Raw genomic sequence first — 56119 nt, 5'->3', positions numbered from 1 at the left:
CTTACGCAAATAAACGTGCCAATTAAATATTATATCGCAAGGTTTGTCAAACCAATGATTTACAATACATGATTCAAGCTTGACTGAGCACATCCAACAATGATTTCCATACGCAAATGTGGATGGGGGGGACACCGAGAGAGTGGTAAACAACACATGTGGGTGTTGGTTTCAACCAACAGGGCTGTGGCTGGTGCTATTGCTCAGCAACACTCATGCACAACTCGTCTGACTTTGAAAGAAAAACAGTGCTCCTACAAGCAGCGCTCACAGCTGCAGCTCATTTCTGAATGTACCAGCACAATCCTCGAGGTCCTGTGTCACCAGTTGTTACTCTCTGTACCCAAGTCATTCCCTGTGTGAGCACAAAAGTAGAAACAAATGAGTTGGCCTGTAAACAAATTGACCTACACATCTAAACACTTGTCTCTGTTTTAACACGCAGAGCTCGACAGGCCTCACTGGAGACACACATATATATGTATTAGTCATATTTTTTGATGTTTTCCCCTTTTTAAAGGATGGGATATTTATGAAAAGTCTCCTCTCAGTTATTGCAAAGAAGTTAATTAAGTAACAAAGGTAAACAGCAAATGCATATGTATCTATAAATATTAACAGTAACAGTGGTTGTAGTCTTGGTAGCGGGGGATCAGTCAGCCAGGGCCTCCGCTCCTGGCCGCCGCCCGGCACACAATGCACCAGACCCTTACGGCGCCTCCTGCGGGTGGTGGGCCTGCAGGAGGATGGGCCCATGTCCCTTTTTCGGGCTGTGCCCGGCCGGGCCCCATAGACTAAGGCCTGGCCACCAGACGCTCGCCCTTGGGCCTGGCTCCAGGGCGGGGCCCTGGTACCCCTATCCCGGGCAGGGTGAACTGTTCCTTTGATGTTCTACTCATAGGGGTCTTCTGAATCACTCTTTGTCTGGTCCCTCACCCAGGACCAATTTGCCATGGGAGACCCTACCAGGCGGCAGAAGCCCCAGGACAACATAGCCCCTGGGACACACAAACCCGTCCACCACGATAAGGTAGCGATTCGCGGAGGGATTGGGATACAAGCAGCGGAAATTAGCTTCCTCCGAAGGGTGCCTGGCCTCTCCCTTAGAGATAGGGTGAGAAGTTCAGCCATCCAGGAGGGGCTCAGAAAAGAGCCCTTGCTCCTCCATATCGAAAGGAGCCAGTTGAGGTGGTTTGGGCACCTGACAAGGATGCCTCCTGGGTGCCTCCCCAGGAGGAGACCCCGGGGCAGACCCAGGATGAATTGTGTTGATGAATTGTTAATAAATGTGGTGCAGCAATGGCATTTCTGAAGAGGGGGCATGTGGTCGTTTCATAACTCATGACACGCTGCTCTGCCCTCCATAAGCTGCCTTTACATTTTAAAAGTATCAGTATTTGTATCAGCAATACTGGACCTGGATTACTTGGTATTGGATTGTTATTGAAATTTGCAGTATCGCATACCTCCCCAATATGATTGGCCCCTGCGGGCCCCTCCTCCCAACAATATCATTGTACTACAGTTCCATTAATCAAACCACTGGATTAGAGCATGAATAGAACCAGTAAGATTGTAACTAAGTATTTTTTTTATTACTTTACTGAAGTACAGGTTTAATGTACTTGTATTTTATTTAGGTATTTCTGTGTTTTGCTTTCTGCTTTTACTCTACTAAATTTTGGATGCAAATATTGTAGTTTGTATTCCGTACCATTTTTGTAAAGCTTTAATGGTTAACACATTCACCTTATTTGCAAAAGATCTGCATTTCGAGGCTGGAAATAGACACAAAACTCAGCGTCAATGGATCGCAAACTATTGTATTCCTAGTGCCAGTCCCAAGCCTGGATAAATGGGAGGGTTCCTTCAGGAAGGACATCCAGTGTCAAATCTGTGCCAACTCAAGCATGAGGATCCATCTGCTGTGGCAACCACACTGGAAATAAGGGAGCAGCTGAAAGTATCTATACTTATTTTATTGCTGACAAAATGCATTCCCACAGATCAAGCTTTCCACCAAATATATAAGAAACTCAAATCAGCAGCAGCTGTAATACTAAAGAGATATGCACTGATCAGTCACTTTTGCTAACACTGGGTTGTCTTCAGAACTGCATTATTTCTTTGTGGCATAAATTCAACAAGGTGTTGGAAGCATTCCTCTGACATTTTGGGCCATGCTGACATGACAGCATCACACAGTTGCTGCAGGTTTTCAACTGCTCATCCATGATGTGAATCTCCAGTTCCACCACATCCCAACGGTGCTCTTGAAATCTGGAGGCCATTTGAGTACAGTGAACTCACTGTCATGTTACAGAAAAGTGTATGAGATGATTTGAGCTACTGAGACATGCTGTAAGCAACCATCAGAAGATGGGTACACTGGTACACTGTGGTGATAAAAGGATGGATATCATCAGCAACAATAGACTGTGGTATTTAAACAATGCTCGTTTGGTACTAAGGGACCCAAAGTGTGGCAAGAAAATATCCCACTCACCATCACACCACCAGCAGTCAGAGCCATTGTAACAAGGCAGATTGAATCTACGCTTTTATGTTGTTTTCATCTAATTCTGATCCGACCATCTGAATGCTGCAGCAGAAATCAGCAGTCTGATTGGACTGTGACATGCTGGTTGCTTACAGCATGTCACAGTAGCTCAAACACTCATCAGACAAGTGAACGCTTTTCCAATCTTCTATTGTCTCATTTTGATGAGCCTGTGTGGATTGTAGCTTCAGTTTCCTGTTTTTAGCTATTAGGAGTGGCACCCAGTGCGGTCTTCTGCTGCTGTAGCTCATCGGCTTCAAGGTTCAATGTCTTGTGCATTCAGGATTCTCTCCCTCATTGCTTGGTTATAACAAGTGGTTGTTTGAGTTATTGTTGCCTTCCTATCAGCTTGGTGCAGTCTGGCTATTCTCCTCTGACTTCTCAAGAAGGCATTTTCACCCAGAGAACTGCTGCTCACTGGGGGTTTTTTCTCTTCAGACCATTCTCTGTAAACCCTGGAGATGGTTGTGTGGGACAATCCCAGTAGTTCAGCAGTTTCTGAAACACTCAGACCAGCCCGTCTGTCACCAACAACTGTGACAGATTCAAAATGACTTATATCAACTTTCTTCATCATTCTGATGCTCACTTTGAACTTCAACATGTAGACACAGTCATCTCAACTATGTCTACGGTAATAGTGTGAGAAATCTTGGAATTGTTTTTGACCAGGATATTATTATTGGGCCCTAACACAGAAAGGCAGACAAACACTGACACTTACATTCACACCTACAGGCAATGTAGAATCACCAATTAACCTGATCCCACACTTTTCTTTGGACTGTGGAAAGAAGCCGGCATACCTGGAGAGAACTCATGCAGACAAATGGAGAACATGCAAACTCAGACGGGCTCCAGGCTTTGGGTCAGCTTTTGCAATTGAAATTTGCTATAGGTTATACAAAATAGACATGGCTGTCCACATATTTTTTATACACAACTGGTTTTTTTTTTCATTTGGTACAGAAGTATATTTTGTTATTTTTCATTAAAAAAAAATCCATTTCATTTAGTGGGCTGCATGCTGAACTTAGAGGACAGAAACCAAGTATCGATCTTATAGCACTAGTATCAGTCTGATACTATCGACATTTGGATCGTTCCACCCACCTCTACCACAAATGGGCAGAACATGCAAAGTCACAAGGCCCCCAGGCTCTACTGGAACTCAGTACCTAGTGTGCACTGACAGTGCTAACAACCACTGTGCTGCTCAAACTGAGGTTATTTCAGATTAAATATAACCCCTCCCCCTAGCTTTGTTTTTGGTCCCCCCTGACATCTCATTAAGAAAAAATCCTGGATACGCCCCTGTAATTGTAACTAATTCAAACAAATAGTCCTGACAACCTCGGTTTAAGTTGGTTTAGTTAGTTGGTTTAAATGCCCCATAAATCCATAGTAAATGATTTATTAGGCATTCTTTGTCACTTATAAACCCTTTGCAAAGGTTGTCTAAATATGAACTCCCGTTTAGCGTGTCCTTTAAAACCCACTACACTGTAATCTATATGCAGTACGTGTACGTTGTTGTCTCTCTTACATTCACATGAACCCCCCTCAGGTACAGCCACAGTAAAACGTTGAGCTGGGCCCCACTACCCTCCCACTCCCTTTCCCCCTCCCTCCCTCCCGCTTTTCAACGGCCAAACTGCCGAGGCTGGATGTAGATAGAGAGGGGATTAGCTCAGGGTGGGGGATAGAGGGAGAACTTTTTTCCCTCTTTTGTTTTTTTAAGTGTCGTTTATTTCAGTGTGAAGAAAAAGAGAGGGGAGGTGTGTGTGTGTGTTTGTGTGTGTGAAAGAGAGGGAGGACTGGTAAGATTTTCCAGAGAGGTGGACTGAGACGGAAACTGAACATTTTAGTTTGAAAGTTGGGTCGGAGTGACCGAGGCTCTACCCGGAGAATGGAAGCGAGCTGAAGGTCCTCACATCTGCAGTCGGAGCTTTTCTTTTTCTTTCTTTCTTTTTTTTTTTAAAGAAATTTGCATAAGGAAAGGCAGGGACGGGGAACAAGACCATGCAGCCGCTGCTGTCGGGTTAGTGGAGCTTGTGAGTTAGGGGAAGAAAAAAGGAAGAGCCTGAGGAGAGAAAACCGGTTTTCCCTTGAATCCTACCGCCGCTGCTTTTGTGTTTTTGAATGGTAGGTGCCTTTCCTGCCTGACAGGGCCGAGTGTCACAGAAAAGTTTGAGGCTTCAGCAGCTCACGGGCGCGTCGGTAAGTTTGTAACTTTAACTTTAGGTTAACTTAAAACATATTTGTGTGTGTGTGTGTGTCATCCACAGTGCCAGCCTGCTCTGGATGTCATCTGCGGTGTTAAGTGTGTCAGTGGATATCTGAATTCAGTTAACAGCCGTATATATTCCACTGATAGAGCTGTTGATGGCTGATTATAGTTGAATCCAGATCCTGACTGATCGATGCCAAGCTCTACAGCTGCTCCTCTTTTAAAGTTTTTTAAACTTGAGGCACGTAATGCAACTTATCCCGGAGCCTTTGGGCGCAAAGACGTAATGATCCGGGATAATGCAGGCTTTTTGTGTGTGCACTGAACCGGACACTTACACCAAAGTCCCACAGTAATGTGCTTTAATCAGTGGAGGCTAACAACTCAGTGTTAGTTATGCTGAAGTTGTGTGTGGGGAGAGAAATAAAAGTCAAGATCTTAGTTGAAGTTATCAACCCCTGCTGATTTGTGCTTTTAATCCGGGTTTTATGTGAGAGCCACAGGTGGTTTGTAACAACACCCTACCTTCTTTTGTATCCACCCAGCTGCATTCAAGGATAACTATATAGTTACATCTTTTTATGCCTGTGGATGGCGTGCAAAGAGCCCTGCCCTGTGGTTCTGCTGTGTGATCCAGGGTAGGAGTGCCTCTTGGTTTTTCTGGGCAATATGATGACAACCTTCAGGTCCCGTCTTTACTGGGGGACCACAGTCTGCAGTTACAGCCCCTCCGTGCACCCCCCACCGCCATCTACACGACCTTCTCCCTCAGCCTGCACCAGATGGTTTTGAAAACTCCTTTGAACAGGCTGAGAGGAAGCCCTTCCCTGCTTTGGGGAAGGAGGAGAAGGAAGCGCAAAGAGCAGGGGCTGATGAAAGTCAGTCTGCAGATGTCAGCGTGGATGCAAGGGTCTCAGTTTTTGTCTGTTTGATGTTAGTAAAATATGCTTGCTCATCTAAAATCACTGAAACATAAGGTGACATTTCAGAAAAATGTCAAACACTCTTTGGAGTGAGTGTATGCACATTTTAAATCTTTAACTTGACATCTCGGTAGGACGTGGATTACAGTCTGTGTTGTTACATTTTTTTCTCTCAAAGTGACCACAGGCTGGTTTTTATTCTTCTGACTAAAGCATTGACTTGCTGCCCTTCTTTATTTATCTGCCCTTTCAAACATATATGAGATATGTTTTTGCTAAAGATGGAATATCTAAGTTAAATGTCCAAATGCAATGTCTTACAGCACATTGGCAAGTAACATTTAAGCAACAAGAAACACAAATACACTTGTACATCCAAAATGCTGTTGGATGATGATTATTTAGAAAAGTTCACCTCTGAAATTTTCAAGACATATGTGTTAGTGTGTCAGGCCACATGCTTGTCCTAGACCCCAGTACTCTGTACCCGTGACTCCCTCAGCTGCTAGGAAACTACAGCAAAGGTGTATTTCTGAAAACTTCAGTACTAAAGTAAGGCAAAAATACAAAGTGCAATTTAAATAGATGTGGGCTAAATGGACTTTTGCACGCACACAAATATTTATGGCCAAAATGCTGATTTAAATCATTTGACAACATGTACATTTTCCCATGCAATTGTGTTACATAACGACAACGTAAAACATCAAATGCAATGGAATCAGGTCAAATAAAATGTACCTGATTGGTATACATTTAGTTTATATCAGTCATGTTTTCCTAAATGATTAATTATATGAGAAAATAAACCCTTGATTTTATATATTTCAGTTGGATTTTATTCAAAATTATTGCTTTATATTTACAAGGGCAAAGAATGAGCACTTGAAGCTACAAGCCTCATTCACCCATTCACATACACATTCACCAAGCTTTTATTCTATGGCTAGGCGCCTTATCTAACATTCACACACACACACACACTTACACTCCGATGAATGAGGGGCAACCCAGGGCTCAGTATATATTGTGTCTTTGTTACAGTGCAGAAAAAAAATCTGCATTTCATCACACGTTTTCATCAATTTTCTTTCACTTTAACCGTTGTCCTTTGTACTGATAGGAAGCTAAACTAAGTGTTACATGTAGCTTTTAAAGAAGTAAAAACCATAATTTTGAAGAGGGTTCTTCTTCCTGTTAAAAAGGAGATTTTCTTTCCCACAGTCTTCAAGTGCTTGCTCATAGGTGCTCATTCGATGGTTGGGGTTTTCCCTGTATTATCGTAGGGTCTCTATCTTTTAATATAAAGTGCCTTGAGGCAGCCATTATTGTAACGCGGAGCTATATAGTTTGAATTGAATTGAACAGAATTCTCTAACATCCAAAAACTATTTAAAGTACTCTGTGCTATAGCTGTGACATGAGGGTGGTGCTGAGTTGGGGGAAAAATGAAGGACGTGTGATATTTTCGGCTTGTGACGGCGCTGTAGGAGGTACAATTATTGCAGGCTGGAATTATACAGAGAGGGTTAAAGGCCTGCTCTAAATGACAGAGCTGCATTGGAAGTGCTGCAGATGTACTGTATATAGGCACAGCACTGGAGGTCCGAACTGCTGTTGTGTTGTGGTCTGACGTCCCTTCCTCCTCTGTACTGGGCTTTCTTTACATTTCAGTGAGTGGCCTTTTGTCAAAGTTTCACGATTGGAGGTTATATTTAGACTCCGGCCCCCAAGTCATTGTTCATCAGCCGCGTATATTATCTCATACACTGCCACGCTGGCGCTAACATATGGACATCAGACTCCACCGCACGGCCTGCTAAACGCTGCTCCCCCACCACAGACGTTAATAGAGCGTTTGTGAATCTGCCCCTCCTTACAGCACATACAGTGCACTCACAATGCTAACTTAGCACAGCACAGCTGATGAATGTACATTACACGTTAGTATATTTTCACTGTGTTAATGACCTTTTCTCTGAGGTACAGTATATACTCATGCACCACTGACATGTGACTCTCTTCAAAAGGCTGCTCATTGTATTGCAGATTTTTTTCATGCCTCTTTATGAATAGCTCTCTAAGGATCTCTTTTATTGAGGCGAAAATCAGGCAAGCATGAAATGGAGAGATTAAGAGCAGGAAAAAAGTTAGATTGCTGCTCATATAAAAAAAACGGGAGCCATAAGTGGATGTAATTGGGACCCAGGACTACAGGGGAAAGGATTTTGCAGTGAAAATATAAAATTGACTGAATGTTTTAGACTGAATTAGAAATTCAACTAGTAGCTCTCTTATTGTCTTGCAGAGTACAAGGAAATACTGCCAATGTGCATTTCCATAACTCAGGGTAATGACCTAATTCAGGGACCTCCCACTGTGGAAAATGAGGTTGGTTTTTTGACCTGGGTCAGTTTTGGGAGGCAAATAGAAGAAATTGTTTAACTTGAACTCAGCATTTAAGAGACTGTGGTCACAAGGCAGTTTATTATCCCCTCTGAATTGTTTGGTTAAAGGCATCGATTGCACTGAGTTTTGTGACATTTCTTTATAGACAGATGTACGGATCCCTGTGTGTGTAGGTATCTCTTTGGTATAGATCAGGAAAACGAGGGAGAGAATACATGAAGAACTTTAAAGTGAGGGGGGGAGTTGCAGGTCAGATTTGTGCAGTGAAAAATTAGGTTTCTGTTGATGTCGTAGTTCACATGTGGCCCTAAAACGGCTCTTGAAAGTATGGATTGATATGTGGAAAGTTGTTAAAAACAAGTTGTTGTTAATTCACGTACAATGGAGTGAAAAAACACTGAGAGACCTGAGTTACCTACGCCTCAACAGCTTTGAAAAAATGCTGCTTTTTAAAGGTTTTGAACCAAATAGCTTGCCCTTAGTTTTATAGCTCAGTTTATAAATCTCTGTGTGTATTGTGTGTTTAGTTTTTTGGCACTTAGTAATCAGAATTAATAAATAAAAGGACTACAGCCAAGAGTTTGTGATATCTACTAATCTGTTTTCATACACGGATGCATATGAAGAAGAAATGCAAAGCCCGCGGGGACTCAAAGTCTGGACAAAGTGAAAACTGGCTGTCATGTGGTGCTTTGTTCGTTATGTAAGTTCTTAGCATACAAACATGGCAGTAGCTGCTATGCAAAAAAACCCTTCTGAAAGTAGCCACAATCACGTAAGCTGGGGCATTATGACATAATTGAAAGTGTTATGTGTAGCTTAGCCTGTGAGCCAGACAGATTACAAGCTTATTAACGCTGCATCACAAGGTTGCCTATCCTGCAACTTCCTAATGGTCAAATTTCTCAGGTGAAATGGTTTCTAAAGACACTGCTAGTTTTTTGACTTCCAGGTAGCCGCCTTGTTTTTCCTCAGCTTTGTGTGTTGATAATCCAGCTCTTTGATAGCGTTTTTGGTCCATGTCACAAACACAGGGGGTCAGTTCCTGCTGAAACCTGATGTTCCACTTCCTCATGTGGTCCTCAGTTTCCTGCTACGGCGAGGCAGGAAGCTCAGCAGTGGGTCATTTGAAGTCTTGCTCTGTCTGCTTTAGAGTTAAAGCAGATGTCATTTTGATAAGTTTTGTGCTTAGCACAATATGTATTATCATATTTAAAGACCCCAGCTGTGACATTAGTTCGCTTTATTCACATTTTTATTTTCTTGACTCAGTTAGTCTTTCAGCTGGTTGGGGTCTTCACCTCGAGGAGACATAATTTATACCAACAACTGTTGAGACCCCAGTGCATCTCGCATTCTTGGTAGGGTCTTCCAAGTGAAGCTGTCAGACGGCCAGGCCATAGCTCTGCAGGTTTTTCAGTTCTCAGCTGGCCCCGGCCGTCAAGTCAGAGAAACGCTCCCAGAATCTTTGGCTGTGATCGCGCACGCCCACCCCCTTGATTAAACACACCCGCATTAGCTATGTGGGGAACTTTTAGTCAGCCTTGTCTGTTCCTCAGCAGCTGAGCACTCAAATCTGCGCTGTTCAGGACAGTACCCCGCTGGGTGTGTTCAAGGGGAGGATACCCAAGGACAACATGTTATTCCAATAGCGCATCTGCAGCTGATACTGAGTGTGAGCTCAGTGAGCTTTGTAGAAGGGATTTGAATTATTACTTGTTCATTGTGTTTTAACAGTGCAGAGGTAGACAGGACACAAAGAAGGGAGGGAAATGAAGTGCAAAAGAGTTATTAAACTGTACAAGCTGCATTTCACAGTAATTTCAGGGCACTTTATGTTGTAAAGTATAGACCTTCCAATGGTGCAATATCCCAAAGAGAAATGGAACTATTTTCTGTTTTCAGCTGGAAGAAATCTGCAGCAAAAGCAGACTTGGGAGCGGCCGATCCACCTCAATGGAGACAAAACAGAAGAGACTAGAGAAAATACAATAGAGACTACAACAGAGAGAGAAGACAAAGAGGAAAAAGCTAAAATTATGGGAGGGACGACATAATGACATGCAGCAGAGGCACAGAAATTTATGGAGCCAGAGAGAAGCAAAGCTCAGGGCATTCATGATATGAGATTCTCCAGTAAAAACTAAATTGATTGAGCAATAACTGTAAGTGTGATCAGTACAGAAACTTTCAGGCCCGTTCATAAAAGGAGCTGCACTGTCTGCCTCAGTAAGACTCCCATTCTGCTTTTTAAAACTGTAGGAACCACAAACCTGCACTCTGAGGTGCTTTAAAGGGTTAAAAGCTATTGTGGACTTTACTGTGAACTAATGAAGGGAAGCTACAGAAATCTGATTCGTGTTGCTAATTCCTCATTGTACTCACACTGCAACACTTTGGATTAGCTGACGGTTTGTCACAGCAGAGCTTTTATCTAAGAAGCAGCAGATGCATGGGCCTATTTTTGAGTGGCAGTTTGAGACACATGGTAAGCATTTATAAGAATACTTATATGAAGGGCATTTTCCGGCCTTGTTTTCTAATGAGTTACTTTCATTGATGACACATGGCCTAATTCAAAGTATGTAAACAAGGTGCCAGCAGCAGCTGCAGCAGCATTATATCCAGTGATACAGCGAATATCAAATGTAAGCACAGAAGTAGCTTTGGGTAGTTTTTCCCCCCAGAAAATGTAAGTAAACTTATAAAATATGTACTTAACACTAACTAAAGTAACTTAACCTTGTAGCGCTGCACACCATGGTCACATGATTAAACTGAAAATTGTTGTCGCACCTTGGGTCGAGCTTTTTAACCTGTTGCTTAAAGCCCTCGTTTTCCACCGTGTAAGCACAGCAATAATTTCCATTCACCGCTTGCTCTTCCTGTCATGCGGGGGGATAGTAAATAGCTCGTCCTCACTCATTCTTATTCTGCTCAGGCTACGGGCACGAATGTCCTAAAATCCTGCTGCTTCTCATTTGTCTGTTGTTGGACCCTCCATGAGGAAGGGTAGGTGTCATACTTGACCTTAAATGTAGATTTAAGGTTACAAGTGATTTTTTTTGCATTATAGGAAGGCAAGGTAAAATTTTATTTGACCTCTTTATGTCTTTATATAAATAAAATAAGGAAAATTTAAAAAGAGGCTTTTCTTGTGATTTAAATGCTTTAGAAAGGTTTTTAGAAAGGCCCATTTTGGTCCCCCTCTACACCCAGGCTCCCCCAGGCTGGTGGTCCTGTGTATGTGTTTGTGCCTATTATTAGCTTATGTAGGTGTCACATTTCGAAAAATTTCCCAAATAGCTGCTGTAAAACTAACAAATTTCCACTGAGTCGTCAGAATTGAATTCATTAACCTTTGTGCAGTACTTTGCTGCATGGGGAAAACCAGTGATGCTACCTTCTGACTCAAAGCGCTGCCAGGCCAAAGTGCAGCCTCGGAGAGCTGCCTGTGTGGCTGTAGACTCAAAGTCTAGTTGACTTCTAATGAATCTGTTGCCAAGCAGCTTGTTGAAAATTCTGCATTGTAAGCTTCTTTTTTTTTGGCGGGGGGGCCTCCAGGGAGTTCAAGCATTAAGACTGATAACTCTGTCTTCTAGTTTAGGACCACCCTTCATCACTTACCAGCCGTCTGAAGGCAAATACTTGGCTCCCCTCTTAAAGCAAACGACTTGGGATGTAGCAGCGTCCTTGCTGCTGCGCTCAGCCATCTTTATGTGGTCTCGTTTTTCATTCGCATGGTTTCCTCTGAGTGCCACTAGAGGTCACAGCATGGGCCTCAGAGTCTTTGTTTTGCCCCATAATGGCTCTATTCTCCCACAGCGGCAATGACTCCCAAGGCTGCTACACATAAGACACCATTGTGACGAAAAGGGAGGAGGCAGCATGAGGCAGAGGCATGGGAGTAAAACATGGGTGTATATGTGTGTGAAGCTGAGGCAGATTACTGTTAAAATCCTGCTGAAATATGAGCGGATCTCTAGTTTAAGAGTGAATTAAGTCATTATCTTAGCAGTTAAGATATGAGATCCAACAGTAACCAAATATGTGAGAGAAAGGAAGAGGCCTGGGTTGTTATTTCGTGTTAGCGCCGCCGACGTCTTCCTGCTGTTTAACTAAACCTAATTAGAAGACGACAAAGCGTCCGGCCTGTGAGTGTAAATGTGGAATATTGTTAATGTGGAATGACAGGAATTACTATAAAAGTAAAAATATTTAATAACGGCCCACAAATCTTCGTGGTAAACATTATTCAGGTTGGTGTTGCTGTAGTTGTTTAGAGCCAGTTAACTACCCAGGACTTTAGTCTTCTACTAATTTAAAGTAGTAACGATGCCTAGAATATAAAGAAGCCATCAAACTTGTAAAAACGGTTTAAAAAAAAGGAAAAAAAATTGAAGCAGCTGTTTCATATCCACACTGACCAGGTGTCATAATAACACCAGCTAATGCAAAGAGTCTTTGACACAAACCAGCTGGGTTTAACATTGAGTTGAGTGTACACTAAAAGTCAGCTCTACTCATAAATAAAGTGCATCAGCCAACTTTGTTCGTTTAAATTCATTTGACACCTAAAGAGACTCACGCATAAACAAAACTTTCCCCTTCTCTCACATGACCGCACCTTTGGTAACACGAGGAGGGAGACCGTAGTACTTCCCCAGCCAGAGGTAAACAAAAGCCTCTAACAGTAAGGGATTTTTTTTCCCTTCTAAACCTCTTTCACAACACACGGACACGAACATCTGCTCGAAATTTAGTGCTTACTCTGAATTTTAGGAGGTAGCGTTAACCCTTAAACATACAGAGAATGCAAAAATGTCGAAGAAAGACACTACCACCCTTTCCGCCCACCAGCTGTCATATTTGCACTGATCCACCGATGCTGCCCGGACCTCTGTGCATAGCTGCGTCCCAGAGCTGAGTATGGGCCTTCATTGTAAGCTGGCGAGGGCTGATGTGAAGATTATAGTCATGATTGTAAACAGAGATCTGGCCCACAGCAGTCATTCTTGTTAGAAAAGTTTTTTTTTCTCCATTTTATTATTTGTCCTGCTGTAGTCAACAGAGAGCCCTTACAGCTTGGTTTCATTACTTTTTTTTTTTTTTTACTTTTTTTTTTTTGCAATCTTTCTATTTGCATAACAGCTTATTCCTTTTGGTTTACTGTTCCAATGAAGAAACTGACAAATAGGAGTCATTATAGTCTGAGAATGAGGTTTTTTATTATGAGAAAAGTAAGATATGCATATCTTTAAGTCATTAATCAGTTTTGAAATGCAGGGGAAGCCCGGCAGAGTGGCACTGATCATGTATTTTTTCTTCTGTGACCACAGAATTGGGACTTTGCAGTTTCAGTGACAGAAAGAAGAAGGACAGAGAGGGAAAAAAGGCAGAAGAACTGTGAGAGACTGCAAAAGAAAAGAGAAATTTCCAGTGGCCAGTTCGTTTTTTCCATGTAAAGTCATTCTTAGGCAGGACATCCAAATTAGTCATTCTTCTGTCTGAGGAACAGATAGAAGAAGTGTGTAGAGTTAAAGAGAAAACAGCTGCAAGGTGGGGGAACTTCGATGTGAAACACGGTGAGGTAAAGATGGACAGAAAGAGAGAAGCTGGCAGTTATTAAGGAGAAAAGGCAGCACCGAATGTTCCTGAGTGTCTCAAGTAGAAACGTGAGTTAGTTGTAATCGGATCTCAGCTGCGGTGAGCTCATACAGGAGGCCTGCCAGCAGCCTCAGAAAGAGCAGTCCACCCATAAGTCTTTAGCCCCACTGCAGCCCTCTGTGGCGATCTGCAGGCCTGCCAGCTTAAATAGCATATATAATCTTTTAAGAGTGCTTGTTGGTGCCCTTCCTCTGAAAGAGATTATAACAGAGTAGAAGAGAAGGTGGTGGGGAAATATTAACAGTCGCCTACAGTTACACAAGTGGACTTCGGGCCAATTTAGCCCATAGATAAATCTGTGCCTTTGTTTTTCACGAAACGATTGGTGATTTTTTTTTTTTTAAGGAAAGGGTGAATTACTCAGGGGAGAGAAAATTAAAAACACAATCTGTTAGTGCTTAAAAATTGGGTGTAGAAAAGTGGTTTTCATGAGATGGTAAAAATTGGAGAAGAAACATAATTCCTTTACCATGAAACCAGAGTTTGTTGACATATAAAAATTCCTTTTCAGGAGGATCTGAGCTTGCATATGAGCGTAGCGAGTGAATGAGATGTTTGACTGCAACATTTAGGGTTTTATTGAGTTGCAGTGAGAGTTGCACATACAGAGCCGAAGATTTAACACCCTACTTTTGAATTACTTTATTTTCAGTGTTAATCAGCATTAAAAAACGCTTCACTGACTAGGACAGGGTCACCCTTTCTTAGGTTTCCTTGTTTTATCGGCACTTTTCTCTTCTCTTGCAGTCACCACACCTGCTCTGATGGACTTTAGATAACGCCCACAGCGGTCCCCGCCTTCCCTATCCTGACTTTCAGCCTGTCCCAGAGCCTCAAAGTTCAACACAATGACGGATCCCACTGGACTGAGCTCTGAGGGGGCAGGGTCGGCCGTGGCAGATGCCTGTAGTTTGGAGATAGAGAGGAAGTATGATGTCATCCCTACCGTCATCTGCTCCATGTGTTGCCTGTTTGGAATCATCTATTGCTTCTTTGGTGAGGATCTCTGCTGGCTTACAGAATTTGAAACTTGGGGCGACATGAGACTGCAGGCACACGTGCAGTCTGCTGTTTTTATCTTCTGGTCATATATTGGCCTAACTTCATTTTTAGTTTCCTTCCAGTTCTTCATTCTCTAATTTCCTCACTACACGTCTCTCCTGTGTGCCCTCCTCCTCTAGGTTACCGGTGTTTCAAAGCTGTCATGTTCCTGTCTGGCCTGATGTTTGGCTCGGTCATCATTTTCTTGCTGTGCCACAAGGAGCACGTGCTGGACACGCAGCTGAGCGTCGAGGCCAGCGCGGGCATCGGCCTCGGTATAGGCCTCCTGTGCGGCCTCGTCACTATGCTCGTGCGAAGCGTCGGCCTCTTCATGACGGGCCTGCTGCTCGGCTTCCTCCTGGCTCTCGCTGCCCTGCTGGTCACTCAGCAGTTCTACACACCTACCACACTGTGGGTGCCGCTGGGCGCTCTTCTGGGATCGGGCATGCTGTTTGCCGTGCTGACGCTGCAGTGGCAGAAGATGTTCACCATGCTGTCCACCGCTGTGTTTGGGGCGGCCATCATGACAGTGTGTGCCGATTACTTTGTGGAGATGCTGGTTTTGGGAATGTACGTGTATGAATGCCTGCGCCTCACACCCGGACAGGCGCTCTGCTGGTACAGCTGGGTCATTCTGGGCATCTGGCCTGCTCTCAGCCTCATAGGAGTGCTGGTCCAGTGGAAACTGACGGACAACAGCTTCTCACACACAGAGGGTAAGCGTGGTGCTTTCATTCCTCCGATGAATCAAATCATGCTAATGCTTAAACTTAGCATCAAAGTATTCTCTCCCTATAAAAGCAAAGTTTGGCGATCACATCACATCTTCTGACCTTTTTTTGTGAAATCATTTAAATCTGAACTGCTGGAATTTTTCAAGCGTAGGTTTCCCGCATGAAGTGAAAATAGCAAACTTTTACTTTCACAAAATTCACATTTATTTTTCTTATATTACTTTCATAAATATAGACTCACATTTTTCAATCAGGATTCACAATTTATAAAAGTTGCTCTCGAACTTTCCCTTCACCTCATAGTTGTCATCAGTCGGAGACAGAAGAGAGTCCAGCTGATGCGGATCCGAGAGAAAGACGCCAAGAAGCGACAGCAGGCAGGTGGGCAGGAAGGCACTTACCGCCGTAAACCCACCCCAGTGAAACGTTACGCTGGGGATCTACTGGCACCGGTCAGTGTGACAAACATGCCGCGTGCGGTAGCGATTAGATGTTAGACGCGGGACTTTTTTTCTAGCCCTTTGTTCGCGTCGCTAATCTCTCTGTTTTTCTTCTCCTTCTCCTCAGAGCTACCTGCAAAGTCTGCGGGACAGACAGATGGGCACCGGCACTTCCCTTAGCAGCCTGGGCACCGCCAACCACACCACGATCGACTTGGACTACGACACTGGCTCCACGGTGCCCCTCACAGCCACAACGCCAGTCGTCAGGGTCTGAGCAGCACAAACATAAGAAGGGACTACTTAATGCACTCTGGTTCTCCAACTGTGGCTTCCTAATGTAGAGTAGAAGTTAATAACTGCTCTTCTATCTATGGGGTGTTTGTCGCCCTTGAACTGATTTTCTCCTCAGTGGGTCGCAGGTGTTCAGCAAAACACAGCGCTGCTGGACAATGTAAGAGGATGAGGCTAAAACCACTGCAACTTCTGTGTTTCACAGAGAAACACAAGAAAAACGCCAGACATGAACAAAAGTAAAGGTCGACCATTTCCACTCTTCACTGAGCACATAACAGCCCAATGAGCCTCGAAGACAGATGTGTTTCTGTTCTGATAGTGAACATTACAAAGCAATGCTTGACATTACATGTACTGTACTTCAGAAGTTAGTCATCGCAATCAAGTGTCGTGTTATTACCCGTTTTACCCTTTTCCTGTCCAGTCGTAGGATTTTTTTTTGTGGGGGGGGGGGGGGGGGGTCTTGTCTTCACAGTAAATTTTATTTTGTGTATTTCTTCAGATGGAGTATGATGAAAAAGTGAACTATAGGACCTGGCTGTGTGGAGTGAGACAAAGTGAAGTGAAAACTAGATGATGCGAGAGAGGAAAAAAGCCTTTTGCTGGAACCTTTAGCGGGATCTTCTAGCAGAACTCTAACAAATTCTGTGATCTTTCTGTTTTTGCAATGTAGCTCCCATCAGAATAAAATGGGCGGTGATTTAGAGTCCACTTTTTATAATTTAATTTATATAATGTTCAAGTACCTTAGTAGCGCTAAGCAAAAAAGAAGAAAAAACTAAACAAAAACAAAGCATGTTTGTTGTTGATCTGTAGATTTTTAAATAATTATCCAGACGTTGTTGGGATCTTTTTTTGCAGTGACTACACACGTGTTGCCTGAATCTGTAAATACCTGTTGATAGAAATGTCAAAGATTAATAAATTTGTTTAATAATAAGCAGCTTTTAGTCATCTAGTGAGGGGGGGGAGTTATTGAGACTGTTTGTCTCTCCGGGCTCTTAGCAACACTGCCGGCATTACTCACCAGATTTCTCATAGGCAATAAAGAGGTCATGGGGAGGATTTCCTACTCTGCAATTGGTTGGAGTTGCCATGGCGCTCGCAGTTTTCTGGGTTTTTTTCCTTTGCAGACAACACACTGTGAGACAGACCACCCTTTCATCACAGTAAATATTTTTCTTCTGTCCTTTCAATGTGGCTGTGTGAGCAACTGTTGTGAAGATGTTGTGAGCAATCCGAGACGCAGTTTTATTGTTGATGTTATGTCTTGTTTATTCGTAGAAAATGATACATTTTCACTATAAACGAGGGAACGAGTGTCGCGTGCTTTTCTCGCAGACCAGTGTTACTCATTGAACGCAATGAAGTCCATGAAACAAAACTGACCCGAAAGTGCACGTTCCACTCATCGTATTACGTCTTACTGAGTGTATAGTGACAGCTAATCCAACACACATGTTAATTGGGAAAAACAAAAAACAAAACAGCTTTTTTTTTCCTCAAGGATCATATAATACAAAGGTTTGCACAATCCTGCATTCAGAGACACACAAACACAAGCCTGCTCTAGAGGGTACAGGTTCCCACACTAGCTTTTCCATTAATGTGGTCAGTGATTATTTACGATGAATTGCTGCTCTTGAGGTTAGGGTGGTTTGTAAATGCCCTGTGCTTCACACCTCTTGGTACCTGCTGCCCCCTGATGGTGGAGCACTAGCATCGCATCCAGCGTTTCTTCTTGCTCAGTGGATAGCCTCTCTCTGCTTTCAGCTGCGCATTCACTCGCCAGTAGTCGTCTCCCTTGAATATGTATATCTTGCCATTGGTCCAGGTGAAGGCTGCATCGGGAGCGGGTGGCACTCCAGTGAAGAGCATGCTGAGCGGTTTGGGGTAGAAAGTTAGGTCGTTGTATTTCAGCTCATCCCACTGCCAGTGCTCTGATCCCTACACAGGGTGATGGAAATAAAAAACAAAAAACAAATGAGGCAATGAGGAATAGAAGGTGTGGATGTAGTTGCATGTTTAAGTGCTTCTCTTCATAGCTACCTTAATGAAGACAAGCTTTTTGTTCTTCTTCAGATACAGGGCTGCATCGATATTAGGGGGAATCCTTTTCAGCTCTTTGGGGTAGCCGTAGTCCAGAACAAAACTGGTATACCTCCACACTTTATTGCCTGTGACCAGAAAGAGCACAAACGTTTTACGCTGACTATTCCGACCCAGAGAGCGGTGGGTAACTGAAGTGTAGCTTGACTGGACTAAAATTACCTTTTAAGAAATATGTCTTGTTGGTTCGCTGAGAGTACACAGCAGCATTTAGGTTTCCTGGGAGGCCTGTCCACAGTCTGTCAATTCTTATAGGTGGGTTGTGTCCCAGGTCAGAGATAGTCCACACATAATCGCCACTAAAAGCAAAGGTTTTCTCCCAGGGACCTGATTGAACAAATAATAACATCCATTCATGAGAAATGATCTGAATAACAAGATCTATTAACCTTTTTAACTCATGGTGACTTTGTAATCTTGGTATCTTGCAGTTTCATTCTTTAAACTAATTTCATGTTTGATGGCCTAATGTAAAGTTAGCTGGTCTAACAAACACTGATCGATAACTTACCCAATATAATCGCGTCCAGTGTTGCTGTGCAGGGATCAGGGATGTTCTCAGTTCCCTGGCTGCTCACTGTGGGAACCAGACTGTCTGGACTTGTGGGACTGGCTAACGTGCTTATGATGCGTTTGCCTTAAACAGATAAGTTAAACATTTTAGGACAATTGCATGTTTTCTTATATGCAATCAGAGCCCAGAATCATCACCCTTAAACTGACAAATGTTGTATATGTGCAACATCGACAGCCCAGGTCCAGTAACAGCACTAATGATGTTGCAGGACCCCCTCGACACACTCACCGTATAGTGCCTGGATGCCATTCACGTCATCTGAGTGCAGCCTGAAGTTGACACGGTAACCAGAGTAGACTGGTGCCATCAGAGCGCTTCTGAACTGAGAGTGACCCAGGCCGAGAGCATGGCCAATTTCATGAGCAGCTACAATACGCAGATTAGTGCCATAATATGTTCCCTCAGTCCAGAACTCATCCTCATCAAAGTGGACAATACCCGATTCTGGTGACTCAGCATGGGCCAGTACATGACCTGCACCCAGAGCAAATAAACAGTAACAGTCCCAGCAACCCAGTCACAGACGACCTAGTGACACATGCATTTATAAACAAGACTTACCACGGCCATCAAATGGGACAGAGCAGAATCCATCTTTCTTATGGAAGGAGATCTTTATGTCGGCTCTGCCATAATCGACCTCTCTGAAGGTCAAAGCCGCCACATCGCTCCAGTACTTGAAGGCAGAACGGATGGCGTTCCTGATGTCTGACTTGATCATGTCAGGAGTGTAGTTGTAGATGCGATAGGTTAAGCTCCTTTTCCTCCAGCGGCCTAAAAGAGAAGAACATTTTGTTTCTAAGTCATCATAATGAAACCGAAATCAAGACTTTATGTACTTTATGCGTGGAGAGTTGGGTGGTTGAAAACGCATTTTGTCAGCTCCTCAAGTAGCAGAGTGGATGAATTTGAAATCGCATAGAAAAGCCTGTTTCAGGAGTGTGTTTAAACTAACGTCATAGCTGTTGCCTTTAAAGATCCAGCTTTTTAATGCTAATCTGCAGCTGTAACAAGTTAACAAATGAGTACTAAATCAAACTATACCCGGTCATGACAGCTTGTCTTGTGTAATATACATATATTCTTAACTTTAAAGCCTCAGCATACTAGAAACACTGACGTCTTGCTGCTTGTGGTTTTATGAAACTAAAAAAACTAAACAAACCAAAATAATCAGGAAATTGTGACACTGGCTGGGTATTTTGTATAACAGTTGAAAGTAAATGTTAAAACCACCGATGTACACAATTTGCTTCTCACCCATCACTCTGTACTTGTGAAATTTCTTGTTGAAAGGATCCTCCAAACCACAGCGGGGCTGGTTCATCACTTCCAGTGTGGCTTCATCTAACTCTCCAGTAGGTGGCAGATCATTCACTCTCTGGAAGACACTGATGAATACAAGGAAATCAAATATCTGCAAAGTAATGAAAAAAAAAAGACACTCCCCACATCCTGTGTAGGGAGTATTTCTCTGACAGATCCTGATCTAACAGCAGATGTTACTGGAAGCGTGTTTTCTGTAGAAATAGCAATAATCTACTTTACCTGAGGGCTTCAATGACCTCCTCTAGGTAACGAGGGTCCTGTGTATCGGTGGGCTCATTCAGGTAGCCGTACTGCCTCAAATAGGCCTGTGCATGTGTGAGAAAACAACAAAGCTGTCATGTGCGACCACGATAAACCAACTCATTTGGCAGGAAAATAAAGAGACATCTATAAACACATCATAAAGACTCACTGATTAAATAAAGTAAAAAGGTCTGCTTTTAGAGAAGTTTTCAAACAAGTCACAAAACGACCTGCCATATTACCGTTGCTTCACTGAACTCCGTCCATGGTACCACTGCGCAAAATGCTCCTTTGAGGCTGAACACCGGCAGCAGCAGCACCAGCAGCAGTCCTTTGTGCTCCATAATCATCCTCAGATTCAGATTTCACAGCTGGTGCTCCGGAGACGTGCTCAGCGGAGTCCCACAGCAGACTCTTTGTTCTCTTGGTGCTCCAGCGGTTTTTAACTCGTCCGGCGCATGAGTCAGCCCCGCGGCTGTGATGATCCACCTCTGAAGAATGAGGATTACAAGAGCAGCCAGTTGACCTACTATCAACATGTCTGCTGTTAAATTGTACAGCTGTCAGGGAAGACCGAAAGCCCCTCCGCCTGCATGCTCTACACATAAGATGTAGTAAATGTTACAGTAGTGTGGCTTTAGTTTGGTCTTTTTATGAGCTAGTGGAGAGAGGGCCTTCTTCCTGAACACAACAACACCGATATATCACTATCCAGGATCACAGCAGAGTTTTTCATTCCTTAACACATGAGTGGAGTTCAGGTATGGGCCTAAACCACAGGATTTGCCCTGCCCTCTGTTTTCACATTCCTGTCACCCCCACACCTGTATTACCTGGGACAGATATCTTTAACACACAAACAGTTAAAAGCTTTTGTATTTCCATTTGTGGAACAGTATTTTTAGTGGACCTGCATTTTCTTTTCTTTTTTTCTCATTTTTAAAAAATGTTGTTTTGCGATTCTCCTTATTGTCTTTAATTTCACAAATAAGAAAAAAATATACTGTCACAGCTGCGGCGGCAGTTGTGTGGGGTTGAAGGGAAAAGGACCCAATCGCGGGCACTGACCATGCAATGAGTGAGCTTTATTTACATGAGGTGATAATACAGACAGAGCAGAGATGGGACAATCTAACCAACAAATATGAAGCCGTAACTGACAGGAAAACATACAGGGTGGAACACGGGATGACATGTGGAGGTAACACAGGAAGAAACACGGAGGAAACACAGACGGACCAGTAACAAGGAGAAGAAAACACAGCGCTTATATACACACAGGAGCAATCAGGGAATTGGAGACAGAAGGGAAACAAAGCTGGGAGAAATCAGAACTGACAAGACAAGGGGAAGCAAAACCAGACACACTACACACAGGACAGGGATTATCAAAGTAAAACAGCAAATACAACAGGTATGAACAAACACGAGCTTAACACAAGACATCAGACATGGCAACAGGGAGGGAACAGAGAGACGTGGGACCAGGAAAGGCACAGAGACACAAAAGGAGCTCAAAATACAAAACAAAAACCAAACCTAAGAACAAGAAAATCCTAACAAGAATTAACCTGAAACATAAGATAATAACCAAAACCACTGAGTCCACAGACTCAGCACCATGACATTTACAATAAAACGCTCTGTGTGTTCAAGTGAGGCAGAAAGGTGCTATATAAAAACCAGTCCTCATGATTAAGTCCTCATGTTTAGTTTTGCCTTTGGTTTCGATTTCTTTTGCTGTATGTGTATCTTTTTCAGGTTTTTTTGTACAACTCCACTTCAAACTACAGAACTTGAGATTGTGTATAAAATGTAAATAAAAACATATTGCGATGATTTGGAAATCTCAGAAATCCATATTTTACCTACAATAGAACTTAGAAAACAAATCAAACGGTTAAAATAAGACATTTATGATTTCAAGAAAAACATGAGCTCATTTTTAATTTGATGGCAGACACACATCTCAAAAAAGAGGAACTGTCTAGCTGATAACAAGGTCCTTGACCTCCATCAAAAGCCTACATCTCTGGTAGTAAAAGGGTCCATTAGTTCCTTTGGAATTGACAGATTACATCTGGAAATCTGGAAAGGCACCGTCAATGCTGAAAGCCATGTACAGGATTTAGAGCAACATATGCTCATTTATTCATATGATGTCTTTTTCAGGAAGATAATGCTAAACAACATACTGCATTACTATTAAAACAGCATGGCTTCATAATAGAAGAGTCTGGGTGCTTGCCTGCACGCAGTGCAAACCTTTCATCAACTGCAAACATCTGGAGCACCATGAAATGAAAACTATGACCAAGAAGACTCAGAACTGTTGAGCAGCTAAAATTCATATCAGCCGTGTGAATGGGACAACATTTCTCTCCCTAAAGTCGGGAAGCCGGCCTCCTCGGATTATTTACAGGCTGTTGTTAAAAGAAGATGGGATGCTTCAGTTAGACAGTGGCTATGTTGTATGTTAAAGTGAGCTATGAGCACTGATCAGATCTAAACAAAAATCATGTTACTATTTCTATAACGAGAGAATAATTTGGCATTTGGCATAATCAGTCAAAGTTTTATTCCTTCTTTTTTTCCACTCACGTGAGCAGCAGAGTCATACTTTTGATGAGTTTAGCTCATTTGGGAGATTTCCTGATTTCATTCAACCCTGCTTTGGCATCTAATGAAAAAATTGCAGATGGTGGAAGGCTGACATTGTCTTTTGATGTGTATTCTTGAAATGCGATATGATTGGAATAGAGCGCTGTGTACTGAAGTGGTATAAATGTACAGGAGCATTAAAGGCAGTAAAACAGCTGGTCTCAAGATGTGAGTGCATGGTTGGCATCGTATAGCCTCACAGGTACCACACAGGTAGTCTGTTACACCAGCAGAGGAATTTGAATCCACATTTTTTATTAGGTTAGAGTAATAACTTTTATAACATGATGTGTCTTTGCTCATAATTATTCAGTTCTAGCACTGATTTACATAGTAGTACTAAGCTAACAAGAATGACTTATATGTCTCAGCTGTCCAGGTTCATGGTAGGCACGAGAGCCTGAAAAGTTGACTGGCCTTCTTCAGTTCTTTTAGTTCTAAAAAAATACAATAATTGACAACACGAAAATCCCAGTGTGCTTCAGACCCAGCAACACCCTCAGACAAAAACTGGTTCATTCCAAGGGAAAAAAACTCCCAAACACAAGCTAAACAACATAACGTACGCTGTGCAGTGCAGCAAGAGACCATACAGCCACTCCACAAACACACAGCACAGCATAGAAGAGCCACCTCGAGCCTCAGCTGTAGATCTGCACCTAAAGGGCAAAGGTCACTCTTTCTCATCATATCAATGACCGAGAAGACAGATGGTGTGAAACAGGAGTGAAAGAGGTCATCAATGTCCAATGTGAACAACCATCATTCAACAGAGGCGGTGACTTACACCAGCTATCAGCCACCTAAAATGCAGTCTTGAGATCTCTTCCCAGGCTGTTCAATGAACACTCACACTTTTCCTCAGGTGACCTCACATGACAGGCTGGGGCAAGGTCTCACAGGGGGTTTCACCCTTAACCCCTGGTGATGGTAATGACCCACGCCTTTTTTCACAGCTTGGCTCATATGACGACCCTCAGGATTACTTCCAAAACCCCACTAGGGTTTAAATACGTTGTTCTCTCTCCACTATTTGTTTTTAGAAATGAAGAAGCGTCTTCAATGAGAGGTGAAACATCTTCACAAATCTAAAAAACGTTTTCAGTATTTTCTAAATTTTTGTCTTTTTATAAAAATTAAAAAAACAAGAACTGTATTATAGACTTCAGTTATGTTCATCTCGCATCATACTGGCGAAATATTACCATTTACCATCAATGTGACACAGTTCTGTCTGTTTGCTGATTTCGCAGTAAACCTCAGGCGTTAGCTTTGTGCTTCCTGCCATTTGCATTTGTCATCGTTGTGAAAGTTACAGTGATGTAATTAAAGGGGACAAAAAGGAACAAAAGGAGGAAAGAGTAAGACTAGTAAGTACAAAATGTTCTTTTTTTGGATCGGGCTGCTTTTGAAATCGTAAGACACACACACACACGTAAGTATCTAAAGCAAACACAGAGCAGAGCTACGTGACTGACAGGAGGCGCTTTGTTTACCAGCTGGACTGAAAGTTGCTGAAATCTATCCATCTGTAACAACGGCCATTTGTCATCATGATGTAATTATTCCTTGTACATTAATTCGAAAAAAAAATTAGCGTGAAAGGCAAAAATCAGGAAAAGCTGAATAACCAGACTTAGGCCAGTGTAAAGTCAGAAGTCTTTATTCATTGTAAGCAGTTAAATACATTTCATGATTCTCACACTTTCAAATATAATCCACCTGTTAATAAGACTTAAGAGCAGCGTATCGGCATATTTTCATAATGTTGTAAAAATAAAACCTGCAGTTTCTGCAGTTCTTCAAACAAATGCTAAAATGACTAACCGTTACATTTTACTGGTCCTACATATTATTCACCCCGTCCTCTCTCTGAGTGTAAGGAGTCAGCACTCACTTCTCAACAGTATATTTTTTCTGGCCTCTCCTTACAACACAGGGACCTCTGCTGTGCTGTAGCGTTGCCCTGTACACAGCTGGACTTCAGCTGGAACTTCACACTGTAGTTTTGTATTTCATATCTCCTCTGAAAGAGCAGAGGACAGGCCCACAGCATGATTAGTCAACAGAGGGCCACAGTCCACCGCTGATGTGCTAACCTAAGCCAAACATCGATCACTTCAACCACGAGATGGTTACTACAGGTAGATTTTCTTTGAGTAGCTCAAAGTTTCCAAAAGAAAGGAGAAAATAAATGTGACCACTACACTCAGTGTCACTACTCTTGATTAAAAACAAATCAATAAAGAACCACTCGGCTTCACTTCAGCTAGATTAGAAATCTTTATAAAAAGTTAATCGCATCTTTTAACCCTTTTAAAAAAATGCCCTCATCTTCAGTGTTATAAATATGGATTATAAAAAAATAAATGTTTCATCATTATTAGCCACAGAGCTTCAGAATCAAACTGAACCACAGTTTTGCTTAAGAATAAAAGAAAGTGACTAATAAATGGAGATAACCAGACATAATTTAATTTGGCTGTTCACAGCCTTGAGCTTCATCCCATGTGCGTACCGCTGCAAATCTCTCCAGCAACAAAATGAATAAATATTTGAGGCTGTTTGTCAAAAATATTTCAAAATGTAGTGCTACTCCTGGTTGATCCTACATTTGCTGAGTCCATGATACAAATGTAATTAAAAAAGACAAAAATAGCCCACTCTGAGATGACTCTGTTTAAGCTCTAAGTCTTTTGATTTCTGTACTTCAACCGCTGCGCCTATTCTTCGTCGTCATCCTCGCTGATCTTCACCTTCACTCTGTGCCAGGCGTTACCCAGCAAGCCCCTCACATTCCAGATCGGACCGAATGTGTCCGGCTGCGTGTTGTAACTGTTGTCCACTGCCTTGCAAATGAGCTCCAGCTCTTGGGCCTCTAGAGGAAGAGGAACCGTTATCTCCCACAGCTTCCATGCCCAAGCTCGTCCTAGTGGAGGAGAAGTTTGATCTCCTTCCTTGTCGCTGCTCTTCAACTTGGCCACCTTCCACGTCTTCCCTCCGTCCAGAGAAACATCGACGCGTATCACCTCTCTGCCCCCGCCGCTCCAAGCGTAGCCCTTCACAGTCAGCATTTCTTCGCTGCGATCGATCACGGAGCCTTCTCTTGGTGTGGTAATGGCAGACTGAACAGGCAGCTCTTGGATGGCTGGAGCAGATTTGTAGTCCACTGTGTCCCAGTCTATTCCAGGGGAGAAACCTTTGTAATCTTTCTGCTGCCAGTGGCTGCTGCTCTCCTGTGCACTGACTACTATTTTACCCAGCCACTTCACGCTGCGTGCGCCCACTACACCTGGTACAACCACACGAATGGGGAAGCCATGGTCGGCCGGAATAGCCTTTCCGTTCATTTCATAGGCCAGCAGCACATCACCCTCCTCGCTAACTGCCTTGTTTATAGGGATTGAAGCACCGTACGCACTCCCTGTTATTTCTTTATCCAGTCCTTCAAACTGAACGTGGCGAGCCCACTGGGCTACATCTGGACCGTAACCTGCAGCCAGCAGGACATCCCTGAGCTTGGCGCCGCTCCATGTCGCATTACCAATGGCACCAACGCCCCAGTTCAGTCCCTTAACCTGCCGGGCCTTATTCATCTCACTACGGCGGTTTCCTGCACACTGCAGGGTAGCTGTGATGGTGTGTTTGGGGAATCGAGTCTTCAACTCTTCTACAGACAGTGTGAGCACTCCTCTGGGTAGCCCCTCCACATGTAGGCGATATAAATCGGGGTCCACCTGAGGAACCGGGAGGTGGTTTCTTTTGAAGAAGAAAGCAGTGGGCGTGATGTAGCTGTCAGAGAGGATTTCAGGCGGAGGTTCAGCATTGAAGGGCTTGAGGCTGTTGGCGCGCAGGACAGGGTGACGCTCAGGGTCAGAAGAGTAGGGGTCTGATGATTTAAAAGTATATTGCTTCTTCAGGTCTTCCGCATTCAGCTCACCAACCTTGCATCAACCACAGACACAAAGATTTTATTAGACCAAAACTGCAACTGAACTTCTCTTCAGCTCAAGAAGCTAATAAAAACATCAGCCACACATTTTTTCTCAGTGACCACTTGAGGGAGTGCCAGCATTCAGCTTACAGCCATGAGGTTTTCCTCAGTATATAGTGTGCAGCAGACCTTTTCATATGTGTCTGCACTGAACAGAAGGGCAAGATGAACAGCATAAATGTAAAAAGTTAATTTAAGGATAAATTCAAGCGATGTGCTGCGAAAGCTCATCAACCTCTGTTGCAATTTTTCAAAAATATAAATATCTAATGAACAGCATCTACTGTTTTATCATTATGTCAGCTTTTCTTTTGAGTGAGAACCTTATTAAAAGAAAGAGCTCTGCAAGCTTAGCAGTGGGTATGTCTGTGTTGATGTCAAATGAAAGGCTCACACATGTGTTGAGGTCTGCAGTTTGGTTTAAGTGCAAATTTCCACACAGCTATACTGTGTAATATTCAGTTTGACACAACTATTTCCACCCATAAGAATATCCAGAAGAATTTTTTTTTCCCTGGTAAATTTCTATGAATAGCAATGTTGCTAAAGCTTTTACACCCACGCTCCCCTTTAGTTAACTTACTACAGGGTTGATCATGTTAAACTCTAACCAAGCTCAGTGGTTGCACCTGATCTTTTGATACTGAATAACAAACCCCAGTCCAGTAAATTTTAACTCCTTAGTATGTAACAGTGCTTTAGTTAAATCAACAGAAACAAGTGGGTTTCTCACCTTATACGCAGAAAGGATTTCCAGCACATGCTCCTGATTGTGTACCGCATAAAGCGACCAGAAGGGCTCAATGGCACCACCTGCTGCCATCATGATTTTCTCCCCACCAGGGTGCATGGAAACAAACTCGGTAATGTCATAGACGCCGCCTTTGTAGGTGACCCACACGCCATCTTTTAGGGAGCGATGCCTTGTAACTTCCTCCTGGCTGATGATAGGAAGCGGGGAGCTCTTCTCTATAGCCTGCACAGAAAGAGAGGCATCAGGCATCAGTTTCTATCAAAATAGCAAAAACCTAATGGTCACGCACAGACCTGTATACTCCCTACTTATTTTAAAAACACCAAAAAGTTCCCTGGGATGTCAAAAGAAGAAAATATATGAGCTTTCAACTGTTCAAATTTGAAGCGCTACTGCTGCTTACTACCTTAACATAAAACCGTGTGGCCTTTTTTATTTGATTAAATAAACAACCAGTAAGCAGCTCCTTGAGAGTTAGCACTGACTGCTAGCATACAAGCCTGATTAGGTACAGCCTAATTCCTGGAAAGACACCAGTTGATATTTAACCCTCCTGTTATGTTGGTTTCCAACATAAACAAACATAATGTTCCTGTTATGTTTCCAACATAACAAGAACACCAATATTGTGTTGACCCAGGAACACACCAATTGTGTTCCTGGGTTAGTTTGAACCGGGGTATGTTTACTCATCCAAAAGTGTCAGAAACACTGGCATTGATTATTTTACAGTTTTCTTTTATAATTTTGATTTTTTTTCGTTTTCTGTAGTGATGCAGATGACATGTGACATCTCTTCTGTTATGGGTCAATCTGACCCGCAACATAACAGGAGGGTTAACTGTTAAAGTTAAGAAATGCCAGAGTTTATGGCACTTTGAGCAAATAATGCTGTCGGTGCTGTTAATCTGGTTGTACTGCTGAGAAAGGGTTTCTGTAAAGACTGTGGACTTTGCAGGGCAGTGCTCTGTTTTTGCTTGACAAGCTCTGAAGGTACAAAATCTGCTGATGTAGTTGAAGTTATAGTCATTCAATGGCCTGACTAGGGAAGAAAGGGCTCAATGACCCACTGACTTATTGTCCTTGTGTTTAGTGTCTACCACAACACCATTTAAAGTCACACTCTACTATGTATTAATAATTTATATACTCTGAACAACTGCATTCTTACTTTGAAAAGTTAATGTTTTTTCGCTGAGACAGTGCAATTTTAAATTTTCATTTGCTGTTGTGGTTAAAAACATATGTAATTAGCATAATTTAGCAAATTATGGCAAAAAAGTGCATTAAACTTTAAAAAGAGAGTAAAAATGGATAGATATCATCTGTTTGTAACCTTGTGATGGTGTAGACCATATGCCAGTACAGCCCCTGTGCCAGCCAGCAGTCCTGCCAGGACGTGTCTCCAGCTGGCACTGAAGCCACGTTGGTGAAATCTCTGGTCATTGCTGCTGCTGCAGAGACGAACTGCACACGATGCAACTACAGGTGCCACCTGATTTCTGAGAAAATTTTAAAAATGGAAATATAACTTTGACATATATATACACAGCAAAATCTACTAGTAAAATTCTAATGAGAATGAAAGTGTATGTTTGGTATGACCACCTTCATTCTTAAACATAGCTTGACTCTCTTAGGCAACTTTCTTGTCATTTCATTAACTAGTCTTCAGAAGGCTAGGCTTCTTGAAGGACATTTAAAGCGCTTCTTTGGATGATGGCTGCTCTTTGTTCGGTTCTCTGTCATAATGATCCCACACTGGTTCAGTAAAGTTGAGGTCTGGGCTCTGGGGTGGCCAATCCATGACTGGTAGTGTTACATATTCTGCTTCTCTATCCAGGCATGCTTTTACTGCACTGGCAATGTGTTTGTGTTAAGCTGAAAAATGTTCTTGTCAATCAGACACTTTCCAGATAATATTGCATGGTGGATCAAAATCTAACTGTGATTTTTCTCCTATTTACTGACGATCCAATTTGAAGATGATAAATTAAAAAAGTGCCCACGATGTATTCAGTAAGAAAGTAGGGACTGAGAGCAGAAAGTCATTATAAAGTGTTTACTGAGGTCCTAAATCAAGTGAAAACAAGAATGCAGGTTTAAGGCACTTCTGCATTTTCTTTACTTTTTATTCACTGGAAGCTACAGCCATCATTTGTTTACAGATTATGCCTGTGACAGAAAGCAGAAGTGCACAATGCAAGACAAAAAAAACTAAGAGACATCCCGTAGTTGTCAGTTTTCTGTCAGTTTTAAATCTTCACCAGGTAAAACCTGGAATATCTGTTGCTAATTGTTACTGTAGCCCCAAAATAAAATGCAAGCTTTTAGATTTATTGTACACTAAAACGTAACCTAACAACTCGTAACACTAAATTAATTTGCAGGTACACAGTCTGTTAACCAGAAAGAGTTGTCTTAGTGGAGCTCAGCTACTGAGCTACATCACAAGTAAAAATGAAGTAAATTATATGAAATAAACATTAGAAATACGTTGTTATAATAATGTACCTGCTAATGCTGAGCGGGCCAACTGGATTCAGCCTGTGGCAGCGTCTGAGGAGCAGCATTGCATTGACGTTCTGACAAAGAAAGAGAAATTTAAAAAAAAAAGAAAAAAAAGAAAAGCACATGAGCATCATCTGGTAGCTGATCATTATTTTTTCCATCCACACTTGGTGAGCAGGTCTTCGGGGCAGATAAATGTACTTCTGAAAATGTCAGTAATGTGAAACATTTCAACAGAGTTCCCAATTTTTACTTGTATAATTCAGTGTTGTTGCACTCCTCAAGAAGCTCCAAACTGTGTGTACACTTACAGCCAATGGGTTTTGAGTAAATGACAAACGGAACCTTAAAATGTTCCCATTTCTAATCAACAAGCTGTTACTTCATCCTTCAAAAAATGGCCAACCAGCTGAGGGGGAGTGAGCAGGGAGGAGGGGAACGAGGAGGCCAAGGGTTCAATTTACTCTTGTATGTTGTCCAGCACACAATAAAAACTAAATTAAATATATTCCTGTTTAATGGAAATGTAATTCAGCAGGATTTTTTCTTGTGCCTTAAACTGGCCAAATATGTGTCAAAGTCAGATAAATATGTTTGGGTGGGATTGTTCTCGAAAGCTCTGTGAATGACTAACTTGAGGAATAGAAGATTGACTAACCGGAGAACAATACTATACTAAACAAGAACTAAGGTCATTACACATATCTTATCACAGCAGCCATAAACATTACTTTGACTTATCTGACAGCTTTTACAGAAGCAGCACAATTACAGTCACTGAGGAAATTCTGATTTTCAAAGACTTTCAAGAATGACGTCATTAACTCCTGAATCTAACCACTTTCTTTTTTTTTTAAACAGAAAGCATTGTGCAACTACTGAGTCATGTGTTCACAAAGCTGAACAGAAGTAATGCCATGACACGATTCTGCACTGTTGATTTCAACTACAAACCTGATTTGGACAGACTGTATTTAAAAGATGACACAGCTTTCACTGTGGTTCTGGTTTTAAATGTGGATGTATACTAGCAATTATGATTCTTGGCAACACATTACTTTATGAATGGGTGTAAGACGAGCTACATGCAGCAGTATTGTTACAGGTATGCTAACATGTGATAAAAGCACAATGATGCGGTTTTTGTTGGTACCCACCAAAGCACGAAAGAGGTGTTGGCTTTCCAACAAAGGAAAATCAGAAAAGCAGGACAGCGATAAGAAAAAGATAAACAGATATAGAAAATAAATAAATAAAACCTGTTCAAGTGGGGGTTGATTTACTCCAACTTGAAACACATTTTTGTTCATCAAAAGGCTTGAAATAACAAGAAAATGCATAAAATCCTGGTTAATAAGGTATCACAGACTCTTTGTGTCTGAATGGTGATAGATGGTGAAATAACCACATTACCCATAAATTCAACCAGAATCAGTAACCACAACCACAGACACAACTTCCCCCAGCACAGCCTGCCAGGGCAGAGCTCACAGTCGCTGTCGCAGCTCTGAATGGTGAAAGGACGAATGAATAAATGCATGTTACAGCCTTACCAACTGATCTAATCAGTCACCATCAGCATTTATAACAGCCAGTAGATGGAATTTTAAAAAGAAAGGGATAGGAGAAACGCCATTCACCCATGTTATGAGTGTTAACACTGCGTAATTTAACTACATCTTTGGTAACACATCTTTGGAAGCCACAAGAACAACTGATCCCAGCAAGGTCGGGCAGAGCATAAAGGAGTAAATAAATAACAACACACAACAAATGTTATGTAAATATGTGTCTCAAAGAAAAAAAATATTGACCAATATATTGGAATACTGAATTTACAAATCAACAAAATCTGCAAAATCCCATATTTGGTCGGGTTCTACATTTTTTGTAAAGTGCTAAATCACCTTGTTTCTGTAGTATCTGCATGGTGTTCCTCAAAGCTAACACTATATTATCAATGGACAGGACACACTTACACTTCATATGTTTACCACCATGACCTTTCAGCATAGTCTGAACCCCTTACCCTAAAGGTAATTTACATGTATTAGCAGACTTATATAAAATGTATGAAACTAAAATGAAAACAATATAAAATCCTACATTTTAGAAAGAGTTAACTAAAAGGACATTATGTACTTTCAAAACAACCAAGACAAAAATAAAATACAGAGGAATGTCCTTTTTAGTTTGGTCAAACCTGGCAAAACAACCAGCATGGACAACATCATCATAATAATACCAAAAAAAAAAAAAGTATGAGGGCACAGAAGCTCCAGGTCCCTGCTGGTTCACGCTGAGTACACATTAGCTAAACCGGTTAGAGGCTTCTGATGGCAAGCGAGGGAAAAATCAATTAAAAATCTTCACTGACTATTTTATATTAACCACAGCGAACCAAGGCGGTATTAAGCCTAACGAATTCAACACAAGCGGAAAGTTTTAATTTAAATTTTTTAAATGGCAGCACTTCAGTGTTTACGTAACAAACACACCGGCGTTGCGCTTCATCACCATCCTCACGGCTAACCTAGCTAACATTTCAGTTAGCAAGCATGCTTCTCGTAGCCCTCCATCACCCAACCTGCAAATAAGTCTTCATGAACAGAAGAAAACTCAGTTTTCTCCCGCTTCTTCGTCTAAACCGCAGCGCACTCACCTCTCCGGTGTTTCTGTGTGCAGTGTTCTGTGTTGCTCAAGATGCCCGAAGGACAGCTACCCTGCTGATCTCTGAACTTACCGACACACACAGAGTGAACGAGGAACGTTCAAGAAAGCTACTACTTACCTCATCCACGTAATGACAGCACAGGGCACGCTTCATCCGCCGAAACAATTAATAAAACAGCATTTTGAATGAGATATTCTCCTGTCTTAAAACAACAACTTCACTGCTAACTGTTAAATCTGTCTAACAAATAAAACACCCTTTTTATACCCTTAATTAACCATGTACACCTCGTTATTATCTTTTTTTGCTGCAAAATATAAAACATATTTATTAGCGTATTATCATATAGTTATTAATGTGATATCAACATCTATGGCAGAATTTTGCATAACAGGCATTATAAACAATTTGCTAAATTGACTGTGCCAGCAGTGACTTTAACACGCTCACCTCTGCTTAAATGACCAGATAATCCTGAACGCACCTGATTGACAGGTTAAATACTAACTGGTATGCAGAGCACAGCTTGTCCTCCACACCAACAATTAAGATAGAGCAAGAGAACAAAAAACACAGAAACCACACCCTGAACAAATGCACAAATGTAGAAGCAACTAAAAACCTTCATGCGCTGGAACAAAGAAGGTGTGGATGTCCTTTACTCGACTACTTTGCCCTGCTAAAACGAGCAAATATAATGAATGGGAACAGCCTCACTTTCACAGAGACAAGAAAGCTCTGTTTGGAGGAGCTGCTAATGTTCCAGACACAAGACTAACTGAATGTATTGTTTCTTCAATCAGCCCAGCAGTTTGCAGCTTTGCTCACTAGTCTTTATGCATGGTAAACTTGCAGAAATGGTGGTTGCCGCCTTACTCTACACTTATGTAGATGTTCTGCTAAAAATTTATATCTGGTCGTTTGATCAATCATTAATTGTTAGTCACAACATTTCTGATCAGTATAGCATTATATTAGATAAACATAAATGTGGATTCAATTTATTTATTTTTATAGCGCCAAATCACAACAACGGTCACTTCGAGGCCGTCTTTACATTATAAGGTAAAGACCCTAAATAATAATACAGAGGAAAAAAACAATCAGACAAGCCCATATGAACAAGCACTTGGTGACAGTGGAAAGGAAAAACTCCTTTTTAACAGGAACAAACGTTTAGTAGAAGCAGGCACAGGAATAGGAGTGAGGGGAGGAAGACAGAACAAAAGACCTTGTACTTTCTATTCAAATGCAAGGAATTTGAAGTGAATCCCAAAATTTGGACCAGTAGCATGACATTTATCCATCTGCATTCATTATATTTGTAGAGGTTGTGATAGCTCTGACAGGTTGGCAACATGGCTACAATACCTTCTCAAATTAGTGCAGATATTATTATGATTGAGCATTATTGCCCCCAGGCACATAGATCCTTATCCATTCGCTTCCACTTATCCTTTTCAGGGTCACGCTGGAGCCTATCCCAGCTGTCATAGGGCGAGATACACCCTGGACAGGTCGCCAGTCTGTCAGGGCTAACACACAGAGACAGACAACCATTGGGCAATTTGGATTAGTCAATTAACCTATCCCCACAAATTGCATGTCTTTGGACGGTGGGAGGAAGCCGGAGTACCCGGAGGGAACCCACACAAGGGGAGAACATGCAAACTCCACACAGAAAGACTGATGGTGGAATTGAACTCAGGACCTTCTTGCTGTGCGGCAACAGTACTGACCACTGTGCGGCAACAGTACTAACCACCATGCCACCGTGCTGCTTAAAAAGGCAAGAAGTGCTCACACCTCATTCAGATGTGAACATTTTTTGTGAATCATTCCCACTTTGTCTTTAGTGATACGAAACTTTTTTATTCTGTGGGTCTCAGCAGGAAGAGGTGAATGAAACTGCTGTTACAGAAGACAAAATGCCTTTTTTATGATGGCATGGCAACCTGTTTTCTCTTTTAATTCCGTCTTTTCAGTTTCATTTTGAGGTCACGCCCACAGTTTCACTTTCCTTTACACGTGCAAATGGAAAACCCTGCAGTGACTCACATTTTGGAAGAACTTAGCAGTGTGCCCACATTTGTCCACTCTTGTGTTTGATGTGTCTGAGTGTTGCCCCTTTCCTTTGTTTAAACTTGGCCAATATGTGAGCTTTGCCATGTTTGAGTAATCCAGTCAAAACTGGTCTGAGGACGGGGTTGCTATGTCAACAGCAGATTTAGTGGACTGCCCTATCTTTATTTTGGCAATCTCCTGGTACATTTGTGAATGTGTGTGTGAATGGGCGGATGACTGAATGTAGTGTAAAGCGCTTTGGGGTCCATAGGGACTAAGTAAAGCGCTATACAAATACAGGCCATTTACATTTGCACACATAGTCTTCTTGTAAATCTCAGGAGCAAAATATATATTTTCGTATCCAAGTAGTGATACATTGCCTTTTCTTTTGTTTCTTCATGTTGTTGCTAGGTAGCCCGTAAAACAGGTACTCATGTTGTGTATTTTAACATTTCACAGACAAAACCTGGTTAATGACAGATTCCACATGGAAAGAGAGCCACCAGGTTACATTCAAACTTTACACACACCTTATATAAATATTTAAGTTACTTATGTAATACTAACAGTCTGCGAGTGGTGTGTAGGTTGTTGCAATTAGGTGGAATGTATTAATTTACAGGAGTTGTAAAGATCCCTATAGGGTTCAGTTCAGGTGAAAAGATCGAATGGATTATGTTCTTATTGCTGTGGAGTTCTTATAGATTTTGAACGGCTTATAGAATTTATTCTCTCCTGAGCAGTGAAAGAGGCGGGCAGAGTGTGTAAGTGTGTTTATGTCTCTGTAGGAAAATTCTGTCACATATGTGCATAATAACACCTAGAATAGTGATCCTGTTGTTTTGTTAGCTGGTTGGCTTTCTAGTGCCATCTACTGGTCAAATGTACACCTTGTGCCTTAACACTTCAGCACTTTGGTAATAAAAAGGATGACACTTGTGAGGAGTCTGAATTTTCCGGTTCTTTAAAATTAATCTTGAACAAATCAGAGCAGGATGGTTAAACCTGCATTAAACCTTCAGTTTAATGAAATGTGTTATTTTGTCAGTCCTTTAAATGCACTTGGTATGTATTTTGGGAAGACCATTGACCATTCATGCCTCATTACTCGTTGTCATTCAACAAAGCTCTATGGTGAAAATAAAGTTTAATGTAAAAGTTAATGACTCTACTCCATCCTACAGTAACTGAATGTTAGGCAAGATAACTTCATCCAGGATTAATAAATTAATAATAGAGAATGAAATTAGTTTTGTGAGCAAACAATATTTTAGCCTAATTAAGGCATATTAAGCTTAGTTAAACAGAAGAACAGGGCAAAGGCCTGCAGGGCGCCTCTTATACAACAAATAAAGCTGTTGCAGACTAACAGATTAATATCACACAGGAAAAGCAAAGACCATAAATAATTTTCGCCTCAAATTCTCCCAATCCGTGCATTGACCTCACTGTTATAGTTTAGTGAAATCTTTCTTACTGTTGAGATGGAATAAAACTGATTAAACTTAAGTTAAAGGCACTCAGCCCAAGAGGAACAACATAATACACTCAGTTTTGCTCACATGCATTACCTTCTTAATTTGAAAAGTGGAACTAGCAATCACTGGTGCTCTCAGACACTTTAAGTGGTGTTCAGCACTTAAAAGTGTCTAAGTTAAACAGGCAGTTCATTTTCAGTCAGTATGCTTCATCATACCTGCTGCATGCTAAATAAGCATATAAAGAGTCTCAGTCAAAAGATATAGTGGACTTATACCTCGAGTCATCTTGTGTAAAGTCAATATTCAGTGTTTTCAGCTGTTTTTCTATTGACTTCTTATTTACAAACAGATTTCTTTGCAAGTTTGTTTTGTCCAGAACTGTTTTTTTCTTTTTTGGGAACATGCAAAATTTAATATTCAAACAGCCAGACATTCATTGTGTATACAAGTTTATTAATTTGAAAAAGTTTTACTACAGAATTTAAATACAACATTGTGAAAAGCTGGAAAAAGCGAGGCTCTGTGAGAGTGTCTACATTACATACAACATAAAATATCCACACACCAAGTAAAAACCTGTTGCTGTCGTGCTCCAGGATTTAGCTGAAGCCTGTGTGAAAATCACATTTCAGGCTGAGGGGTGAGAAGGCCATTGTCAGTCCTATCCCCTGGAAGCACTACAATGCCTCACAAGAGCACCTGTAACCAGTGTTGAGCAGACTGCCTGATATGACATGCTCTGCTGCCATAGGCCGATTCTGCAGCTGCAAGGATGACGATCACTGTTGTGTCATCTTGGCCGCTTCAGCTTTTATTAGAGAGATGAGCTCCAGATTAATAAGAAACACGAAGCGAAGACCTGCAATCTGAAGAAACAGACAGGTTATTTAAGCAAGAATAAAAGATTAAACAGCCGTTTAATATGAATAATAAACATCTTGGTTAAGATTCTAACATTACCTCCACGACTGAGTTATTATTTAATTTCCACTTGTTGCCTGACAGGACCGGTCTGCCATCTATGTAAATAGGCCGCCTGCCCTCATTGGCAATGAAGAAGTCTCCGTTGTTCTTCAACTTAATAATTCCTGGCAAAACAAACAGTAAACATCAAGTACATCTGATCGACCTCTGCAAGCAGAAACACTAAAATTTAACCAGACAAACTGATGCTTCCATTTGTCAAAAGAATGATTCAGTTTCTTCTTCTGTTCTCAGCTGCTCCCTTTAAGGGTCACAGAAGTATATTATCTGCTTCCATCTCACCCGTTGCCTAACATCCTTCTCTGTCACACGAACCCTCTGCATGTCCTAGTTCATTATATCCATGAATCTTTTGTGCTCCTCCTCTTTTCCTTCTACCTGGCAGCTCCATATTCAATATCCTTTGACCAATACATCTATAATCCTTCCTCTGCACATGTCCATGTCCAATAAATAGATACATGTGGGTGAGAAACATCAATAATCATGGCTGTAAAAGGCACAGGAGACACAATGAGCAATCAGACAGAGGGAAGGGAGCAGATTTGACTGTGAGGGAAATGCTGTTCCACAGTTTGGGGGCAAGCACAGAGAACAGTCTCCTCTGAGTTTAACTCCAGAGCAAGGGACAGTCAGAAGCATCGGATCAGCAGACAAGAATGACCTGGAAGCTGATCGGGGGTGTAAGAGGTCAGAGATTTAATGAGTGAGTCAAATCACTATGGCCTTTGTAGCAAACAAGATGATCTGAAATTGATTCTGAACCTTACTGCCAAGCAGCTAAAACAGGTGAGATCTGATGTCTTTTTCAGGTGCCTGTGAGGAGCCGAGCAGCAGCATGGTCACTCCGAATAACAATCTTAACATCTTCAACTCTGCCACCTCCAAACTGACCTCCTGTTACCATGCATCCCAACAGGTCTCACTACCATGATGTAAACCTTCCCTTGCACTCTTGCTGCCTGCCATACATCTGTCACAAATAACCTGATACTAGTCTCTACCCATTCCACTCTGCCTGCACTCTCTTCTGCACTGTCTGTTGCTTTGGATGGTTGACCTCAGGTATTTATACTCATCTACCTTCACACTCTCTACTCGTTGCATATTCACCTTTCCAACTCTCTCCCTGTCATTTACACACATTTTCTGTTTTGTTTCTACTGACTTTCATTCTGCTTTTATCCAAATGAAGGGACTAACAGTGAAGTGTGTGCGTGACTGGACTTAGGAAAAAAAGAAAGCAAATGATGAAATGGCATGGTGTTGTTCAAGAAAATGTTAAGTCACCTTGTTTTCTTGAGATTTTCCAAGCAGGCCCCTCTAGCGACAGATCTACATCGATCTGTTTGTCCTTGGTTGCTCTGCCTAATGTAATCTGTGTGAATACGGGTTAAAAAAATTTTTGTATCATACTCCAACAAAAAGAAAAAAAAAAGATTTTCTTTTACAGTTACTTGACATTTTCTAACAAACATCTTCCTTAAGCATCTTTTCTCTTTAGTCCTTGTTTCTATTATTGAAAGATTACTTACCTCTCTTGATCTCATAAGGTAGCGTACCATTCTTCCACGTAATGCTGCAAGCGTCTGGTTGTCAAAGTCAGGCATGCTCATCCCTGAAACCCCCAAAACAAAATAAAAACATATGCACACAAATAAGTTCTGCATATTCTGCATATATATTTGTTTATGTTCCTCAGAACATAAACAAACATAAAGGCTTTCATTTGCACTTTATGAATGAAAGCTTAAGTAACCTGTGATACTGTCCACAAGAACCTGCCAACGAGGCAATTCCTGCTCCAGCTGTCTGATTTCTCTTTTCTGGTGACGGTCTGAAATCATCAGCTCTGAAAGAAAAAAAAAAGTGTGGTGAGCAACTGAGATTACTCTGAGTCAGTTTCCAGTGAGTCACTCTGAACTTAAACTCAACCCCTGACGCAGCAGCGTGAACTTCCCCATCCATACAGAGGACATTAAAACAAACAGATGTCAACAGCAGAATTCCTTTTAGTTCCTTTTAGACATCAGTTTCTTATCCAATGCCTACTCATAGTAATGACACAGCTTTTAGGATCCCTGGTCAGAACATAGTAATGGCCTGACATTCAAAGATACACATTGTGGATCCAGCCTCACCTAGAATAAATCTACACAATGGCTTTTGTAATGCCCCAATGCATCCAAGCGCATTAAGTGAACAGCCAGGTTGACCAATGAGCCAATGAGTTCCCCTTAACTTTTTACATTTGCTGCACATCAGCACAATCAATGAATAATTAAAAATTAAAAAGTCTGAATGAAAAAGGGCAAAATACATGAATGATAATTTCTCATGTTTTGGCAGGGCATACTGATGGAACATTCCTGTCCTAGATATCAAGAAGATTATGTAAATGGTTCAGATTAAGTAATATTTCAGACTTTGGCTGACTGTTTTTAGTGTTTTAGTGCATGTGTAGTGCAGCTAAAAAAAGACTTTTGAACATTTGAATACTTGACTAACTGTAGTTTGAACCCGAGCATTTAAGTTACACCATTCAAACTCTGCAGTGTGTTTAGATTAATTAATTACATGATGCTGTTTTTTTTCCTCTGCACATTACCTATCTGTCTTATCAGTTTGATCTATATTGCCATCTCTGTTCTTAAATTACAGCTGAATAAATATTTAATCTAGCTCTTTAACAATGACATTGTTGTTCACAACCTTTGGTTGCCAAATCAGACATCAGTGTTTGCTAAACCTGCTTAGGTTTAACATGTTTCAGGAGAAAGGACGTTCATGTAAATATTAATATAACCAGAGGTTTACGTCCATGTCATCTACAGACGGATACATTAAGACATTTTAATTCCAGGCAATTAACAAGGAAAAACAAATTATCTGCAATAAAGAACTACTGGAACAAAACACATCTGATCTGGAATTTGGCTTCAGCTCACATTGATAATAAATGATCTGAGCTTCTTTTGACATTCACAGATTAAATGGGTTGGTAAATGGACCGGTGCTTTTATAGTACATTTCTTTCTGAAGTGAACGCTCAATGCACTTTTCATTACAAGCCTAATTCACCCATTTACAGTGTGAGTACACACTCACACTTAAATGGGTGCATCAGGGTCAGTCTACTGTTCAGTATCATCTCATGGACAAACTGACATATGGACCACTTTGAACCCAGAAGAACATTAGAAAATCCACTATTTCCTAAATCAGAGTCATCCACAGTGACCTCTCCTGTCTCTTCTTCTTTTAATGTGAATAAAGGTGATGTGTGATGTGCAAGATTAAAGTTACGTCGTAAGCAAATTACTTACCATGTTCCAACACTTCATCTCTGCTGTCCCTGTGTGAAAAGCAACAGAACAACTTAGGTGCCCTGAAGTCATGGAAATACAATGCTTTTTAAAAATTTGGAAAATATAGCATGTAATATCCTTTAGCATGACCTGAAATGTTACAAGCAGTAAAAACTTGCTGAATGCTGAAGTGAATGTCTGACTTACTTTAATTTTACATCATCAACCATCTGCTCAGCGTCGGAGAAGTTGAGGACTTGGTCACCTTTAGGGAGGGGCTGTACTGCAAAACACAGTCAGAGGTAAGATGTTTTTAACAGTTTTTTTTTTTTGTACATATTTTAGAGAACAACCAGGTATGTCAAGTTAATTCTCAGTAGTTTTATTGGGAGAAAATTATAACATTCATCTTTCAAAACACTGTTGGAGTAACTGCTTGCTATCTTATGTCCAGACATCCTCCTCTCCTCTATTAAAATGTTTACATTGCAAATCCCACAAAGCCACAAAGATGATCAATGTATCTGATGTTGACATGAGTTATACTTGTATGGTTTTCCAGCTGCTCAATAACCAAACTGTCAACAGGAATTTGAATGGATCCTCTGGGAAACTGAACTCACCACTCTGGTCGTCCAGTAGGTAGTACTGCTTGAGCAGCTGCCAGTGCACCAGTAGGCTCTTGGGACTGCGAGACTGGTGAAAGACATTAGGGTGCTTACTTAGAAGCTCCTGAAACACGTCCAGTTTAGGCTGACTGGTCTGTTTAGACAGAAACATAACACAACACTGTGTGTGAATACAACAGTCCAATGTGTACAGTAATAATGTGTTTCATTCCAATCCAGATGAAATCTCCCAATTTCGAGCCATTAAACACTGACCTTAACTGGGAATGCGTTTTCCCTGTGGAGCACTTATAATAGAATATACACGATAGCCCACTCAATATAACTTACTGAACCAATCTTGGCCAGCAGTGCCTCCTCAGCCTGACTGAAGAGAGCTTTGCTTTGGATTGCTGCAATTGCTTCTGGGTGAAGCTGCCGCATGGCCTGCCATGCCAGCCTAAATAGGCACACAAAACCAAGAATGTGCTTAAAAGATGACTCAAACACACAAGTGTAATAAAGCATATGGAGATACGCAGGACTGGGAGACTGCAAAAACACAGTCAGAGTCAACAACAGATGCTAGGCGTCTTACTTTGAGATGACGGGATCGTAGAGCAAAGCGTACCACCGCTCTTTAATTTCACGCAAAGTGAAACGACAGCTGAACTTGACCCCCAGATGAACAGAAGTTAAGTCAGTGGTCTACAGACAAACACAATACCATACAAGATACCATGAATGAATACACATTAGATCATACACTGACAATCAAAGCCATTAAACAAAGCAGCTCCTTTGAGCTAATTCAGGACAACCTTTTTGACAATAATCTTCTTTTTGGTAGCTCACCTGCAACACTGCATTTATAAGCAGCAGATCATCTGTGGGTTTCCATCGGCCCAAGTCTTTAGTAATATGTAAAGGCTGCTTGCTTTTCTTAACTCTTTTGGTTAAAGGTGCAGGGTTTAGTACCATTGTGAGGGATGGTGTAAGAGTTCCTCCTGATTTTGTTACCTGAAAAAGCAGCATGGGGGGGGGGGAGAGATAAGAAAAGAGAGAGAATCATAAAAAATGTGCATATTTATCATCTTTAATGTGAATTCACTCAATAATCTGTGGATTTGTTGGTCTTATTTACCTTTTTTTTCTCACTTGAGGAAGGCTCACTCCCCGAACAGCGCACAGGCTCCATTACGGGTGGACCTTTGACTCTACTGGATGACTTAACAAGACTGCTTTCCACTAGCTCATCGTCAAACTTTTTTCGCTTTATTGACCTAAAGAAATTGTAATAATAAAATAATTCTTTAAATATTTAAAGATTCACCAGGGGAAAAAACAAAACAAAGCACAGTACTGAAACACCATCAGCAAAGACAACGAAGGTTCATTTCGTCCTGCTAATTATGCTGGAATACCACCCTGACTGAAATAATGAAATATACATTAGTCGATATCAAACCTGGATGAACTTCTGCGTTTGGGAACACCACTGCCAAATGCTTGTGTTGCTGTCCTTTTCAGGTCTTTTACTCCAAGTGACTCTTCATCCTCTGACCGACTCTGAGCACCACCTACTCCCATCGATGTGCCAACCACAGGGTCACCAGCCTGCATCTGTTCAAATGCGTCAGGAAACAAAGCAAGAAGGACTTAAAACGTTTCTCAGCAACACTTTGTTTCACAGAGTCGCTAAACTTTAAATATGCTCTTGTCTGTAAAGGTTTGTTTACACTTGCGATGAACTGCGGGTTCCTCTGGTAGGTTTTCACTAAATTCAAACGCCATGATATTAAGCATTTTATTAACACTGGGATAACAATAAAAGCATAACTCCACACTTAAACCGAAAGTTACTCCGGGCATACAGATTACAGGATAAATGTTTTATTAATAGTTTAAATTTACAAGTGTGTATAAAACTGACTAATATTATTATTGTTGTTTTTGTTGTTGCTTATAGGAGTCAGGGGAATTCACGACTAACAAGTTAGCTAGCTTTGAGGGGCCTTTGTTGACATGTAAACAAATGCCATCTACTGCTGCCTTCAGAACGTTATATTAAATAACAAATGGATATCTATAACAAACCTCTCTCTCAGAAAGCAACACACTAAAGTCTGTTTAGCTAACGAGTGTAATTTGATTTAAATGACCGTTGGTTTGTGTTGGCTAGCTAACCTTAGCTAAGCTAACTGCTAGCTTTGGTTAATAACGAGTTAACGTAACAAGTTACGCTGTTTTGCCACTCACCTTTCCACACTGTTCCCCTTCGCTGTGTCTTTAAAGGAAAAGATTAAGTTATTATAGTCCAGTATTTCTCTTTGTAAATCCCTCGTTGTTTCGGCTACATGGCTAACTCGCTTACTTGACGCTTGCCTCGTTAGCAACAGCCGTTTGGCTAGACGGTTGTTTTCTTCCTGTCTAGCTCACCCGCTGTTCGCAACACCGCCGCCATCAGGGCTAAAGTAACAGTGGCCTCCGTTATCTTTAACATATTGTATTACAGTGCCTTTCTCTGAATATTCATCTGTCAGAACAATGCACTTTTTTAAATTTCTTCTCTATTATAGATGTAACCGGCAAAGTGAATCCCCATATGTGTAAAAGTGAATAAAATCCACATTTTCACATTTGAATGTAATTATGCAGCTTCATGAAAAAACATCTTGTCCACCAGGTAAATGTAGTGACCAGCCCAGCATATTGTAAATTGATACTTTTGTATCTAATACACCACGCCTCATTGGTCCTTTTCCCAGCAGACACAGTTTTATGGTATTTCTGGCGCTTTTGCAAATGTACTCACTACAGGGTATAAGCTGCAGCATTTATTTCATCTGCATGGCCTGGCAGAACAGATACTGTATCACAGTATTCACGCAGATTCTTCCATATCCATTTATCTATAGCAAAATATAGATTTGGGGTCAAGCGCACACTTGAATGTCATGTTAATTCGGGGCCAATGATTTCTTTGAACTGTTCTTTTTCCCGGGTGGAATCATCATCGTACATGTTGTTTAAAAACAAGAACACGGTGTACAAGTTTGGATTATTCTCTCTAATACCCACAAGGTCAAAAATATACATGCACGCTCAAATACACGTATACAGCCCCATTCATTTTTGATTAAATATCTCTTAGGAAGTTCTACCTTGTCCATATGCTTTTGGTAGCCATTAACAAGTTTCTGGAACAATTCTAGATGGATATTTGACCAATCTTTTCAGGAAATTTCTTGTAGAGTTCATTTAAATTGTCTGGTTTCCTAGCACCGACCCAGCTTTTAAGGATAGGGTAGAAACTCAATGTTGGCTTACTTTTACAAAATCAATTCTTTAAAAAAAAAAAAAAGTTATTAAAGATGCATGCTGTAAATAATTCCACCCTGGAAAAAGAACAGCTCATGCTCATGATGAGTAAACCTGTGACCACAACTGTAATAACTGTAGCACATACCTATAACCTCAACCACAGTCATGTCTTTTATGTGCTTGGCAGCAATGTGGTCCAAGCTATTGAGTCACAGCAGCTGCACAGCAGTTTACACTGTCATGTCACACAGGAACTTTGATACCCAGAGTTATTTTCATGCAAACATTTGTAGAAAACGTGTGGTCCATGTAAAACATGCTTGATTGACCTGAGCCCTAGTCTGATGGTGCTGTGGGTGATGATGGAGGGAGATATTTTCTTTAACGAGACACAAAGGCATCTAATAAAGAAACACATGGTGCAAACAGTAGGCCGAGATTCAACGTGAAACAGTTTATTGACATTTACAGTGACAGTTTCCAAATGCGATAAATTAGAATAAATACAAAGTTCAGATCGTGAAGCTTATTACTTACAAAATGACGTAATATCTTTCAAGTTTAGATGTATAAAAAAAAGAAAATAGATAAGCTTCGCCAATGAACTAAAGACAGTATTGAAGAATTTGAAAAGAGTACAGAGTAACCTGTCTTTGGATTTTAGTGGCATTATATATTCATACACAAGCATAATCTCAGCAGCTGCCTTTTTTTAAGGAACCCATCACTAGAGGTTTTTGCACCATAAAAGCACCTTTTTAAAAACACAGTTCAATCAATATACTGACAATCATGTTTCCGCACACCTCTGTAGATTTTTTTCTTCCATGTGCAAGAGCTCCAAATTCTCTGCGGCTCACGATGTTCTGGACGTACATAGAAACTCTCTTGAAATATTTGCACAATCAGGACACACAGGAAACTGCAGATACCACGTATCTACGAGCGTGCACGATCATAGTTCATGATCAGATTTAAGAGACGGTTACCAAATTCAGGGAAACTAATTTCAGTCAAATTCCAAGAAATGCGGCTAAAAGGATAAAATGAAGGATGAGTAGCGAGGGCACACACACAAGGCGCAAACGTCAGATTTAATTTCCTTACTGTATCTTTCAACTCTCTCCCTACTCCTCCTTTCTCAATCTGTTTTCCACACCGGCCCAGATTTTGCCCAAAGTTTGCCTGAATTGTACCGCACAGCAGACGGAACAGACACAATCCTACTACTGAAATACTCAGTTTGGTTTATGTGCCGCACAAGCAGAGGAAGCAGGATACATGACATCCACTTCCACTGCAGGGAATTCTCCTGCTCTTCTCTGCTGACATTTGGCTCACTTGGACATTAACATGGACTTTAAAATAGTGACCTTACAGTGTAAACCTTTTATGATATAGATGACTGATTCAGACATTCACATTCTCCTGTGTAGATAGAGAGAAAAGCTACAGTGCGCACGGGAAAGCACAACAAAAATCAAAATGTTGAACAAAAACATAAAATAAAAATCTGAAGATTTTCTGTTTAAAGTTCAAAGGAAGATCCCTTCTTTGGGTCTGGCCTTTGCATAAATGAGCACCTTTTGATAAAACTGGACATTACCCTTCTCCCAGTTGATAATGCCTCAGTAATAATCCATCAGCCCTCACCCTTCATACATCTGTCCTTCTCCACATGTCCGCCTGCACTCGCTAGGCTGCAGGTGAGAAGGGCTTTGGTCTTAGTTGGGATGAAGGTTGAAGGTCCGCTCTGATATATAGCACCGCGATAACGGCGCCTGCTTGTTCTGTCCTGCTTGTTGCCGCTCACAGGCATGTAACTGATCAGCTCCAGGAGAGTAGGTCACCGTTCAATAAACTGCAGGCTGATGACATTTTCAGGAACTAGAAGTGTCCGTGTCATGGGCTTCACAGAAGCTCCCTCTGGGTTCGGCTTCACATCGAACTCTGAAATGATCTAATGAAATCAGAAACAGAGCAGATTAAGCGCAGGGCGCCTGAAATGAAAAGCAATCAAGTGCTGCGTAGTGACCCTGAAATCCACAATTCCTTACATGACTCAGAGAAATAATAGAGTAAGAAGATTTGCAGAAACAACTTCTAACACATTTATCAAAATCCTACGCTGTGTAAATTTCTTACAACACAAACTGTGTTCAAACACCAAGTAACAGAATGTGTTTTCTTTAATTAAATACATTCCCAAAAGCTGACATACACTGTACAACCTAATTTTCCCCAAAAAGTTGGGATGCAGTGTAACATATAAGTAAAAAACAAAATAAAGTAATGACTTGAAAAGCTTTTCTACCCCATAATTAATTAAAACAGTACAAAGACAAAATATCAAATATCAAAAGTGAAAATTTTAAAATATGTGAAATAATATGTTCAGTTTAAATTCAGATGCAAGTAACAAGTTTTCAGAAAGGACTGGAAATACTACATAATCCTAAAAAGACACCGGGTGAAATATCTCATAGCTAATTAGATTAATTAGTGACATGATTGGTTATTAAATGAAATTCTCCAGGAGTCTTTCACTTTCGAGTTCAGAGGAGTTCATCTGTTTCAACGACTACATGCAAGTACTTGAACAATTAAACAATTGGAGGTTGGAGACAAAGTTAAAGAGGCAAGGCTGAGAGGATTTGGACATGTGCAGAGGAGGGATGTTGAAGATGGAGCTGGAGGCAGGAGGAAAAGAGCAAGACCACAGAGAAGTGGTGAAGGAGGACATTCAGAGAGTTGGTGTGATAGAAAAGTATGCTCGGGATAGGGTGATAGAAAAGGTGATAGGAAGATGGTCTGTCTGCAGTCCAGAACTGTGCTCGATTAAAATCAACAAATATCACCAAGGAAACACAAAAGTGTGAAGTGTGTCAGAAAGGAATGTCAATATATATTTGACATGTTGTCAGCTGAGGTGGTTCGGGCATCTGACAAGGATGCCTCCTGGGTGAGGTGTTCCGGGCATGTCCCACTGGGAGGAGGCCCCAGGGCAGACCCAGGACACGCTGGAGAGATTATATCTCTCGGCTGGCCTGGGAACGCCTTGGTGTTCCCCCGGATAAGCTGGAGGAGGTGGCTGGGGAGAGGGAGGTCTGGGCTTCTCTGCTTAGGCTGCTGCCCCCGCGACCCGGCCCCGGATAAACCGGATGAAGATGGATGGATGGATGGATGGATGTTGTCTTTATTACAGTTTCCCAATATTTTGGGGGTAAATGGGGTTGTATATTCTTTAAGAATGCTTTTAGGGTTTTTTTGTTTGTTTGTTTGTTTGTTTTTTTAGTCAGAGTTTAATGGCAAATGAAAAACACACAAAACAAGAAACAGACAAAAATTGCTGTAACTCACCCTGGCAAGAGCAAGGTAGAGCTCCAGCTCAGCGATACGGCGACCTATGCAGCTGCGTTTTCCCACACCGAAGGGCACAGAGGCATATGGGTGATGAGTCTGGTCTTTGTTCAGCCATCGATAGGGATTGAAATGATTTGGGTTTGCAAACACTACTGGATCCCGTGATGTTGCAAAGTGGCACAGGGTAATCAAAGTCTGAAAGGGAATTTTATTTTGGTCAGATAGGTTTTTGACTATAATGAAAAAACTGAAGCATTACAACTTGATACTGTCTAGAGTCAGATGGTGAACTCACATTTTTTGGGATGATGTAGCCTCCAACCTGGATGTCTCTTTCTGGAATGACCCTTGCATTAGCAGGAATAACAGGGTATAACCTAAAAAAAATAAGGGAAAAAAAACCCCACAATAGCATAAGCTAAATTTGATTTCAAATCTCAAAACATCTTCAAATATCTAAAACCTTTTGAGTTATACCTGAGCACTTCTTTGACTATGGCCTTCAGGAAAGGCATTTGAGCTACATCTGCAGCCTCTGGTATCTTTCGACCTTCAAGTACGGTCAACACCTCTGCCCGGAGAGTGGCCTGTACATCTGGATGACGGGACAGCTCGTACAAAGACCAGGACATGGTGCTGGAGATCTGAAACAGCAGAGCGACGGATGGTTTTAACTATTTGCTGGCCTAAAATCAGGAACTGATAAAGGAAGACGGCAAAGGAGCCACTCTCACTGTGTCAACTCCTGCAAGGAGCAGCTCCGTGACGTTACTGTAGACTGTCTTCATGGGCAGCCCCGTCTGCGACAGGAAGTAGGTGAGATAACGGCCCTCTACTTTCTCTCCTCGGGCAACCTTATCTGCTTCGGCCGTCAGACGCTGGTCAATGTGACCTTTTGCTGCAGATACGTGGAGATGAGAAGTCATGACACATTTATCCCTCGATGATGACACAGTCTTTAACTTTCCGGTGTCAGGTTCAATAAAGTGAGATCAAAGTCCCCTTCTTAAAAAAATCCCTAAAACCACGTATCAATTTCATGACTAACATTCACGCGTGTTTCAGCGCAGATGATCTTGAAGTGCGTGAAGGTTAAAGACTTTAATCTCCCGCTTGCTGATCTAGCTCGAACCAGTGCGATTATGTCAAAACATGTCTGATGTCTCAGATCTTCTGTGAGTCTTAATGTACTGTGTGAGAGAGAGTGGGATGTCAACCCAGGGCTAAGTAGAAACCGGCGGCAGCCAATGACAAGAGAGGAGAGCAGAAGGAAAATAATAACATCAAGTGTGGAAACATCATGTTTGTCTTGGTTCCACATTGCAGTGGCAGCTTGTGTAACGCATCTCCAGCTTGAGTACAGCCAGAAGCATCTTTATAATATCCTGTAGTCTCATCTCTGGTATATGACTTATATTTAGCTTTTACGTGTGCATTTTATATAATATTTTACCGAGTTTTTTTGGAGACTGCAGCCTGCTTGTAGTTTCTGTTATCACTTTTAGTTTTAAAGTACCACTAAAATTATCTCTAAACATTTTTCTGTCCAAGCTTAAAATGTTGTGCTGTGAGAAATAGCTTACCAAACTCAAACATGTAGTCCCAGCACTGGCAAAAGATATTCCAGGGTTTGGGGAACAACTGGTGCAACCAGCTGGGCATGGCCATGGTAAGAAGCGTCATCACAAACATGGTGTTGATAGACTGGATGAAACGCTCCGTGTCTTCGGGAACAACCTGATCCAGGCAACCAATTCTGGATTCGAACAAGACCGAAGAAATGCCTGCCAAAGCAAATAAAACAAAGCTCATGATGAAGGCAAGAAAAGATGACTAGCGGCTTTTTTTTACTGAAAGCTTCTGAGGTGAACATGCATGACATTTATTTGCCAGGTTTTTAGCCTCTTTATCAGAAATGCCTACTAACTAAGGGTGTTACAGTTAAATAAATAATACTGTCTGCATGCAAAGTGAAAACTTAAATATTGGCAGCTTTCATCAGCTCCAAGTATCCAGCATTTATATTTAACTCCTGCAAAAGTGACTATAAAAGAGCTTCAGTGTAGCTATTTATATCATTGTGTAAGATCAACAATGGGTCATTTCTCTACGTGCTTTTTTCCCCCTCCAGCTGTACAATAACAATGATGACAGAATGGTAAACTGCACATCAGCATGAATTATTAAGGCATACCTGGACAGGAATGTGCGTTTAAAATGTTAACAATGTGACATAATATTTGTGCATACAGATGGCTTTGATTACAGCGTTTAGATGGCACGGTACATCCTGTGAAGATCCTTGAGACGGCATGAAACCTTACCCTCGAGGCCGAACCGATAGAACTCGCTGGCGATGTCGGTGACGAGGCCCTGAGGATGTCTGCTGAGGCGAAGTTTGGTAATGAGATCACTGACAACACTGTTCAGGGTGTTATCATAAGCTTCCACTGCCTTCGGCCGCAGCATGTGTTTCCCCAGGAGACTCCTCACTGTCTGCCACTCCTCCCCCTCACTAGACACACACACACACACACACACACACACACACACACACACACACACACACACACACACACACACACACACACACACACACCAATGTAAAAACTGATACAGTGGCTCCAGCTGTGCACACAGTTCAGTTAACTGCTGTATTGCATTGTATACTGACTGCATACGCTATAGTTCTGGCTTTTTCTATCTGTAAGTGAAGGAAAGCTGAAAGAAGAGTGGTATAAAGTCTTTGAACTGAATGAGCATGGCCAAATATTACATTTACTTCAGCTTTATCTTCTGATGAGAAACAAAATGGAAAAGAGGAGGAAGTAAAGCAGAAAGATTTTCCTGCAAGCTTACGCTGTCAAAAGTCCGTAGTGATGACCTCTCAGCTTCCTGTAGTCCTTCCAGGAGGAAAGATCGGAGCGCATTGGGTGCTCGCCCTCCTGCCTCAGGATCTGCTCAATGAGCGATGGATCAGCCACATGAACTGTCAGGATGGGACCAAAGCTTGCCTTCCACACAGGTCCATACCGCTGGACTCCCTCCAGCTAGGAGATGAGACAAAGGTTGTAAAGGCACTGCAATCATCAACTTTGGAGGCACCCTCCTCCCTCCAGTTTAGAGCTCACTGCAGAGATGTATTTGCCTTGCAGGCGTTTTAATGCACTAGTTATTAGTTATTTGTTTTAAGGATGCATTCACTTCACATAGGCACGATCTGTCACGTTGACAAAGGACAATTCATTCAGCTTAGAGTGAAGTGCAAAGCTCTCAGTAGATACAGAGATTTTAAACTGAAGTGAGAGACAGCTTGAAGCAGAAGGTATAGACTGGATGTGCTTTTGTGAGACAGCGAAACTTCGCAGAGGGGACGAAAAATAATTTAAGAGGATATTTTATAAATGTCACATTAAGAGGGGAGTCAAAGTACTTGCATTTTTTTATGTAAAAAGAACCACCTGCACAGAATAATACACTCACGTTTTTAGTTTACAATGACGATACGTGCACTTTGGATATTTTTAGTAAAAGTGCAATAATTGTAAATATCTCATACAGGGTTTTTTTTGTTTTTGTTTTCGTGTTGATCTTCTTACCTGTAACTCATGCAGACGTGACAGACCGCGTTTAACAAACAAGTCCCAGACGAAGCTGATGACCGACGGCCCGGGCATCTCGTTCAGCGTCTTCACTCCCTGCAACTTGGTGCCCTCCGAACCGGCTGTTGCACCCTCAGCCCACCTCTCCATCAATTTGACCAGCGGGAATGAGCTCCGGCCGGATACTCTGAGCGCTTGCTGCAACATCCTTCTCACTAAGATCATGGAGCGGTGACGGAACGCAAGCCTCTCGGATGTCGACGCTCATTTTGTTTTACCGGTTGAGCGTCCTATTTATAACTGCCTTTATGACCTGCTCCTCGAACCAGGCGAGCAAAAGCTGTAAATTTGCTTACTCTGGGCCAATCATGGGCGCAAAGGCAGCTCAGGTCCCGCCCCACATGGATGAAAATGGGAAGGCGTGTACCAAGAAAAAGGTGTGTCCAATCAGAAGGCTGAACCCAGACCATCCCAGCGGCAGCACACGTGGAATCCCGGTGTTCTGGGAATCCATCCTACCTGACAAACCATCCTACCCGTTCTTTCTGCGCATGCGCACAACACGAAATTAAGTGGCAAACCGTCCTACCTTTGTGAATATTAGCTATAAAAATACGCTGAGGGGTAAAATTAAGTGCCAAACCATCCTACCTTTGTGAATGTGACCTACAAGCATACTTAAACAGCTAAAATTTAGTGTCAAATTGTCCTACCTTTGTTAATCTGAGCTAGAAACATACTTTAACGGCTAAAATTAAGTGGCAAATCATCCTACCTCTGTTAATAAGAGCTAGAAACATACTCTGACGGGTGAAATTTAGTGCCAAACCATTCTACCTTTGTGAATGTTACCTATAAGCATACTTTAACAGGTAAAATGAAGTGCCAAACCATCCTGGCTTTAACAATATAAGCTACAAGCATACTCTGATAGGCAACGTTAAGTGGCAAACCGTCATACCTACTTAAATTTGTGCTGGAATTACTCTGTGACAGCAGAAATGTGCATAAACTACCTACGGTAGGACGTTTTGCCAAAGTAGGATGGTTTGTCAGAACACCGGAATACTTGTGTTACTGTTGAGGCTCTTCTCTAGTCCCGAGAAGCACTTTGGTCTCCGATAGTCCCCCACCACCATCACCCACCCACCCACGGCCAATGCTATGGTAAATCCAAATTATCTGAAAGGGGATAAGGTCTATTTAACAGTGATAACAGTGCTGAAGGTTAGTTTCACCTTAAATAAACATGACAGGCAGCCCGTTGATCCAATAACTAAAAACCTTTAGAAACACTAGTTCTTTTGCTGACTTGACGGGTTTCCTAGCAGAAAATCCTGACCTGATTTCATACTATAAGCTGTCCAAAGCACCATGTGGGCTGTACTCAGAATCTGCTTTGACATTTGCTCCCATCTTAGATCACCCACTTTCACAGAAACGCAGAGGAATGACCGGCATTTTCAGGCAGAAACACACCCAAAGGTTGGATGAGGGTGCAATATCTCAGCTCATGCAGCTTTCTTCATTTTTCATATTCGCTATGGCACATTCAAACATGTTGAATGTTTACAGGGCAAGCCTGCAAACATGTTTTGCATGCATGTTTTTGGCACTGCAGTGCAGGAAAAATACACATTTGGATTAATTCAAAAGAGAGTGTGTTATTTCACACCAAGGGAGCTACAGGAAGAAAGCATTTCTAAGTGCTATATTATATAGTACTGTGAGAAACTCTTGTGCCACACACCCCTCATTAAACTGCTCTTTAGCAATAGTTCTCCAGGGTTTCTGAAGGTCTTTCAAAGGTTTGGCCTTGGCTGCTTTTTCACTCATTTCCAGTCCTGTCCTTGTACCTGACCATTTTCAAAGAAACATGAGTTTTGTTTGTTAAGCCACTTAACACTGATGTATGAATCATTCAAGCATAAAAAGGCACTTAACTGTTAACCTGCGTTGTGTCTACAAATAATACAGTAACTTGCAAAAGTATTCGGCCCCCTTGAACTTTCCCACATTTTGTCACATTACAGCCACAAACATGAATCAATTTTATTGGAATTCCACGTGAAAGACCAATACAAAGCGGTGTACACGTGAGAAGTGGAACGAAAATCATACATGATTCCAAACATTTTTTTACAAATAAATAACTGCAAAGTGGGGTGTGCGTAATTATTCAGCCCCCTTTGGTCTGAGTGCAGTCAGTTGCCCATAGACATTGCCTGATGAGTGCTAACGACTAAATAGAGTGCACCTGTGTGTAATCTAATGTCAGTACAAATACAGCTGCTCTGTGACGGCCTCAGAGGTTGTCTAAGAGAATATTGGGAGCAACAACACCATGAAGTCCAAAGAACACACCAGACAGGTCAGGGATAAAGTTATTGAGAAATTTAAAGCAGGCTTAGGCTACAAAAAGATTTCCCAAGCCTTGAACGTCCCACGGAGCACTGTTCAAGCGATCATTCAGAAATGGAAGGAGTATGGCACAACTGTAAACCTACCAAGACAAGGCCGTCCACCTAAACTCACAGGCCGAACAAGGAGAGCGCTGATCAGAAATGCAGCCAAGAGGCCCATGGTGACTCTGGACGAGCTGCAGAGATCTACAGCTCAGGTGGGGGAATCTGTCCATAGGACAACTATTAGTCGTGCACTGCACAAAGTTGGCCTTTATGGAAGAGTGGCAAGAAGAAAGCCATTGTTAACAGAAAACCATAAGAAGTCCCGTTTGCAGTTTGCCACAAGCCATGTGGGGGACACAGCAAACATGTGGAAGAAGGTGCTCTGGTCAGATGAGACCAAAATGGAACTTTTTGGCCAAAATGCAAAATGCTATGTGTAGTGGAAAACTAACACTGCACATCACTCTGAACACACCATCCCCACTGTCAAATATGGTGGTGGCAGCATCATGCTCTGGGGGTGCTTCTCTTCAGCAGGGACAGAGAAGCTGGTCAGAGTTGATGGGAAGATGGATGGAGCCAAATACAGGGCAATCTTGGAAGAAAATCTCTTGGAGTCTGCAAAAGACTTGAGACTGGGGCGGAGGTTCACCTTCCAGCAGCACAGCGACCCTAAACATAAAGCCAGGGCAACAATGGAATGGTTTAAAACAAAACATATCCATGTGTTAGAATGGCCCAGTCAAAGTCCAGATCTAAATCCAATTGAGAATCTGTGGCAAGATCTGAAAACTGCTGTTCACAAACGCTGTCCATCTAATCTGACTGAGCTGGAGCTGTTTTGCCAAGAAGAATGGGGGCAAGGATTTCAGTCTCTAGATGTGCAAAGCTGGTAGAGACATACCCTAAAAGACTGGCAGCTGTAATTGCAGCAAAAGGTGGTTCTACAAAGTATTGACTCAGGGGGCTGAATAATTACGCACACCCCACTTTGCAGTTATTTGTAAAAAATGTTTGGAATCATGTATGATTTTCGTTCAATTTCTCACGTGTACACCACTTTGTATTGGTCTTTCACGTGGAATTCCAATAAAACTGATTCATGTTTGTGGCTGTAATGTGGAAAAGTTCAAGGGGGCCGAATACTTCTGCAAGCCACTGTAGCTACAACTGTGCATTACGTTTTTCTCCCATATATGAGGCATAAAAACAATAATCAGACTTTGGCTTACTTTCTATATTAATGCCAGAATATTTGCAGTTACCATTCTGTAATAATGAGGACACATCACTGCTATACTGGACTTGCTCTTTACTGCCAAGAAGCATACACAACCACTAAGTTTTTCCCAGTGCAGTTTCCTTTGATGTTTCTATGGAAATCACTCCAGATATGTGTGTGTGTATGTATGTATATATGTATGTATGTATGTATATATGTATATATGTATATATATATATATATGTATATATGTATATATGTATATATATGTATATGTATATATGTATATATGTATATGTATATATATATATATATGTATATGTATATATATATATATATATATCTATGTATGTATGTGTGTGTAATATATGATCATAAAAAAGAAAGCCCTCTTTAAGCTGCATACTCCCCCCACTCCCAGGACTTAATCTTTTTAAATCATACATTATGCTCATAATATGCCAGCCAAGCATTACAAACCTTAATATATAAATATGTGCTGCCTAAGGGAGGAAGAATTATGGGTTGGTACCAGAAAATTAACTCTGCAGCCTACAAAGGCTTGTTTCAGAAATGACATATTACATTTGTTTTCACGC

At 41.5% G+C, this 56119-nt stretch overlaps 5 protein-coding genes across 7 annotated transcripts; 1 reads left to right on the top strand and 4 right to left on the bottom strand.

Moving 5' to 3' along the window:
• The first annotated feature begins 4250 nt into the window (after positions 1-4250).
• Positions 4251-16751, top strand: LOC134627858 (transmembrane protein 198-like). Of its 2 annotated transcripts, none has more exons than XM_063474293.1 (5): positions 4251-4780; positions 14537-14785; positions 14971-15546; positions 15868-15945; positions 16132-16751. In XM_063474293.1, exons 2-5 carry the CDS (start codon positions 14638-14640, stop codon positions 16182-16184), a joined length of 855 nt encoding a protein of 284 aa, XP_063330363.1. In that variant the 5' UTR covers positions 4251-4780; positions 14537-14637; the 3' UTR covers positions 16185-16751. The 2 variants fall into 2 exon arrangements, with proteins under 2 accessions (XP_063330363.1, XP_063330362.1); XM_063474292.1 differs by having other exon boundaries at positions 15868-16016.
• Position 16752: 1 nt separating this feature from the next.
• Positions 16753-21025, bottom strand: mmp19 (matrix metallopeptidase 19). Its single transcript, XM_063474290.1, has 9 exons — positions 20802-21025; positions 20536-20621; positions 20248-20378; positions 19549-19761; positions 19216-19461; positions 18922-19047; positions 18573-18737; positions 18351-18478; positions 16753-18248 (listed from the first exon to the last, which is right to left on the bottom strand). The coding sequence occupies exons 1-9, from the start codon at positions 20907-20909 to the stop codon at positions 18018-18020; spliced, it is 1434 nt and encodes a 477-aa protein (XP_063330360.1). The 5' UTR covers positions 20910-21025; the 3' UTR covers positions 16753-18017.
• Positions 21026-24886: 3861 nt separating this feature from the next.
• Positions 24887-33248, bottom strand: suox (sulfite oxidase). Of its 2 annotated transcripts, none has more exons than XM_063474288.1 (5): positions 33142-33248; positions 30483-30553; positions 29305-29470; positions 27948-28190; positions 24887-27164 (listed from the first exon to the last, which is right to left on the bottom strand). In XM_063474288.1, exons 2-5 carry the CDS (start codon positions 30539-30541, stop codon positions 25944-25946), a joined length of 1689 nt encoding a protein of 562 aa, XP_063330358.1. In that variant the 5' UTR covers positions 30542-30553; positions 33142-33248; the 3' UTR covers positions 24887-25943. The 2 variants fall into 2 exon arrangements, with proteins under 2 accessions (XP_063330358.1, XP_063330359.1); XM_063474289.1 differs by lacking the exon at positions 33142-33248 and adding an exon at positions 31637-31658.
• Positions 33249-37143: 3895 nt separating this feature from the next.
• mcrs1 (microspherule protein 1) lies at positions 37144-44022 on the bottom strand. The gene is made up of 14 exons (XM_063474287.1): positions 43861-44022; positions 43070-43224; positions 42746-42884; positions 42457-42621; positions 42200-42309; positions 41953-42061; positions 41617-41755; positions 41201-41276; positions 41012-41040; positions 39445-39537; positions 39221-39303; positions 38976-39063; positions 37662-37789; positions 37144-37567 (listed from the first exon to the last, which is right to left on the bottom strand). Exons 2-14 carry the CDS (start codon positions 43222-43224, stop codon positions 37481-37483), a joined length of 1401 nt encoding a protein of 466 aa, XP_063330357.1. The 5' UTR covers positions 43861-44022; the 3' UTR covers positions 37144-37480.
• A 1451-nt stretch (positions 44023-45473) lies between these two features.
• LOC134627154 (25-hydroxyvitamin D-1 alpha hydroxylase, mitochondrial-like) lies at positions 45474-52137 on the bottom strand. Its single transcript, XM_063473092.1, has 9 exons — positions 51888-52137; positions 51148-51338; positions 50613-50803; positions 49872-50072; positions 49023-49186; positions 48766-48932; positions 48584-48665; positions 48286-48483; positions 45474-46885 (listed from the first exon to the last, which is right to left on the bottom strand). The coding sequence occupies exons 1-9, from the start codon at positions 52113-52115 to the stop codon at positions 46772-46774; spliced, it is 1536 nt and encodes a 511-aa protein (XP_063329162.1). The 5' UTR covers positions 52116-52137; the 3' UTR covers positions 45474-46771.
• Positions 52138-56119: the final 3982 nt, after the last annotated feature.

Source organism: Pelmatolapia mariae, linkage group LG5, assembly GCF_036321145.2.
Source record: "Pelmatolapia mariae isolate MD_Pm_ZW linkage group LG5, Pm_UMD_F_2, whole genome shotgun sequence".
Classification (NCBI taxonomy): domain Eukaryota; kingdom Metazoa; phylum Chordata; class Actinopteri; order Cichliformes; family Cichlidae; genus Pelmatolapia; species Pelmatolapia mariae.
This window is presented reverse-complemented; position numbering and strand designations above follow the sequence as displayed.

Bases quoted from the DNA above. Each gene is read 5' to 3' on its own strand.
- LOC134627154 (XM_063473092.1), bottom strand. From the start codon at position 52,115: ATGATCTTAGTGAGAAGGATGTTGCAGCAAGCGCTCAGAGTATCCGGC. The intron at 50,804-51,147 runs GTAAGCTTGCAG...GTGTGTGTCTAG, and splicing joins CACTACGGACTTTTGACAGC to TGAGGGGGAGGAGTGGCAGA. The intron at 46,886-48,285 runs GTGAGTTACAGC...TGATTTCATTAG, and splicing joins TCTACCTTGCTCTTGCCAGG to ATCATTTCAGAGTTCGATGT.
- suox (XM_063474288.1), bottom strand. From the start codon at position 30,541: ATGCTGCTCCTCAGACGCTGCCACAGGCTGAATCCAGTTGGCCCGCTC. The intron at 29,471-30,482 runs GTACATTATTAT...AAATTTTCTCAG, and splicing joins GGCCCGCTCAGCATTAGCAG to AAATCAGGTGGCACCTGTAG. The intron at 27,165-27,947 runs GTGAGAAACCCA...GGTTGATGCAAG, and splicing joins AAATCCTTTCTGCGTATAAG to GTTGGTGAGCTGAATGCGGA.
- mmp19 (XM_063474290.1), bottom strand. From the start codon at position 20,909: ATGATTATGGAGCACAAAGGACTGCTGCTGGTGCTGCTGCTGCCGGTG. The intron at 19,762-20,247 runs GTGAGAAGCAAA...CTTCTCTTTTAG, and splicing joins TCACAAGTACAGAGTGATGG to GCCGCTGGAGGAAAAGGAGC. The intron at 18,738-18,921 runs GTAAGTTATCGA...TTGTTCAATCAG, and splicing joins ACTGGACGCGATTATATTGG to GTCCCTGGGAGAAAACCTTT.
- mcrs1 (XM_063474287.1), bottom strand. From the start codon at position 43,224: ATGCAGGCTGGTGACCCTGTGGTTGGCACATCGATGGGAGTAGGTGGT. The intron at 42,062-42,199 runs GTAAGACGCCTA...GTGCCTATTTAG, and splicing joins TACGATCCCGTCATCTCAAA to GCTGGCATGGCAGGCCATGC. The intron at 39,064-39,220 runs GTAAGTAATCTT...GTATTCACACAG, and splicing joins ACCTTATGAGATCAAGAGAG to ATTACATTAGGCAGAGCAAC.
- LOC134627858 (XM_063474292.1), top strand. From the start codon at position 14,638: ATGACGGATCCCACTGGACTGAGCTCTGAGGGGGCAGGGTCGGCCGTG. The intron at 15,547-15,867 runs GTAAGCGTGGTG...TTCACCTCATAG, and splicing joins CAGCTTCTCACACACAGAGG to TTGTCATCAGTCGGAGACAG. The intron at 16,017-16,131 runs GTCAGTGTGACA...CCTTCTCCTCAG, and splicing joins CTGGGGATCTACTGGCACCG to AGCTACCTGCAAAGTCTGCG.